Raw genomic sequence first — 72089 nt, 5'->3', positions numbered from 1 at the left:
TAATGAGCTGAGGATTCCTTTGAATATCTCACTGCCCTTTGACAGATGCATTTCTAAAAGTTAAAATGGAGAAAAATGATTAGTACCATTCAGCTTCACTAAATTTAATACAAGGAACAAGCAACCGTATTACTGTCTCCCACAGACAAGATCCTTCAAACCCTCCAGACAACCTAACCCTCCCAATGTGTCTTTCTGATAAACCATGATCTCAATACTATATTGCGATAGTCATAGTCAGGGCTGCTCCCCACCTGAAGCTAAAGACCAGTTCTATGAACAACTCCATAACATCATTAGCAGCATCCCCAACACCGAACACCTATTCCTGCTGGAGGACTTTAATGCCAAGGTTGGGGCCGACCATGACTCATGGCCCTCCTGCCTTGGGCGCTATGGCGTTGGAAGGATGAATGAGAACGGGCAGAGACTGCTTGAGTTGTGTACCTATCATAACCTCTGCATCACCAACTCGTTCTTTCACACTAAACCCTGTCACCAGGTTTCATGGAGGCACCCAAGATCACGTCGTTGGCACCAGCTAGACCTCATTGTCACAAGGCGAGCCGCCTTAAACAGCGTTCAAATCACACGCAGCTTCCACAGTGCGGACTGCGACACCGACCACTCCCTGGTGTGCAGCAAGGTTAGACTCAAACCAAAGAAGTTGCATCATTCCAAGCAGAAGGGCCACTCGCGCATCAACACGAGCAGAATTTCTCACCCACAGCTGTTACAAAAATTTCTAAATTCACTTGTAACAGCCCTTCAAAACACTCCCACAGGGGATGCTGAGACCAAGTGGGCCCACATCAGAGACGCCATCTATGAGTCAGCTTTGACCACCTATGGCAAAAGTGCGAAGAGAAATGCAGACTGGTTTCAATCTCATAATGAAGAGCTGGAACCTGTCATAGCCGCTAAGCGCATTGCACTGTTGAACTACAAGAAAACCCCCAGCGATTTAACATCTGCAGCACTTAAAGCAGCCAGAAGTAGTGCACAAAGAACAGCTAGGCGTTGCGCAAACGACTACTGGCAACACCTATGCAGTCATATTCAGCTGGCCTCAGACACCGGAAACATCAGAGGAATGTATGATGGCATCAAGAGAGCTCTTGGGCCAACCATCAAGAAGATCGCCCCCCTCAAATCTAAATCGGGGGACATAATCACTGACCAACGCAAACAGATGGACCGTTGGGTTGAGCACTACCTAGAACTGTACTCCAGGGAGAATGCTGTCACTGAGACTGCCCTCAATGCAGCCCAGCCTCTACCAGTCATGGATGAGCTGGACATACAGCCAACCAAATCGGAACTCAGTGATGCCATTGATTCTCTAGCCAGCGGAAAAGCCCCTGGGAAGGACAGCATTACCCCTGAAATAATCAAGAATGCCAAGCCTGCTATACTCTCAGCACTACATGAACTGCTATGCCTGTGCTGGGACGAGGGAGCAGTACCCCAGGACATGCGCGATGCCAACATCATCACCCTCTATAAAAACAAAGGTGACCGCGGTGACTGCAACAACTACCGTGGAATCTCCCTGCTCAGCATAGTGGGGAAAGTCTTTGCTCGAGTCGCTCTGAACAGGCTCCAGAAGCTGGCCGAGCGCGTCTACCCTGAGGCACAGTGTGGCTTTCGTGCAGAGAGATCGACCATTGACATGCTGTTCTCCCTTCGTCAGATACAGGAGAAATGCCGTGAACAACAGATGCCCCTCTACATTGCTTTCATTGATCTCACCAAAGCCTTTGACCTCGTCAGCAGACGTGGTCTCTTCAGACTACTAGAAAAGATCGGATGTCCACCAAAGCTACTAAGTATCATCACCTCATTCCATGACAATATGAAAGGCACAATTCAACATGGTGGCTCCTCATCAGAGCCTTTTCCTATCCTGAGTGGTGTGAAACAGGGCTGTGTTCTCGCACCCACACTTTTTGGGATTTTCTTCTCCCTGCTGCTTTCACATGCGTTCAAATCCTCTGAAGAAGGAATTTTCCTCCACACAAGATCAGGGGGCAGGTTGTTCAACCTTGCCCGTTTAAGAGCAAAGTCCAAAGTATGGAAAGTCCTCATCAGAGAACTCCTCTTTGCTGACGATGCTGCTTTAACATCTCACACTGAAGAGTGCCTGCAGAGTCTCATCTACAGGTTTGCGTCTGCCTGCAATGAATTTGGCCTAACCATCAGCCTCAAGAAAACGAACATCATGGGGCAGGACATCAGAAATGCTCCATCCATCAATATTGGCGACCACGCTCTGGAAGTGGTTCAAGAGTTCACCTACCTAGGCTCAACTATCACCAGTAAAAATCAACAAGCGCATGGGTAAGGCTTCCACTGCTATGTCCAGACTGGCCAAGAGAGTGTGGGAAAATGGCGCACTGACACGGAACACAAAAGTCCGAGTGTATCAGGCCTGTGTCCTCAGTACCTTGCTCTACGGCAGCGAGGCCTGGACAACGTATGCCAGCCAAGAGCGACGTCTCAATTCATTCCATCTTCGCTGCCTTCGGAGAATACTTGGCATCAGGTGGCAGGACTATATCTCCAACACAGAAGTCCTTGAAGCGGCCAACACCCCCAGCTTATACACACTACTGAGTCAGCGGCGCTTGAGATGGCTTGGCCATGTGAGCCGCATGGAAAATGGCAGGATCCCCAAAGACACATTGTACAGCGAGCTCGCCACTGGTATCAGACCCACCGGCCGTCCATGTCTCCGCTATAAAGACGTCTGCAAACGCGACATGAAATCGTGTGACATTGATCACAAGTCGTGGGAGTCAGTTGCCAGCATTCGCCAGAGCTGGCGGGCAGCCATAAAGACAGGGCTAAATTGTGGCGAGTCGAAGAGACTTAGTAGTTGGCAGGAAAAAAGACAGAGGCGCAAGGGGAGAGCCAACTGTGCAACAGCCCCGACAAACAAATTTCTCTGCAGCACCTGTGGAAGAGCCTGTCACTCCAGAATTGGCCTTTATAGCCACTCCAGGCGCTGCTTCACAAACCACTGACCACCTCCAGGCGCGTATCCATTGTCTCTCGAGATAAGGAGGCCCAAAAGAAAGAAAAAAAAAGAAAGTCAGGGCTATGAAATAGCAGTTTGTTACTGATGAGATAATCTATTTTAGTGATGTTGGTTGAGTGATAAGTATTGTCCAGAACACTCAATTTAGCAGCTTATCTAAAAGACAGCATAGCACTCACTACTGCATTAATGTCTCAGCCTAGATTATGTGCTCACAACCTGGAGTGTAACTTGAACCTACAACCTTCTGAGTCAGAAGCAAGCAGGCTACTGCTGAACCACAGCTGACACCCACCATATTTACATTTCTGCACTGCTTAAAATTTTTGAACATGAACTGGAGTGTGATCACTTCCAAATTATTTATGATAAGCTTGTAGTTAGGCCATCACAATCCAATAATACCACTGCATGTTTTAACACAGTGGAGTAGATCTTGACTGTGTGATATTGTAACATGGGGAATAACGAATCAGGAACCTGCTTTACATCTCTCCCAATTTTTATTTCTATTGGCTTGTCATTGATGTCCTCTCCTAACTCTGATGATGAGGACAGAGATGAGGACTTCAGGTCTCCAGCCAATAGAAGAAAACTGTTTGCTTTGCCCAAGCAGTTCTACCAGATATTGGATATCAGCAAATGACATTCAGCATCTTGGCTGAAAGTATGGAGGAATCCGCTGCCAGCCTGTGTGGTGACATCTTGCATGGCATCAGCGCTCTGCAGTCTACCTTAGAAAGTACAGCCATCTCCAAGGGACACTGCAATGAGGCCCTCACAAAAGGAGTCAATGTTCACAGCCTTTGCAACTGCTTTGTAAGCTCCAGGCTCCACCTTGGAGAGACGGTTGGACCAGATGCGAAAGGCCTTTTGAGAAGTTTTCCATAGTCTGTCCTCCTGAAGATCAGTCTGGGTGATAAGCCAGAGCCCCTTTGGGTGCGGTAAGAGTTGCCCTCTCAGGATGTCAACACATCTGCTCCCTTGACACCTCCTCAACCAAACCCGCCATGTTGCCAGGAAGTCAGCTGGGTCAAACTGTCCCAGGAACAGTCGAGTTGCAGCAGTCTGCAGCTGGGCTCTCAGGCTCGAGCACCTAGAAAGCGCCAGTCATGAGCATCCCTAGTGTCTAAACATGAGCAGCAGCAGCCTTTCACCAGCTTTGTTGAGCCCAATGCTATAGCGTAGTTAATAAACCTTATTTAAGAAAAGTACCAAGGGCTGACACCAGAGTGAGAAATGAATTCAAGACATTTATTTTATTGTGTTTGCCGTTAAATGAATCACCTTTATCACATTTGTCACTTCGGTCTACCGTGTGCTTTTATAGCATCTTCTGAGTCTGCATTGTCAGGATGTCATTGATATAGAAGCTGGCTGAATCGTTTTAATGTTCTTTAATGCAGGATTAAGGCAGTGGTGAAGAATGTAACAAGGACTGTTAATGCAGAGCAGCTTTGTGTAAGTTTTCAGGGCTTGGGAATGAGCTGGAATTGCTGTGAAATGAACTGATCCCTCACATCTCTGGCTGCAAACTTTTCCTTCTTCTGCTGCTTTCTTGCCTTTCCCCTGGTCTTCCTCATCTGAAAATACCTGCTGCTGTTGTTCTGCCTCCTCCAAGGGCAGGCCTCTCCACCTGGCAAGGTTATACAGGATGTGGCACACCATTATCATGCATGAGGCTCTTTGCAGGGCATATTGTAGGGAGCTCCCAGACCAATTAAAACACATCAACCTAATACATACACACACTCACTTTCTCGGATGTACACACACTGTCACAGAAGATACATGCAGTGTGACAGCTGTCTAGGAACCTTGCACAAACTTACATTACAATGTTCTGTGATCAGGGATGAGCAATTGAGTGATAGCCCTTCCTGTTCACGAAGACTGGCTGGCCTTCTGGTGCCCTTTGTGGCTACATGTGTGCAGTCAATGAGGGAAGCCAGGCACTGCTGCAAATCCCTGAGGTCCCTCTTGTTGAATGTTGATGTCAATGGGGAAAATGCTATACTGGTTGACCTGGGTGAATTGACCTTAATGCAACAATGCACTACAGACTGGAGCACATAAGTAATTTCCCCCTGTAGCAGTCAGGAGTGAGCCTGTGGCAAAGAAGTTAAGGACTGTGGTGACTTTGGCAGCTCGTGACAAAGCATGACCATCTGGTCCAGTGGGCAGCAGGTCCTATTGCAGGAGGCTGCAGAGATCTGGAACAGCCTGCCTGGAGAAACACAGCTTGTTCCTGCACTGTTCCTCGGATAGATACAGAAACATGAGTCTTGGCCAATAGACCCTGTCTGTTGTGTAACGTCTCCAACAAGAAGCCCCCTCTTTACCTGTTGGGTTCTAAGAGGCCCACCTGCTGCTTGTGTTGGATGCTGCTGCTCTTCTTGCTCCACCTCTTCTGCCACTCAACTCAAGTGGCTGTAATGGCACCCACCATATTTTGCGTCAAAAACGGGCATGGCAACGTTGTATTTCTAGGCCACCTACTCTCCAGTACACACATTCACACAAATACATACACACACTCACTCTATCAGACGTACACAGTCACTGTCACAGATACCCCTCACTTTCGCAGATACAGAAACTCATTTCACAGAAACACAGACTCACCATCATGGACACAAAGATACAAACAGAACTGAAGCCTCTGACATACACAGCTACCGTTCATGTAAATTGAGCCTCCCTGAAAGACTGCACACTAATAAATAACAGATACAAGGGAGTGATTAAAATTCTCCAGTAACTAATCAAGGGAATCTGATGATGGTTATGAACTGCTGGGGCCTCCTGCTCTTTTGTTCTATCTGTTTCTGGCATTATCACAACCCCAATCTGATTAAATTAATTTGATTACTCCCAGGTCCCCATTACTCAATATATCTTCCTCAGAGCACTCTGCTGAGTCTCTCCATTCTGTAAATGTGACCACTTCTACCAGATAGCAGTGGAATGCTTTGCTGTTTAGGCCTATGGGAACTGAAATCATTTGAATTATTTTACTCTTTGCCATCGGTGAAGCGAAAGCAAGGACTGAGAAAATAGCAACATCATTAGTCTTTTTAAGTTTGGTCTGGATTGGGTCTACTTTTGCTTTTGGCAGGTGGTCATTGCTTCATCCTCAGTACCTACAGTTGCTTTTATTCTGCAGCATTAATTCCCTCCCCGTAATCTTTTTCTTCTTCTTTTTCGCTCTGAGCACCTAATGTAGTCACATTAGATTGTGGAGTGTGATGTACCTGAGTTCTTGCGTTAATTGTGTACTCAGTAAGGAATCGTATAATCATACTGTAGTCATGTGGTATGATATGCCTAACTAGTCATGTTGGATTGTGTGACATGAGTTCATTCAAGTCCTGATGCTGTGGTTGTTACAACTGATGTCTGTGTACTCTGGTGTTTAAAGTAATGAAACAAAATAAAACAGGAGAACAGTGCCAACACAAAGGTAAAATACTGCTGGAAACTGAAATATAAACAGAAAATGCTGGAAGAGAGAAACAGGGTTAATGTTTCAGGACGATGACCTTTCATCATTTTAAGAAGTCCCAACACTCTGTTTACCCAAGTTCAGGTCATTAATTTATATCAAAAAGAGCAGTGGTCCTAATATCCACCTTTGGGAGACACCATTGTATACTTCCCTCCAATCCAATAAAAAAATATTAGACCCCTCTCTGTTTTTTGTCTCTTAGCCAATTTTGTATCTATGCTCCCAATGCCCCTTTAATCCCATGGGCATAATCCCATCTTGCTAAGAAGTCTATTATGTGGCACTTTATCAAATGCCTTCTGTAAGTCCATAAACACATCAGGTGCACAACTTTCATTAACCCTCTCCATTATCTAATTGAAGGACTCGAGGAAGTTTGTCAGACACAATTTGCTTTTAAAAGATCCATTTTGGCTGTCATTTCTTAACCCATGTTCTTCCAAGTGATAATTATTTTTCTCCTGATTATAGTCTCTAGAAGTTTCCCAACCACTGCTGTTAAACTGACTGACCTCTCATTATGTGGTTTATCTCCCCATTTTTTAAACAGAGGTAACATTTATAACATTAGCACAGGAGCAAGTAGTATCAGGAGAGAGCCTAAATCATAACACCAATAACATTGCTCACAATGTTCACAAGTTATAATTGTGCACCATAATTATGAATAAACACATTTGATAATGGAGGACACAGGAGTACAAGATGATGCAGTGGATTAAATTCCCATTCCTGAGCACTTTTGTCCTTTGCTTCAATGATCAAAAATAACTCCTGAAAAACATAACTGATCAAAGGCTGTGGTATCACAGAGTGCACCATAATGAGAGGTGATAGATACAATCTTTCAGGAGGATTCTCCAGTTTCCTTTCCAAGGATGACTTCATCAGGCTGACCTACCTACTTATAGATTGAAATGGGGCTGCAACAAACGCGTTAACGTGCATGAGAATCCTTTGCCAATATTTCAGTTAAATTGTTGAAAATCAATACTTTATAATATCTAAGTTAAAATAGCAATGGAATTTGATACAACACAGTAAGATGTTTGCAGGTGATATTGTTCTGCATAATTTCAACTCAGTGATGTCATCATGAGCCAAGGATAGAAATAATGAGTTGTGAGCACCCTTAATTAGGTTTTCACTGCTTTATTGTTAGATCTTATTGTAAAAAATATTATGTTACTATTTGACTGCAGGAGTTCTAACAACATTTACAGGAGTACACAGTGATGCGGTAGTTGGACACACTGGTAGTGTACAGCTGGATACTTCAACCAGTTGTGGAATTGGAAAGCCAGGGTGATTTAGTGTTACACCAGCACTGCCATTAATTGTTATACAAAGAATTAGAACATTGTGCTTCACCTCAGGTAGCAGTGCTCAGATCCAGCTCAGAGAGACAGGAAGGAAATTTCTTTCAGCAGCTGTCAAGGGCTCAAAAAGGGTTTGGGCTGTTTTCTTTCATGCTCCCTGCAGGTATAAGTCCATTTTACAAATCGGCTACAATCCTCATGAAAATTAAAAAGAAAAACTCTGCTTAAATCCATCCCAGGGGAAGGTGGACGAAAAGAATGCCTGTGTTTTTTAACTGTTATAAAATGAAAAGAATTTAAAGTCTCTCATCCTAATTCCCAGCAGATTGACATCTACAACCCTACTACCTATGCAGTGAGAGGCCTGGATCAATCGCACAGAAAAGGCAAGCCGTCTCCTGGTACCGGAGAGGATCGTTTTGTAAAGGTTGGATTTGAGGCCACATTGTTGGAACAGAGCAGTGATGCCTAGCAAAGCTTTAGATTAGTAGAATAATTGGTAAAGGTGTACTTTTTAATATCAGTGGCTGCACCTAGGATGAACGCTCCACTCTCTCTGAGGACATAGTTTAAAGGGGCAGTGTTATTGATAATTTCTGCATCACAATTATGTACATGTTCACTCCAGTCAGACAACTGACACGGGATGAGATACGGGACATTGGCCACTAGACATGGATACAGATCCCAGCACGAAGTTGATGCCATTAAGAGAGAAATTAAGATTAAAAAATAAGCAAATAGGCATTCCATTTATCAGCAACACTAGATGCCATGTGCTGTACTGTTTTCCTGTGATATCCTATGATTGGCACAATTTTCATCACTGTTAGTTGCTTTAACAGAGTTGTTTGTATTATAAAATGATCGTTGTGTGGCATGAAGGCCTTGCTATCTGTCTTGTGTTGATTAAATTGGATACCACCATGACCAGGGTTCAAATCTCAACCCAACTGAGATGGCTGGAGCTAACATCTTCATCAGACTGGTTAGAAATAAGAAAACTAGGCCTGATTATGTTTATTCAGTCATGCCACCCTGGAGTGATACCCTACTAACCCCACGTGTTAATATTTCACATAGAACTTACATAAAAGTGCACACAGTCTGTTTCATTGCAGGATCCACTCTGTAGGGCTGTTAACAAGTGTGCCTGCTCGATTCCCCAGTTGAGACTGACGCACCTTCACCAGCAAAAGTTCTTTGAGCCCATGGCACTCAGCACAGTGAAGGATCTGGAATTTTCATTATGGACTTTTCATACCTGCTTTAAAGAAGACTAAAATAATGGGCTTGAAACTCTTAAATCTCTCGATGAAAGAACACAGAATGGTCAGCTCGACCAAAATGAGGATGCATGATGGTCTTTGCTTATTACCCAGGATGTTTGGAGAAAGAAACATATGCGTCAGACAAAATAGAGCTTTCATAGATAAAATCTGAGTAACTGTTAAGAAGAAATAATACTGGTGGTTACAGAGATAAGGAAGCAAGGCCTGCCAGCTGATAAGAGATTCCTTGATGTTTAGAACACCCCATATTATGTATGATGGCCAAACAGCAAATTTGAGAGAAAACCATATAAAATAACCTAATCCACAGGGGTTTGGAGGAGAATCATAGTGTGACATCTGGACAACGTGGTCAATGAGAGGAAATTTCTTTTTCACCCAGGACAAATAACTTGATCAATTATTTATCCTGAGTTGCAATCATTGGAAAAAGATTGTAAGGAAAGTTAATACTTTCTTTCTGGTACAAGCTGTCATGTTGTTTGTCAAATTAAATTCTTTAAAGTTAGAAAATAATTACACTGTCTCACATGAGTCTTAGCCTTTTGTATTCTGAACAAGAGAGAAAAATAATCCTATAATAGATGAATCCATTATCACTCAGGTTGAGCTGCAGCAGGACTGTTCAAAAAAATCTCTTCAGTTCTGTTACTTGCCCTCATATTCTGCAGTAACTGCACTGATGAAGGTGCTATCTTTCTAATGGAGACTTTAAACAGAGACCCCGTTTATCCTCTCAAGTGGGTATAAAAGATCCCAAGGCACTAGTCAAAGGAAAGCAAGGGGTTTCTCCCAATATGCTGGCCAATAGCTGTCCGTCAACCAATATCACTAAAACTGATCATCTGGTAATTTATCTCATTGCTTTTTTGGGAGTTTGCTGTGCACAAATTGGCTGCCACTTTTCCTACATTACAACAGAGATCACATTTCAAAAGTACTTCATTGGCTGTAAAGTGCTTTTGACCATCCTGACATTGTAAAAGGTGCTACATAAAAGCAGCAAATTCTGGAAATGCTCAGCAGGTCTGGCAGCATGCGTAGAGAGAAAGAAAGAGTTAACAACAGATCTGTAACCAGGTTCTGCTGAATGATCACAGATCTGAAACAATAACTCTGTTTCCCTCCATTTAATATCGTCACCTCCAGCAATGTGAGACTCCCTCAGTCTTCCATTGAAATATTGAATATGCACTGAGGCCTGGGATAGAACTCTAACACATAGGCAAGAGTGTTACAACTGAGCCAAGTTGCCAGGGTTTATAGACTACCTTCTGCCCTTTATAACGCTGCACCACTCAGATATGTTTCTGCTCCATCTATGCGTAGGGGCTGCAATGTTCTAACTTTTTAAAAAAATTCATTCTTTCTATATGGGCATCATTGGCAAGACTGGAATTTATTGTCCATCCCTAGTTCCCTTGAGATATTGGTGGTGGGCCTTCATCTTGACCCGCTGCAGTCTGTGTGATGAAAGTATTCCCACTGTGCTGTTCGGCAGGGAGTTCCAGGTTATTTTCCTAAATAATAACACAGTCTACATTTCAAAAGTACTTTACCGGTTATGAAGCACTTTGGAACGTCCTCAGGTTGTGAAAGTTATTTTATGATTGCAAGTTCTCTCTTCGGGTCTGCTTTAGCAGTCTGGTAAAGTTGGCTTTCAGCGCTGGACAGCTCCCTTTTCTCTAATGTAACCTGCTGTGTTTGAAATATTGAAAGGCAACTCTACCTACTAAAACCTTGCTCAATCCTTTAACAAAAAAAAAACACAAATACACATTGTAGTCAGAATTCATCTCCATCCATTATGGATGAAATATCAGTTTTATAATGAGCTTAAAGTATGCTCAGTGAGGTGAAAGTTGAGGATAGTTTTCACACAGCTCCAGTCTGTAGGGAACTAAGTCTAGGGTTTACAAATACTACATAATTAGGAATGAATTTGGTCTCCATTGGAAACGACACAAGCTATTGCATTTGAAGTCTGATTGTATACTCAACGGCCATTAATAAGACATGACATTCATCAGCCGTTATTTGTACAGGTTCAGTGTTTTTGTTTATCACCCACCTTCCACCCTTCATAACGCTACTCAGATTTCTATTCTTCGATTTCTATTCTGTTCAAGTGAAGGGGCTGCAATGTTCTCTAAGATTTCAGAAACTTACAATGACAGGAGAAATGTGGCCCCCTAGATATTAGTTATCAGTCTTGGCTCAGTGGTTGCACTGTTGCCTTTGAATCACAAAGTCGTGGACTCAAGCCTCACTCTCGAGACCCCAGCACAAAATCTAAGCTAGGGCTTCTGTGCCCAATGAGGGAGTGCTTTACTGTCGGAGGTGCCGTCTTTTGGATGAGAAGTTAAGCTGAGGCCCCATCTGACCTCTCAGCTGGAAGTAAAAGATCTCATGGCACTATTTGAAGAAGAGCAGGAGAGCTTTCCATGGTGCCCTTGCCAATATTTATCCCTCAACCAACACCTAAAGCAGATAATTTGGTCATTATCACATTACTGTTTGTGGGATCTTGTTGTGTGTAAATTGGCTGCCACATTTCCTACATCACAACAGTGACTACACTTCAGAAGTATGTTATTGGCTGTAATGTGTTTTGGGACATCTTGAGGTGATGAAAGATGCTATATAAATGCAAGTCTTTTTTTTCTGATAACAGAGACATTGTGCTAAGCCAAAATAATCCACCAAACATACCTAAAACAGTTATCCAAGTGAATACTTATTTGCCCTCCAGTTCACTCTGAACTATTTTTTCTGAACTCAATACTGTTCGAGTAACAATCCTAAGGTTGCTGCCTGTTTTGAAGAACTAGATGTAGGACAATGGAAGCAGACAGGGGAGTGATCAGAACTTCAGTTATGCAACTTGCTTTGCTGTTGATCAGTTATTTCAAAAGATGAAACCTAATGACTGCAGCAATGATTGGAAACATGCCAGCTACTTTAAAGGAGCAGATTTTGGGTATCTGATTTACCTTTTAGGAATTTCTATGCAGGCTGCTGACAAACTGGACTAGGCTCAAAACAAGGTGAAGTCACCCCTAACATTAGAATCCCCCATGACTTTAAAACATGCTCCCGAGTTGAATTCTTTTAGAATCTGTTTATGTAGAATAATAATGACTAGCCAGAACTTATCATTAAAAAAAAATAAAGTTTCATAAAGCCTATGGTCTTTTACACAAAAAAAATCCCAGTTTTGTATGCGCTCCTGCCCTGTACTTGATAACATTTGCTGGGTACAACAACAACTTGCATTTATGTAGCACCTTTAACGTAGTAAAATGCCCCAAGGCGCTTCACAGGAGCATTATCAAACAAAATTTGACACCAAGCCACATAAGGAGTTATTAGGACAGATGACACCAAAGCTTGGGCAAAGAAGTAGGTTTTAAGGGGCATCTTAATGAGAGAGGTTTAGGAAAGGAATTCCAGAGCTTAGGGTCGAGGCACAGCTGCCGATGGTGGAACGATTAAAATCAGGGATGTACAGGAGGCCAGAATTGGAAGAGTTGCAGAGATCTCAAAAGCTTGTAGGGCTGGAGGAGGCTACAGAGATAGGGAGTGGCAAGGTCACAGAGGTATTTGAAAGCAAGGATGAGAATTTTGTCAAAGCATTACTCTAATCAAAATGTTCACATCATGTTATAAACTATAAGGCCAACTATTAATGTCGTTTTACAACAAATATCTGAAGCTTGAGTGAGACTGCTCTCTTCAATCATAAGAAAGATTTTGCAATGATATAGTTTTGTCATTACTCTCAGAAAATCCCCCAAAAACGTCACATTTTGTCATGGAGTCACTGCGGGAGAAATTCAACCAATAACTGCTCAATTTGCACTTGACAAATGGGTGACCACAATCTAAACATCAGAGTGGAGGGGCACCTCATCAGCCCCATTGATGCCCAAGGTCCATCTAATACAATATTCAGGCATGCCTGTAAATGGACAAGCAGCCTGGGCACCTGAAACAGGTGTAAGACAGCTTAAATATGTTAATTAGGGTGCGGCACCAGTTACATTTCCTGATATTTGGCTTGTAAACAATCTGATCTGTCAAACTGTTATAACAAAAATTTCTAGCTCGTCACCGTCACAAATGAAGGTGGACCAGGCTCCAAAGCCTGTGGACTCAGTTCTTTAAAGAATGATTGGTGAGCATCACACTCACATGGGAGGCGCTAAAGACTATCTTGGAGGCTTTGAGGAGGATGACAGGGATCACAATGAGATCCAGTGCCATCCTCAGTGCCAATATCAGACAAAGATTCAACTAAAAGTCAGTGGGAGCAAGTAGTGGCACCAGGAACAACAGCTTCATGATAGTGTGTTCACTCCAGGTGATGTTAGGAGCCCCCTTCCGATTCCTGCTCATATTTGTGGCAGGTTGCAGGGCCAGGCTGAACAGACATCCGCGTGGTAATTCAGCCTGCCAAAGATTCTTCCTGGGACTCAGAAGCCCTAAGACGAGAGGACCAAGGAGCAACTGAGCACTTCTAACATCACTAGCCCTCAATTGTTCCTGGATAGAGCACTAGGAATAGCACAGAGACGTACCTGGCATAAGCCTAAGAAGAAACACCTGTTTAAATATATATGTACACAGTAAAATCACTTAGGGATATGAAGTCTTGTGATCTCAGGTATGGATATTTCTTATTTGATTTTGTATTTGAGGGCATATTTGGAGGTCAGTTTCTAACATAAGTCTTTCAAATTGTCTCCTTAAGCAGAACTTTGTTGACCCATTCTCAAGCGAGCAGCAAGGTCCATAGACTCTGCTAGAAGGGCACCTTCTAGCTAGTCATCATCTTTGGTGTAGCCTTATCCCCTTCTGCTTCTCTGTCTTATGTTCATTTTTTTTTTGGGTGGGAGGTAGTGCAGATAAGTTTGACAAGACAACAGTCAGTTGATTACTGGCAATCAGTAATTTTAATGATCAAGTACAACTAGTTGCACAAGTCAATAAGTGCAAAAGATGGAGATTACCCTCATTCTTTGGAAAACTGGGGGCCAGGTGCTGAAATTGGCTGATCCTTTGTTCTTTGCTCCAGTTCTAACTTTCCCCCTTAAGGCAGTTCTTTATATACCCTGCAACTCCATGCAATATCCACATAAGCATGCCATCCACCCTCAGCCAATCAGTGGCACTGTAGGCCATTTAATCCATATGTGGACATGCTTCCATTTTGTTCCTCTCCAACTCTTTTCAGCAGTTTTCCAGCAGATGCAACTTAAAGCAAACTGCAGTAAGGCAGTTTAGGATGACAGTAGTGGGCGGTGGGGTGAGGTTTAAGGTGTGGTACTCTGGGAAAGAGGCTGCCAATGATTGCAGACTACATTTGGGGTGGGAGTTGCAGAATAAATGTAGCTCTTACCTGCTGCTACACATCCCCTCCCCCACTCACCCATGATTTCCTCCAACTCTCATTCCCATGATGTCCCTTACACCAAAACTTTCCCATTATCTCCTCCCCTTCCTACCACCCCCTCACTCCTATCTCTTTGCTTCCATTTTGAACTATTTGCATCTAACCCTCCCTTTTGCTCTGTGGTCACTCGCCTCACGCAACCCTCCAATCACTCCAATGTGCCTCTTTCTGGAATGGGTGGTCGGAGACCAGAGGCCCCTGCATCCTCAATCCATTTTAATCCTCCCCTCCCCCTTTGAACTTATCCCAACCTATCAGTTTTCAAAAAAAGGATTTTGTCTGCTTTCACAATTCTACTTACTTGTCAACAAAGTCAAATTAGAATGGGAAGACAGTTGTCTGACTCTCTCACATTGTCTATCTCTCTGAGTCTCTTGGGTGTTCTCATTGACCTTTTCTAGCAGTGAGTAATATACAGATGAGATAAAACTGTGTTTATTTTGAAAATGGATCAATTAGCAATAATAAAGACTCTCTCTCACATACACACATTCTCCTCTCTCACTCTCATCCTCACTTTCTCCCCAGTCTCTTACTCTCTCCATTAGCTTAATGCACTTTCCGAAGTTTACAGAACACATAATAAATGCTAGAAAATGCATGCAATTAATAAATTATCATTGTTTCTCACACTCATTCTCTCTCTCTGTCTCTCACACACATCCTTTTAAAGAAAATAATATAAATTCCACTGGAATAAAGTTTTTGAAATTTGTTCCCTAGCTTTTATTCAAATAATTTGGAAAAACAGCTAAGCAGAAAGCACTAGAGCATAAGAAATAGGAGCGGGAGTAGGCCTTTTGTCCTTTCAAGCCTGTTCCGCCAATCACTAAGACCTTCTTTGCCCTCCTTGTCTCGAGAGACAATGGGTAAGCGCCTGGAGGTGGTCAGTGGTTTGTGAAGCAGCGCCTGGAGTGGCTATAACGGCCAATTCTAGAGTGACAGACTCTTCCATAGGTGCTGCAGATAAAATTGGTTGTCGGGGCTGTTACACAGTTGGCTCTCTCCTTGCGCTTCTGTCTTTTTTCCTGCCAACTGCTAAGACTCTTCGACTCGCCACTTTAGCCCCGCCTTTATGGTTGCCCGCCAGCTCTGGCGATCGCTGGCAACTGACTCCCACGACTTGTGATCAATGTCACAGGACTTCATGTCGCGTTTGCAGATGTCTTTAAAGTGGAGACATGGACGGCTGGTGGGTCTGGTACCAGTGACGAGCTCGCTGTACAGTGTGTCCTTGGGGATCCTGCCATCTTCCATGCAGCTCACATGGCCAAGCCATCTCAGGTGATGCTGGCTTAGTAGGGTGTATATGCTGGGGATGTTGACCGCCTCGAGGACTTCTGCGTTGGAGATACGGTCCTACCACCTGATGCCAAGGATTCTCCGGAGGCAGCGAAGATGGAATGAATTGAGACGTCGCTCTTGGCTGACGTACGTTGTCCAGGCCTCACTGTCGTAGAGCAAGGTACTGAGGACAGATCATTAAGAACATGGCTGATCTTAAACCTCAATTCCACTTTCCCATCATATCCCTATACCCCTTTACCCTTTGTATCCAAAAATCTATTGACGCGTCCTCGAATATACTCACCGACTGAGAATCCACAGCTCTCTAGGATAGGGAATTCAAAATAAAATCAACCCTTCGACTTAAGAAATTTCCCTTTATCTCAATCCTAAATGGCTGACCTCTTTTTCATTCTTCTAAACTCTAGAGAGTGTAGGCCTTGTCTAATCAATAGTTAAAGGAATGGAAGAAATTAAAGGAAAATATTCCATCAGGGTAGGTGACTGAATGGTACTCATGCAACCTAGGAAATTGGTATACCACACATATTCATTCTGTACAATATGAATCCAGCTCACAGAATCACAGCTAGAGGATATAAATAAAACTCAAGCACAGGCTTTTAGGAATAGTTAAGGCCTTCAGGTAATAACTTGTAATGAATGTATTAAAAGGAACATAGGATAACTCAGTGGAGGAATTCAATTGTCTTATTTTGAAATATGTGATTTTTAAAAAATTGTTTTGTAAATCATTTGCTTGAAAATCGGAAATTTCAATTACTAAGAAAAAAGGTAACTTTTTTCCAGAAATTGTTTTGACTGATTTGTGAGGTCGAGGGGTGGGGTGGGGAAACTGATATGAGTTCCCTACAGGACATTCAATGAAACGGTAGGTATTATGTAACAGGTATTATGTGACAGAACGTATGACAGCTCTAACACTGAAAGTTCAATCACAGGACTCTCACCTCTGAGTCAGGATGTTGTGGATTCAAGCCCCCTTCCAAAGATATGAGCACATAACGTACATTGACACTTCAGTGTAGGGCTGAGGAAGTGCTGCCCTGTTGGAGGTGCCTTTTTTGAATGGCATGTTAAACCGAGGCCCCATCTTCCCTCTTGGGTGGACGTAAAAGAACCCATGGCAAAATTTTGAAGAAGAGCAGGGGAACTGTCCACGGTATCCTGCCAATATTTATCCCTCAACATCCATAAAACAGATTATCTGGTTAGCATCATATTGTTGTTTGTGGGAGCTTGCTGTATGCACATTGGCTGCCATATTGCCTATATTATTATAGTGACTACAATTCGTAAGTACTTCATTGGCTATTAACTGCTTTGGTACTTTGGTACATCCTGAGACAGGCATTATATAAATGCAGGTCTTTCTTTTGAGTGAGGAATAACATCTTATAAAATTGTTCTAGGCTGTTGAGTTCACAAGAAGTTGCAGAAAGTTGATTCTGCAATACAAGGACCAACTGAGAGTCTCATTCTGGCTTTAGTACATCCTGACTCAGCAACTGACATATGCAAGTTAGTTCTCTCAGATAAGAACCATGGTTTTCCTGTTGATTGCACATATTTTACAAGTCCTTTCCCTATACGTCTTTGATCAACAGACGTGTGCTTTGCTGTGTTCTTGGACAGCCTTGAAACCATTCCTCCCTCCCCGATGGAAAGATAGAAGCTTAGAGGTCGGCCAGGTCTTTGTGGTAATATTGAACTGGAGGAGGGAATAAGGGATTTAACAGTTTGGACCTGGCTTTGATTTTCTAGGAGTCCTTTCCCTCATCTCTAATTGAAACTATTAATCTAATATGCTTTCATATTTCATTGGGCTTTTCTCTCATTACGAATAGTATAATATATCCTGCAATTATAACAATTTACATTCAAATATATTATGTCAAATGATGGTAATCAATAATGCAACACCCATTAATTTTACAGGCTCCTTTCATCAATTTTCAGAAAAGAAAATCCTTGTCACCTCTAAATAAGTGGCAGATTCATTTTTCTTCTTTATGACCTTTCTTTTCTTCTGCAGGCACTGACTCATGCGGGGTGCAGTTCCACAGATGCCAGAAACTCTCCAAAACTTTGCTTCTGTGGTCATTCTTCACACATGGCTCCAAACAGTAAGTATCAGCGGGCTATTTGACTGTGAAAGCCATCAGAGTCGAGCGCAATCCTACACTGACATTAGACACATTACATGCCAGTCGGGTTAGCTGGATAGCAATCAGCAGTGAGGGCCCTGATGATTTACCCCCTCCCTAGCCCAGGGGAGATGACAACACATTGTAACACCCAACCATTCTCTCTGCTGACACTAGCTGACTCAGCACTAAACAGGACTAGTTTGCTTTGCACTGGTTGCAGTTACATTTAGAGACTGAGCTTGTGTGGGATCACTTAATCCTGCACCTGCCTAAGTTCAAATCAAGACAATTTTAGTTCAACTGCACAGTTTGCACTGAAGCAAAGTCAATACCGCATTGACATAAACTGTGCAGCATAGCTGGCCATTACGTCAGAAGGTGCAGTCTAAAAAAAATTGTTGTAGAAATGTGCCTGGAAAGTTCATAATGTTAATTTAGAATCTGCAGCCGTGAAGTTAATGAGCTACTTCACACAGTTGCCTTATAAGAGCACTTTGGAATCTTCTTTATTGAGGTTACTGCAGTCCACGGGCTCTAACACTGTTCTTCTGCTTCTGTGACCTGGGCTCTATTCCAGCAGGATCAGAAGGGATAATGGTCTCCTCTCTCTAAAAGCTGCTGAAAGCTCAAACTGAAATTAAAACTGTACATTCATGTAATTTTTTTTTAAAGCATTCATTATTATTGCCCTTCCCAACAACTTGATAAATTCTTAAATTAAGTTGGGTTTTTTTCCGAGCTATTAACTTGCCTGCACTACATATGGCTGGACTCATTGGTAGGCATACCAGCCAGACTATTACATCCTATCCTATGTGTTTTATAGATCCACACTACTTCCTCAACTCAAAGTGGGGAGAGTGAGATCAGAGTGGCAGTACTAATTACTGTATTCAAAAGACAAGGTGTTCTCTTTGAAGAAAGTTAGATGTTCAAGGCGTGACAACCTAGACAGATAGGATGGTTGACAATGAGTGGTTTGGGGAATATTTGGACTATGCATTTCAACAAAGTGATACAGGATGAATACAAGATAAAGATGAGGAAGACATTTTACTTACAACCCATCTGTTCATATCTTCATCGCATTGCGAAGATCCCAAGTTCTTCCATGGAGACAAGATTCTTGTTTTGGTAATACAAGGATTATTTGTCCTGTTCCTTCTCCACAAAAACTCATTAGTGAGCTTATATTCATGGTTGATATACATATAAGTCAAGAGCATAAACAATGGGACTACCTGTACCCATATCTTCACACTGATTTAATTTTTCTCTCCTCCCTTTCTCTTCCTCACACTATCCCCAACTGGTGATACAGATGAGCTGCTGGATAGGTTCTGCTAATTAGGCAGCATGGGAAGGAGATGCAGGTGATGCATATTTTTCATTTTTACTCTTTTTTGCCCATCTTTCCTGGAACTCCATGTTTGAAACCTTCCAATCTGGCTTCCGCCCCTATCAAAGTCACAAATTACATCTCATATATACCTCCTTGTCCTTCTTGACCTGTCTGCAGCCTTTGACATGGGTGATTACACCATCCTCCTCGAATGCCTCTCCACTGTTGGCCAGCTGAGTGGGACTGCACTCATCTGGTTCCATTCTTATCTGTCTAATTGTAGCCAGAGTATCACTTGCATTGGCTTCTCTTCCTCATCTCTCCCGCACTGTTACCTCTGGTGTCCCCTCAAGGATCTATCCTTGGCCCCCCTCCTATTTCTCATTTACATAGTGCCCCTTGGCCACATCATTCAAAAACAGTGTTAGTTTTCACACCTATGCAGGTAACACTCAGTTCTATCTCACCACGACCTCTCTCAACACGTCCACTGCTGCTAAATTATCAGACTACTTATCCAACATTCAGTGCTGGATAAGTAGGAATTTCCTCCAACTAAATATTGAGAATTTCCATTGTCTTTCGACCCACCATAAACTCTGTACCCTAGCTACCGACTCCATCCTTCTCCCTGGCAAACGTCTATGGCTAAACCAGACTGTTCACAACTTTAATGTCATATTTGAGCTCGAGATGCGCTTCTGACCGCATATCCATGCCATCACCAAGACCGTCTATTTCCACCTCTGTAACATTACTTGACTCGGTCCCCAGATCATCTGCTGCCGAAACCATCATTCATGCCTTTTCGACCTCCAGACTGGACTATTGCAATGCACTCCTAGCCAACCTCTCACATTCTACCCTCCATAAACTGTCATCCAAAACTCTGCTGCCCGTTGTCATGAGTTTCTTTGTGTTATCTTAAGCAACACAATAAGGCACGTGGATTCCAGTTCCTTGAAGTTCTCTAGTAGGTTTATTAACAGCTAAACTAGTGCATTCAACACCAAACAAACTATATACAGAACCTTTGAGTAGGGTGTTGTTGTGCAGACATGGCTTCTCGTCACATGACTACATACTGGTACATAGCTCATTAACATACAGAGTTCTTAAAGGGATATCAATCTTAAACCGATCATACAACATCCCCTTTTGTTCCAAAGATAAGTCTTGTAAGCTCCAAGTAAAAACAAATAAAATTGGGCAACATCAAAATTAATTATACAGGGATAGAGATTATAAAATTTACAAGTATAAAGATAGGGATTGTAAAATTTACTAATGCAGAAGCTTAGAGTCCATATACTGCTTTGATGCTTTGACAACTCTTCCTGATCTTGCTACGGTAGAACCTTCCGGGGTTGTGGATTTCGCCCTCGGCTGTTTTTGGTTTGCAGACATGTTGTCAATGTGTTGGTTGTTGTCCTGTTGTTCTGTCACTGCATGGTGGTCATGCAGCATCTTCATTTTCCCTTGTTTTCTGGGCAGAGGCAAAATGAGGTGTCAACCTCAACAACCCAGGACTATCTGCCTGCCAAACAGCTTAAGCAGCATGCGATAGACAGAGCTAAGCAATCCCACAACCAACGAATCAGAGCTAAACTCTGCAATCCTGCCACATCCAGTCGTGAATGGTGGCAGACAATTAAACAACTAACTGGAAGAGGTGGCTCCACAAATATCCCCATTCTCAATGATGGGGGAGTCCAGCACATCAGTGCGAAAGATAAGGCTGAAGCATTTGCAACAATCTCAGCCAGAAGTGCTGAGTGGATGATCCATCTCGGCCTCCTCCTGAAGTTCCAGCATCACAGGTGCCAGCTTTCAGTCAATTCAATTCACTCTACGTGATATCAAGCAATGGCTGAAGGCACTGGATACTGCAAAGGCTATGGGCCCTGAAAACATTCTGGCACTAGTACTAAAGACCTGTGCTCCAGAACTTGCTATGTCCCTAGCCAACCTGTACCAGTATGGCTACAACATTGGCATCTACCCGGCAATGTGGAAAATTGCCCTGTACACAAACAGCAGGAGAAATCCAACCCGGCCAATTACCGCCCCATCAGCCTACTCTCAATCATCAGTAAAGTGATGGAAGGTATTGTCAACAGTGTTATTATGCAGCACTTGCTTAGCAATAACCTGCTCAATGCTACTCAGTTTGGGTTCCGCCAGGGGCACTGGGCTCCTGACCTCATTACAGCCTTGGTTCAAACATGGACAAAAGAGCTGAACTCAAGAGGTGTGGTGAAACTGACTTTACATCAAGGCAACATTTGACCGGGTATGGCATCAAGGAACCCTAGCAAAACTGAGGTCAATGAGAATTGGGGGAAAACTCTCTGCTGATTGGAGTCATACCTAGTGCAAAGAAGATGGTTGTGGTTGGTGGAGGTCAATTAGCTCAGCTCCAGAACATCACTGCAGGAGTTCATCAGGATAGTGTTCTAGGCCAAACTATCTTCAGCTGCTTCATCCATGACCTTCCTTCAATCATAAGGTCAGAAGTGGAGATGTTCACTGATGATTGCATGATGTTCAGCACCATTCGCGACTCCTCAGATACTGAAGCAGTCCGTGTAGAAATGCAGCAAGACCTGGACAACATCCAGGTTTGGGCTGATAAGTGGCAAGTAATATTCGCACCACACAAGTTCTAGGCAATGACTATCTCAAACAAGAGAGAATCTAACCATCTTCCCTTGACATTCAATGGCATCACCATCACTGAATCCCCCACTATCAACATCCTGGGGGTTACCATTGACCAGAAACTGAACTGGACCAGCCACATAAATGCTTTGGCTGTAAGAGTAGGTCACAGGCTAGGAATCCTGCGGCAAGTAACTCACCTCCTGACTCCCCAAAGCCTGTCCACCATCTCCAAGTCACAAGTCAAGAGTGTGATGGAATACTCTCCACTTGCTTGGATGGGTGCAGCTCCAACAACACTCAAGAAGCTCGACACCATCCAGGACAAAGCAGCCCGCTTGATTGGCACCCCATCTACAAACATTCACTTTCTCCACCACGGACGCACAGTGGCAGCTGTGTGTACCATACACAAGTTGCACTGCAATAAAACACCATGGCTCTTTAGACAGCACCTTCAAAACCCACAGCCTTATGTGGCTCAGCATCAAATTTTGCTTTATAATGCTCCTATGAAGTGCCTTGGGATGTTTTATTATGTTAAAGATGCTAATTAAATACGTTGCTGTTGTCATTGTAGTTTTTCCTCTCTGTAGCGAAGAGTCTAGCTTCAACTTAGTTCTTGCTCGATGACAGAAGGTACAAGATCAAGAAGTTATTGAAATCCAGAGCAGGAAGAAATGTTGCATCACCACAGGAACAGCAACATACTGGGCCACAATTTGTTTTCCATTGTGCATGGGATGTGGGTGACGCTCGCAAGAACATCTCTAATTGCCCTTAAGAGTGTGGTGGTGGGTCGCCTTCTTGAACTTTTGCAGTCTATGAGGTATGAGTACACACACAGCATTATTAGGGAGGGAGTTCCAGGATTCTGAACCAGCGACAATGAAGGAATGGTGATATATTTCCAAGTCAGGATGGTGTATAACTTAAAGGACAACTTGCAGGTACTGGTGTTCTGGCCTGCTGCCCTTGGTCTTCTAGGTTGGAGAGGTTGCGGGTTTGTAAGGTGCTGTCGCAGCAGCCTTGGTGAGGTGCTGCAGTGCATCTTGTAGATGGTACACACTGCTGCCACTTTATGCCAGTCATGGAGAAAATGAAGGTTTAAGGTGGTGGATGGGGTGCAACCAAGTGGGCTGCTTTGTCCTGGATGGTGTCAGGCTTCTTGAGTGTTGTTAGAGCTGCATCCATCCAGGCAAGTGGAGAGTATTCCATCACACTCCTGACTTGTGCCTTGTAGACAGTGGACAGACTCTGGGAGTCAGGAGGTAAGTCACTCACTGCAGAATACTCAGCCTTTGGTCTGCTCCCAATATTTATGTAGTTGGTCCACTTAGGTTTCTGCTCAATGGTGACCCCCAGGATGTTGATGGTGAGAGATTCGATGATGGGGGTAATACCATTAAATGTCAAGGGGAGATGATTAGATTCCCTCTTGTTGGAGATGGTAATTTTCTGGCCCTTGTGTGGTGTGAATGTTACTTGCCACATATCAGCCCAAGCCTGAATGTTGTCCAGGTCTTGCTGCATATAGGCATGGACTGCTTCAGTATCTGAGGGGTTGCGAATGGCACTGAACACTAGTCAATCATCAGTGAGCATCTCACAGAGCAGATAGGGGAGGATGGAATACAAACATTTAAACATACTGAACCCTTAAAGACAGTTATTGTGAGCTTAAATCAGGACAACTATAAATAAATAATACAATTTTCTACACAGTGTAGAATGTAGCTTTAATTTGGGCACTTACAAAACTTCCTAATGCCCCTGAGCATGAAGCACAATGCTGCAGAGTTGGCCATCGCGTCTTAATTTTCACTCTTCTTCTGACTGCCAAATCAACATCATGAATACAGTTCAATTTAATCAAAGAATTTACAACTGCCCATAAAAGATAAAAAGCGTGGATGTAGAAATGTCCAGTTGCTGCAGTTGTGACTGCAGTTCCATGTAGGGTTGCTCCCCATCAAGTTTCCAACTGGACAGTTTAGCGTTTGACAGGAAATTTTTAAAAGCGTAATCCAGAACCCAAAAGCTGTTCTGTGCAAAATAAAGGACCCGCAATATGTTGGCATTCATCATTAAGGATTTTGATTAATCAGCATCAGTCATAGACCACAGAACGCAAGTCATGACCCCAATCCCATCCCTGGTCAAGACAAGGCCATATGAGAAAGTGTTAACTCCACTCTGAACAGTTCGGATTGGAAGGTGCGTCTTCTGTGTAACTTAGAAGGAAGATTCAACGGCCAACGTCACATTTGCCCCTTAGAATGTTCGGTAGGCTCTGGGTATGAAATTGGAAATAAAATGGTCTACTTTCCTGAGCTATCACTTCTAACTTTGATGAGCACATGGACACAAAGGGCGATCGAATTAAAATATTATCCTTTTTGAATGCCTATTTTGCAGGAAACTCTGCTCTCAGTTTCATTACTCTCTGACCAGATGCCAGAAAATTACTTGGCTGCTATTCTGCCATTGACATGTGAATACAGCAAAGCAATTTCAGAAAATAGCATCAAGATTATTAAACCTGGATATACCTTTTTTTTATCTCTTAAGCTTTTAATTCTAGTGCTTTTGTTACCTCATCATTCAAACAACTGTACAGCACTCTGTGTGATGAAATGCTCATTACAGTCCAAGGCCTTGATTGTTAAAACAAAAGCACAGTGACATAGCGTTCAAGCTTTGATGGCGATATCACCAGGGATGGGATTTTGGGAAGCTAAACTCTAATATAAAATTCTAATATCCTTCAAAATCAATTTGAACAACACAGGGAACACAAGATGCCAGTATTCATAACTAGAAAGTAACTGTGCTTTAGCAGCAGATGGTTAGAGACCCTTGGTGACACTCTCAGCTTTGACATAATTATCACAGCAACAGAGCAGGCAAGATTTGCACAGCTTTTGTTCCCAATTTATGCAATTATAGGAAGGAGGTTTTTTAAGTGATTATTCATCTTTCTTCCTCCACATATATCAATGCAGCCTATGTGCCTAACAATGTATTATATAACTCTGTTTAAAACTACAAATCCTCAAAATATATGTTTTCAAATCTTGTTACTCAGACATTTTGTCAGTGATTGTGATGCAGGCTCTTTGGACAGACTACTTATCCTCCCATATAAGCTCCTGTGGATGCCTCATTAATTAAAGGTGGTGAAAGCAGATGCAATAATAATTTTCAAAAGAGAATTGGATAAATACTTGAAAAGGAAAAATTTGCTGAGTTATAGGCAAAGAGCAGGGAAGTGGCACTAATTGGATAGCTGTTTCAAAGAGCTGGCACAGGCACAATGGGCCAAATGGACTCCTTCAGCTCTAATTTTTTTTTGTAGTGCACGAGTGATTTGTGTAAGTGCATGGTCCCTTAAAGTTGTTTTGTGCAGCCGCGCACACGCGGTAACTTAAAGGGACGACCTGTGCACGGCCTACGCAGGAACTGCACAACTTAGATCAAACATTGGGCTTCCTCTGTGTTGTATCATTTTAATTACACAATGTATCCCAGCATGGAATGAATCCTTTCATAAAGTGCAGCTCATGTTGTTTAAAGAGAAGCATCATGCTTCCTTTTGACATTGCAGAAGCTGGTTTGTCACTGCTGTCTATAGTAACAGTGATAGGACTAGTATAGAGAATGGGAGGCATAGATAGCAGCAAATCAGATCCATAAAATTGACATTTTGCTATTTTTCTCCGTTAGTTGTATCCCAGGGTTTGAAGGTTGCTTTCTGATACTATGCTATAAGGAGAAACTTCACTGCTGTCTCACAATGCACGACTACCTGGATTTGAACTTTGTTTACATAACTACTATAAGAAGAACAGAAAATGTCTGCAAATATCAAATTAAACACAACTGTAGCCAGGATGGTGCTGCCATGGAGGGAGGCTATAGTTAGCTTGAAGTTCTCCACAGGTCCACTCTACCCTGCCATCTTACAAAGTTAACTTCCCTCCTATTCTTAAACCTTCTCCCGCAGCAACTCAAATGTACCACTTTAGATAAATATTTTATGGGGAATCAGAGCAAAAAAATTACAGATCTTCCAGAAAATGTTGACAAAATTCCAATCAACCTCTTCCATTATATGTAATCTGTCTTGGACAACTGTAGCCCTGATTTGGGCTTGAGTTAGGAGGGTGAAGGCTGGATTGGGACGGTAAAGCCCATTGTTGTCCTCGTGAAGCCCTGGGTTAAACAGTTGAAGTCTTGAGTTGAACAGGTAATGGCCGGGGTTGGAAAGAACAACACCAACATACCAACATAAAAACATAGGCTTACTTTTCTAGCTATCCGTTGAGTAGATTCTTTGTAAATGGGAGGATGTATTCCCTTTTCTTATGAATCAAATCTATTTCATTTGGAGACCTCTGGAGAAGCTCATAAACAACAGTTCAGAAACAGCACCATAAATCTTAGAGGATTCATGTTCTTCTCTAGGGGAAAATTAACTCCACTGATCTCTACCTTTCCTTTCCCCCATGGAGATTTAAACAGAATCGAACTGCTCCCTGGACCAGAGCAGACTACTGAACTGTTAACAATTGCATTTGAGCCAAACTCAAAATGTGTCACTCATCTCTTTATACTCAGTGTAACCCTCAAGATCTTCCATTTTTCTGTGTTTTTGCAGTTGCAACTGTGATACAGTACACCTTCTTGTAAGTGTGTGCCTGCATGTTTGCATGTGTATCCTGTTATTCATTATGTTCCTTTTATTGTACTGTAAACCAAAATTCTCAATAAAAAGACTGCTGTAAAAGCTAAAATGCAATGCCCAAACAAGTTATCATTCAGCCCTGAGTAAAAGGCCAAGCAAGATTTCATCTCAATGCAATTGTAGTTTTTGTAATTTAATACAGTAATCTGAGAAAAGATTATTACTACAGATTTTACATTATTTATTAATTCCACTATGTGATTTAATTTTGTTTAATAAACAGGGAAGATTTAAAGTGTGTAATGAAACTGTACGGCTGTTAGCATATAAATACAGTTTAATCTCTCTACAAGTCTTGGGTCGATATTCCTCAGTGTGGTATTTTTAGCACACTGGTTAATAAGTTTATGTGAATTTTTTGCGTGCAATACATTAACAGTTGTTAGCCTAATTAACTTAAATTGATTTTTAAGTAAAACTAACACACAAACGGAATCTTCACCCCACTATCTTTCGGGACCATGTACCCAACTTTAACCCCACTTTGGGTGTCAGTAGGTTTGTGTTAAAATGGTTTGAAATGCTTGAAAGATGAGATTGTGGAAAGGGTTTCAGTTCAAAAGGATCAAGCAAAAAGATTTTTTTTTAAATCCTCATTTTCTCCTTTCACATAATTTCACACATGTAACTGTTGGTGAAAAGAAATCCTTCAAGGCTGTTTCCAATTATGCCATATATTGGGAAACATGAAATAGCAGCCTGAGATGACTCTGCTTCTAATTTCTCCTACCTGACTGTATACAAGTGTATCTTCCACTCGATAAAATGGCTGAGGTTGTAAATCTCATGGAAATTTGGGGGTACAGGCCCATATCCTCCCTCCCTCAAATACACTAAGAGTGAGGGATCCTCCACAAACAGCAATGAAATAAATGACCAGATAATCGGTTTGGGATGTAAATTGAGGAAAAATTTTATCCAGGACGCTGAGAAGAACTCCCCAGCTCTACTTTGAATAGTGCCATGAGATCTTTTACATCACCTGTGAGGACAGACAGAGCCTCAGTTTAATATTTCATTCAAAAGATGGATGAGAAGTTACCATATACAGGCATATGCAGTAAACAATATGGAAAAGGTAGATTGGAAAAATAATTCAAACTAAATGGTGAGAGTAGGACAATGGGACATACGTTCAAAGTAGAAAAAGCCAGGAAACTATTCTCTGCATTGAGTGGACTTCAGGTAGAGAAGTGCAGGTCCAACTCCTCGAATTGATTAATGGGGGATTGTATGGGCTTTCCAGATGGGTGATCTAAGATTGAATGATTGACATCAGTAATTATAATGTCATTATAGTGGCATTCCACTACACACCAGATGAACACAGGGGACAGTTATTCAATTAGATGCTTTGATGGCTCTGGCACTGACTGGGGTTATATTATTGGCTGAGTAGGTTCCAGGCCTATTTCTCGCCCGAAGCATGCAGAGTGCCTTTCTGTGGCCAGATGCAATTTAGAAACAGTGTCCAAATGTATTTTTCATGCAATCCCTTCATTAAGTCTACGAAATGTATAATAATTAAGTTAAATTACCTAGAGTCATCAGCCAGCCTATTTAATATTGAGCATGTATTGGTCATTCAGCACCTATATAAAACGGGTACTACTTTGAAAGCCTTTAAATTGTTTGCAGCATTGTGTTCATTGCAGTGATTTGTTATGGGCTACTATTCAGATCTGTCTGGATTTTACTGTGTCTCCCTATTTTCTTGCTGTGGCTTGTTGGCAGCTTGAGAGTTGTGGCTGCACCAACTAAGATTGTTGGTTTTGGAGCAGAACGAGGTTGGCAGAGAGGTGCACTTATACTTGGCACCTGTGACAACAGACCAAGGTGCACCTTCCTAGACTTGTCTGAAGAAACCTGCCTACAGCATCTTTGCTTCAGTTGGGAAGCATTCACAGAAATATGCTGTCTTCACAAACCAGATCCTCAGTTACGTTTCAGGACAAGGACAGAAATGCCAGTGGTTGTCAAGGTGACAAAAGCTTTTGAACTTCCAAGGTGTTGCAGTCTTTCAAGTGACAACAGGGGACAGACCAAATATCTCAAGCAGCAGTGCTCGACGGCATAAAGTGGGTTGCTCATTCCCACATTTACCAGGGCCAATTTCTTCATTACCTCCCCACAAAAGGTAGGTTGCAGTATGAGAGAACATCACCCTTTTTTCCTGTGTCACCAGTCTCCCCAAATAGACAGGATATTGTTGCAAACATGCATGCAGCCATATAAAATCCTACCCCAGGCACACAGGGTCCAAGAACAGAAAGAGGTTCCACTCCATTTCTAACCAGCTGGTTTGAACAGCACTATACTCATGAATGCCCACAATCCTGGCGGCAAGCAACACTTTGCCATTTTACAACAATTGGTATGCTGTCACTATTTAAAGACTAGATGGATGCTTCTTTGGGGATCAAAGTTATCTTCTTTTGTCATAGCTCATTATCCCCTTGAGAAGGTCATAAACAGAGTGCCTATAACTCTTGATATATTTCAAATTTACCAACTGAGGAGGGCAGCATATAAGCCAGCATGCAATCAGTGTTCTCCTGGTCCTGAGAGGTTGATGCAGAGCCAAGCAGCTGGTCGATGAAAACAGTTCTGTAGCTCCCTGTCTGAGACTCGTGCCTGAGATATACGCTTAGCCTCTCTGCCACCCAAATAACGCTCATCATAACTGGGAGCATTCAGTACTGGGTGCAAAAATGTTCTACTCAGCATTGTTGCCTCTCGCCAATGAATTTGCTTCACACCTCCATTTTTAAAAAAAAATTCGAACAAGTAGTAAATATAATATTTAAAAATTGTTTAAAGCACTGCTAGGCTAATATGGCATTGCACTATGTTAATAAACACTATTGATATTCAGAATTGTCACATGATTTTAACAGGGATTCTGTCTGATCCTGTACTTTTCTCTCTATAAAAGAATGAAAATACAGCATCATAAATATTTATTGATCTGATAGAAAGGTATTAGCACATGCTCTAGTAGCTTGAATGAGAGCAAGAATGTTTCCAGAGACGAGTGGATTAGGGTAGGATTCAGATAACCTTTAAAGCTTATTCAAATCTGCTCTTTGAATGACATGAAGTCATAAATATTAAAGCAGAATTGTACAAGGCAACTTGGAATTTCTAAAGTAAACACGGTGATCAACTTTCTTACAATGATTAAAAGTTTCAATTTTGTTTTTCAAAATTAACATAGTAATTGATTCACCACAAAATCTGTAGTTCATTATCAGTGTATTCATGTATATTGTAGTAATATAAGTGAACAATTACAATACAGACTTTTAAAGGGCAATTTGATCATTTCTGTATGTTGCACTGATAATTGACATTGGATCCACATCGTCATCAACAACAACAACTTGCTTTTATATAGTATCTTTAAACTAGTAAAATGTTTCATATAAGCGCTTTCAGACAAAATTTGACACCGAACCACATGAAGGAATATTAGGGACAGGTGACCAAAAGCTTGGCCACAGAGGTAAATTTTAAGGAGAGACTTAATGGAGGAGAGAGGTGGACAGGCTGGACAGAGAATTCCAGAGCTTAAGGCTCAGGCAGCTAGAGGCATGGTCGTCAATGATGAAGCAATGAAAATCAGGGGTTGGCAAGAAGTCCAAATTGGAAGAGCGCAGAGTTCTTGGAGGGTTTTAAGGCTGAAAGAGTTTACAGAGATAGGAAAGGGTGAAGTCATGGAGCGATTTGAAAACAAGGATGAGAATTGTAAAATCAAAGCTTTTCCAGATTAGGAGCCAATGTAGGTCATTGAGTACAGGGGTGATGGGTGAACAGGATTTGTTGCGAGTAGATACAGGCAGCAGAGGTTTGGATGGCCTCAAGTTCAGGAATGGTAGAATGTGGGAGGTCAGCTAGGAGAGAATTAGAATAGTCAAGTCGAGGGTAGTAGAGGTGGGTCAGGTTTCAGCAACAGATGAACAGTGGCAGGGAAAGAGGCAGGTGATGTTACAGATGCGGATTTAGACATTCTTGGTGATGGAGACGATATGGGGTTGAAAGCTTAGCTCAGGGTCAAATAGCTCTATCAAAGAGCTGTACCCAATGTACCCACCATCACCAATAGAGCTTCACCCAATGTACTTATACATGCGACTAAATACACTGCACTCATAGTTACCAATAGAATCCTACCCAGGCTGCCCATATCATTTACCAATAGGACCCTGCCTAATGTACCTACTGTAACCAACACAACCTTTCCCCAAATGCCAGTAATCAACAACAGATCTGACTGTGTTTAGCAATAGTTATCAACATGATTCTACCCAGTGTGCCTATATGCCTATAATCACCAACCATGCATCAACAATCACCAATAGGGCACTGACCAGTCTAACTACAACAGCAATAGGGCACTGGTCAGTTTAGTGACAAGCACCAATAGGCACTGGCTAGTGTAGGCATAGTTACCAATAGAGACCTGCAGTCAACCAAGGCCAATGACTGAGCTCCACCCAGGGTCAATGGCTGAGTTCCACCAATGTGCATAGTGAACAGCATGGTGCTGCATAGTGGAACCATAATAACTACTAGAACTGCAGAGGTGGCAATGCAGACAGCAAGAAAAAGTGACCAGATCTCCCATCCATATGGGTAACTCTCTTTCAGATAGTCCTCCAGGATTTCTCACATTATTGCAGGCAACATAGGAGTAAAAAATGACCAGTAAGTTTGTTCCACATTAACCTGATCTTATTGGAGAATCACTCAGATTAGCATAGGAAGATTTCTGAATGAAGAATTACAAACTGAGGCAAGGATGTCTAAAGCTTTTCCAGATCCCTGGGAGTTTCACAGTTCAAGTGGCTTACTGTTAGTGCTGGAATTCTAAGTCAATAACTGTAATGCTTTGATAGATTGCCATTAAGTTCATTTGTCCTTTGATATCTAAGAAGACACCCGATGGCACTTGCCGAGAAATTGATATAAGTGTGGGAAATTGGTACAGAGTTTACTTCACTCTCTCTACTCCCTCCACTGTGATCCTGTTTGGGGAGCTATTATTCTCTTATTGTAGAGATGGAGGGCTATAAATTTGTTCTGGGTGTTATTGCAAACTGGCGATAGCAAATCATCAGTTTGATTTGCATACCTGCCATGAACATCCGACAGATATTCTAAAAATTAATTAAATTTAAACATTAGCTTCAACGGGTCTAAGCTGTGTTACCAAATCTTTTAAACAATGTGCAATGACAATTGTGTAATTGCATATATAATGTGTCTAACAGCAACACATTTGTTGACCTTTAACTTCTCTGGAGTGGGGACTGTTAGAATTACACAGGGATTACCTCATAGAAGCAAGTCTTGGTGACCATACTACACATTAGCAGTAGGCTTAACTCTGTCCTGTTCCCATATCGCTTTATCTCACTTTCATTCAATCACCTATCTCACCCATTCTTAAATGTTGATGCAGTCTCTGCCTTATTAGTGCATTCCTTAGCCTCACGAGCTCTGTGCGAATGTTTCTCCTGCATGCAACATTTATATTGAATCTTTCATCTGTGTCCTCTCCTGGATCTCTCAATCACTGGAAATAAACTGTTTCTATCTATCCTGTCTCATCGCCACATAATTTAAAGGCTTCTTTCAAATCACCCTTTAATCTCATCTATTCTAATGAAAACCATCTGAATCCTTTGTCCATTAACCCATTTAAAAAGTTTGCATACTAATATTCACATGATGTCATTTCAAAGCTTAAAAGCAGTTCATTAAAACCAAACTTATCCATTCCTCTCAAAAAGAGCAGTGTTGCAAATCTCTGTCAAGCTGACATCTTCACCAGTGCAGCTCACACTGAGGGGATTGCTTTCCCCACAGGGCAGTGAGTTTCTGGGCTACATTGCTGATTAGTGCCACACATGCTAATTCTCTGTCTGGACCTGTTCTTGACTGGGACAGAGTTCGCATCATATAGAAGGCAGCTGTATTTATAGATAACACCATGGGATTTCCTGGACTGGATTTGATCGGCTAAAGGGGTCAGAGAGGAATTTTCCAGAATATTTTTCACTTATTGACCCTTTTTTTCTTTGTTTCTTCACCTGTCCCCAGGAAATTACGGGGGTAATTTTAAACTCCTAAAACGCATGGGTTTGGAATCAGCTCTGAAGTTAAAAAGTCAAAAAAATTCAAACCCAAAGCCAACCTGCTTTGAACACGGCCACTTCTGATTTTAATGGAGGCAGGATGGAGGAGCAGATAACCAATGCACTCTCAGGAGTCGGGACACTCGGTTAAATATTTTAATGAGGCTCCATGCCTAAGATTTTATTTCACTTTCAGCTTTAACACTGACCAAACAGGTTTACCGGGCCTCAGGAAACTCGGCAGCTGCAGAGAGGGCAGGACTGCAGGATGGAGCTGCTAAGTGCCTTTCCAGCACTGCTTGTGGGCCAGGGAGAGTGTGAGGGCATACCCCCAGGTCCATCAAGCTACCTCGTTAACCTCCCAAGCAATCTGAACTTTCCCCCCTACCCCCATCCCGCAATCTCCACAACTGCAATTTGATACCCTCTTGGTGTCCTCCCCAGCCTGAAATCTCCTTCACTACCCCATACCCCCCATCTCTACTGTGGGCCCCCTGCCATCTTCTCCCCTTCTCCCCTGATTTCTTCAAGTTCCCCCATCATTTTCCCTCCGTGACTTGCCCTCTCCAGACATGCATAACCAATGACAACCCCACACCCTGATCCTCAAACTCGTCAGGCCTCCCCATCGGCGTTCTTCCCGTGATCCCTCAGTCCCTTTACATTTTCCGGCTGCCGCTTGGTGCCTCTTAGTCTGGCTGGCTGTGACGGGGATTCCAAACATTAAATTTGGCAGATCCTGAGGGAAACCTGTTCTGCCTGGTTCCCTGGCCGCTAAACTTCTCCCGCAAGTCACTCCCTCCCTGCCTCTCCGTAAATAACAGGGAAGGCTGTGCGGAGTGGTGTGTGAGCGGAAGTAAGTTCAGACATGATGCTGCAGCTATCAAGGTGTAGGGCAGGCAGGATGAATCAAGACCAACTAGACGTTTCCTTCCCATCAATTTTGTATGTTTGTATGTTTTGGAATGTTCTGCTCCAGCGACCTGGTCGATCCTCAAAACACTCCAGTGTGACACCCCAAATGTGGTGGCTTTGATGAAAGCACATTTAAGCCTATGGACCTAAGTCAGAGTTAGGCTCTACCACAGTTCTGCTGTTTAGTGTACCCTCCCCTTCGTTTATCATTAATTTTAAAGATGTTTTTCTAGAAACTAGTTACTGGCATTAAATGGAATAATGTTACAAATTCTTATGAGAAATGCTATGGATTTCCTTCAAATATGTAATTATAGGACGTTGGTATGATAAAGGTGTCATGTTTTCTTTAAAGTCCAGTGAAAGTGACACAGAATATCTTGGGCTAACAATTCATTTGCCCCGTTTTTTGGACCCGGCGTTCGCGATTTACAACCTGCCAGTGCCAGTTCTGTTGGAGGCATATGACATGGTAATGTGGTGCTCCCATCTCATACCATGATTGTAGCATGAGGCTGATTATCTGCCTCGCTGCCAGCTTCCACTTCATGCTACCAGCTGCCTCTGCGCTCAGCAAGGGTCCTGTCAGTGTTGCATCGAAAGTATGCAGTGCAGCCAGCCTGCTCTTCTTATAGGGAAGCTGTACTGAAACAATGTTTCTGGAATTTAAAACATGGAAAATGGAACACCATAGCACAGAGAGGGTTCCAGACTGACAGATTCTGCACTGGAAGCATTAGTAATGGAGGTGAACAGGAGGAGAGATGCTGGGGGTTCCACCTGGGGCCAGTAGGCCCTCAAGGACCACCCTCAGAAGCGAGTAGAAGCAGGAGGCCAGGGAGGTCAACTCTCAGAGTCTGGACTTGAGGACCCCACACAAGAAGTCTAATAACCTCAAGCGAGTGGCCAAGGTCAGTGAAAGCATCTTCACTTGACATCTCCTATCCACCATGCCACCAATCTCTCATGCTGCTCAATGAATCAGATCTCCATCACTCACCCAGTAGCACTGCTGGCACTCAGGACTCATGTCTAACATCCAGATACTCCACCTCACTCTCACATACCTACCAATACTGCCAGCCTCACACACAACTCTCGCTGCATCCACATACATCCAGCTATTCAGTTATGGCAGGCACATCACCCAAACACAGTGCTACACAATCACTGACAATCTGCCCACTCTCTTGTAGGACAAGGTGGCACACAATAGAAGGGAGCAAAGCAGAACTGGTGGGGGACAAGGACACCTGCATCGCCTGAGCCCTACGTTGGAGATGGCTCTTAGTATCACGGGGCCAGTTATGACAGAGCCTATCTCTGAGAACATTGAGGATGACGGTATGTTCTTGCCTTATGCCCTTCCTCAACTCCCAACACATCTCATTCTGCTGTCCGACATGATGAGCCAGCTGCTGATGGGATGACCATGGATGTCTTGCTTCCCACCCCACCTCCCTCCTTTAGCCCAACCTTCCCCTTCTGAGTTCCTGCTTTCAGACACCCAAGAATTGCTGCCTGCCCAGTTACAGCAGCCCAAGGAGGAAGAGAGAGAGCAACAGCATTGATGATGAGCTCCTGTCACTTGTTCTAACAATCGCAGCCACCAGCTCAGACACTAGCACTGCATGTACCTTGGAAGCATGAAGAGTTGGGATAAGCACATATGTGTCATCCAGGCATGAGTGTGCTGCAGCTAAGCCAGGGGGAAAGGATGTTTTGTTTGCCAGCTCACAGGAGGATAAGGTCGCTGATGAGTTCTGCTACAGGGGAATCAGATCAGGACTTTGATGGGGTGGTGCGGAAATGTAATTTCACATTGCTCAGGTAACTCGTTATTTGTGGGATCGGCACACAATCAGTTAAAACAACTTTTGGTTCTGCTGAACAGGGATGCTTTCCGAAGCAAGGTTGAGGGCCTGAAGGAATGGAATGTCATTCATCCATATCTTGAGGGTCTAGGAGATGTTGATCTGGTCACTGTTTATAGTAAAACAGTGAAGCACTTAATTGGGCCATATAACCATGGCAACAGAATTATTGGGAGAGATTAAGGACATTAGTGTATCTTCTTGGCTCCATGGATATGTAACAATTGCATTGTGTATCTTTTGAGGTATTGTAATTTAGTGTTAGTATGCATGGAATATAGAGATCAAAAGAAGAATAGGTATGTGTTTCATGCAAACCACTGTTTGCTGTAGACATGCTGGAATTGTGAAGCGTGGTACCTGAGTGAATTGTGAACTCAAAAATAAAGAATCATATAATCATTCTGGAATTGTGTGGTATGATTTGCCTGAGCATTCATGTTGGATTGTGCAACATGAGCTTATTAAGGACAAGAACCTGATTCTGCGGTTGTTACAACTGATGTCTGTATGTTCTGGTGTGTCAAGTAACAAAACAAAGTAAGCAGTCGCCAAAAGGTGGCATTCAGGAGAATGCTGAGGAGGATTCACATTGAGATGCTGGGTGCATTGACTGGCATGCCAGACAGCCTCCTGTCACTGTCAAGAAGCATGGAGGAGTCCAGCTCCAACCTGGCAGAGGAAATTGCCAAGAGCTTCCCCTTTCCAGAGCCTCTGCTCCATTTCCCTGTCGTTCTGCCGACCCTGAGGCACTGCCATACTTGCTGCAGCCTGTAGGTGTACAAGTCACCTAATCCTCTGCCATCCCTGTAAAGATGCTGCAACACTCTCTGGGAAATTCAGGAACTCACGACAACACCTCCAAAAACACTCCAGCGTACTTCCAGACACTTTGCAATGGTAGAAACTATTCAAAATTACCTTACCTGCAAGTTGGGTACCTGGCCCTTTAATTAATGACAGTGCAGGGCCCCTCTTGCAGCTTAACATTTGTCATTTGCAGAGTGACACACAAATTCATTGCCTGGACCTACGTGGCCCATGGCATTGTGTCAGCCGGTCGGGCTGTGTGATGGTACGATAGAGTTCCTTCACAGGCTTCCGGTTGATGCTGGGGTTGCCTGCGTGGGTGCCCTTCTCAGGTGGGTGTGCTGCATGTCTGCTGCAGAAGTGGCTGGTGGTGCTCTGTGCTCCAGAACAATGGTGCTAGGCCTCCGTAAATGAAATTTGCGCTCATTCATTTTATACCATGTCAGGTATAGAATACAAAGAAAGGTGGTCTGTCAAGGTTTATGTGACTTTGGAGGACCTCTCCTGATTATGTAAATTCCCTTGTGGATGAAACTAAAATAAACACTCCAAAACTAATTAGAATCCCTCCCCAATACAAATAGTCATTGGAGAAAGAATGAGTCCAGCAGTCACTCATTTGATCAGATAACATATTTGAGAACCAGACTATTAGACAGAATGCCTAGATGATTCATATGAGAAATGGGCTTGAATTTTTAATATTTTACATTGTGCAGCACATGATCCTTTCGCATTGTACTTTGGAAAATATTGCAAAAGTAGTTAGTTTTCCACCTGTGTTACCTGCGAATTTTGGCCTACTGTTTTCAATTACATTATCTCACCTTAAAACAGAGCTCAGGCATGCTTTCTAACAAGGACTCTGGTATTATTTTGTCCTTAGATAATATTATGTGTACCTAAAGCAGGTGTTAGGCCCCTTGTAAATGTTAATGAGGGTCCTAACACTTTTTGAAACACATTATCAGAAATAGGGCTACCTTCAATAGTGTAGGGCCTCAGGTTTTCTGGACCTAGTTGCAGCTAAACCAATGGCCATCACCAAAACGATGAGTAAAATTTTACTCCTAGTTTTAATGTAGGGCCAGGAGAGGAAGGAGGACATCTGCTCGCTCCATTGTATTCCTGATGAATGCTGGTGGTCGCCATCGAGCACTCCCCACCACCCTCCCACCTTCTGCTCTCCTCCCCCACCTCTCCCCCATCAGGAGTCATACTTGAGGGCTGCTGCACTCATGGCAAATAGACTAAAATTCAATCCTCGGACCAGGTGAGCTACCTATGGCATCAGCAGCTTTTCCAAAATATTTACTGAGGCTCGAGGGCCAATTTTAGGCCAACCTCAGATCTGCATGTTTGGGTGAACACTGAAAACAGGCCCGAACTACCCCCTTACTGTCACGTTGGTGAAAGTCTTGCCATGTCATTCTTTCAGTGGGGATCATATTGCAACAGAAAATCTAAGCCATCTTTGCTCTCTGTTTGTCTCAACTCTGTGTAGAAAACTATTATATTTATATTTAACTTACCCTGCAAAATGTAGGCATTCTTATTGATATAGGAAGGCTGTCATTTATACATTCATTTGTAGCCAGTTTATTAAATTCACTGCATGACTTTACCAGGCCCGTACAAATCATAGAATCATATCTGCTAGTTTACCCTACAATTAGACATCTGTCAATCATGGCGACATTCCAGAGCAAAGGGCACACAGTACAGCAGCAGTCTGGGCCAGAAGTTGCTATGGAAACCCCAAGGCAATCACACTTCCTTTTGGAATAGTTGCATCTTAGGAGAGATATGATGGATTGCAGCACTGAGAGAGTATGTGGCCTAGGGGAAAGTGTGGCTAAAACCGTGACAATGCTGGAGAGTGAGTTCCACTTTATTCTGTTTTTGCTGAGGGTATTGATTTGTTTTCTTGAAGTAATTTCCCTTCTTCCAAATAGCATTTCCTATACTATGCATCATTTGTAGGGAGGAGGGTGGACAAGCGGGCTGTTTCTTCAAAACCAGCCACTGGGAGGTGACTTACATGTGAAGAAACATCTAGCTAGTGCTGGTAACTTATCCAGAGTGGTGTGGCTGAGATAGGAAACTCAGTAACTTGGGTGGATGGGCTCTTCCAGGTTGGAATTAAAGGAGTCATTCCAACAAAACTCTGTTAAATATAATGGATGGAAAATCATGCAGAGCATGCAGCTGAGTGCTTGATGGCTGACAACAGCAAGGCAAGTTCATAAACTGGATATACACTTGAACAGAAAACATTTGCAGAGTTATGGGGAAAGAGCAGGGGAGTGAGATTAATTGGACAGTTCTTTAAAAGTGCTGGCACAGGCACAATAGGCTGATTAGCCTCCTTCTGCGCTGTAACACTCTATGATTCTATGGTTAAATTACCACTGCAGCCCTTTTATTGATCAGTCTTTTGTTTCTTCTAGAGGAGACCGCTATCAAATTGAAACCCTGTCCCAATAATGATCAATGTCACTGACGTAATCCAGATGTTAAATTACGGTCTACATGACAAACATGTTGAAGTGGTGTAAGTTTTAAATTATCTGGGTCTCAATCACTATTGGTAACTAACAGTTGTAATCGATTATTAGAAAACAGCCAGCCACAGTGTACAGTAATCAATAACCAATTGTCCAACTGAGCAGTACCTGCATCATTTGACAGAACAGCTCCTAAGAGTCATGTGGGTAAACTTTCTGGTCTTAGTGCTGCAGTCAAACTCTCATATGTTATTCAATGCAGCTTCTTGTCTGGATTAGTGCTGGAAGCCTGACACATCAGTTCTCAGTGGCTACAGCCCAAATTTAAGGGGATGTGGCCACTTAAAGTTAAATTGTCTTATGTGGGGAACATAATGGCTTCTAACCTTTCCAAAATCTGTATGGCGCAAAGAAAATAGATGGCCAAAAATCAGTGTTTGGCAACAAGAGCATGGATGCAGGAAAAGAATATTGGCAGGTATCAGTGTTAACTCTGCTTCTCTTTTCACAGATGCTGCCAGACCTGCTGAGTGGTTCCAGCATTTCTTGTTTTTATTTCAGATTTCCAGCATCCGCAGTATTTTGCTTTTATATCAGTGTTTGATGGCTTACAAAATGGGGTTTCTTGTGCTTGAGGTGGGTGATAGCTCCTGTTTAGCACTCAAGGGCACCCTCCCTTGAGGACAGCAGTGAAGAATGTTTAACAGGAGATAGCTGGCAGGTCAATGCTCCATACACTACTCCTGGGAACAAATGTGAAACAAAATGGTAGACCTTAAAAATGCTTCCATAGTTAGATTACCAGCAGTACCAATCACCAACTTTGCATGCCACAAGGCATTGCCTGTCACCCTGTTGCACATTTACTTCAGGCACATGCTGGAGTCTTCACATAACTTTATCATTCTTTTACTGCTTGCTCATACTTAAGCAGTGAAGCTGCAAATTACAGTTAAAAGCATTGGCACATTCAATCTTCACGCATAAATCTAATGCAACCAGACATAGTTTCATGTATGGTCACTTATTGATGCACAGGCTGGTCTCCCACCATAACTCCAATGGGAGACATAAAGAGCCATCTGGAAAATGGCAGGGTCTCTATTCTGTCTAGTATTTTCCAGCCTTACAAGAGGCAGAACCTCTCCCTCCACTTAAAAGACAAATGTCTGCGATGGGGATACTCTAAGCTGAGTGCTCCCACTTCCCCAGATCAAACAGCACCTAGGGTAATACTGGAGACTGGTACAGTAAAATGAGGTGTAACAGCCTCCAGTTGGGTGTAGGTGGGCCCCACTGGGGCAGGGAGTTCCAAACAACCCAGGTGGCCTGGGCCCAAGAAGAATAATGCACTTTTTTTCTGAATTACTTTGATTGATCCCTTTGCACAAGAGCCCAAAGGAGAAATGAAATGCCTTTCAGATTACCAGAGCCCCTGTTTAATTAATTCACAGTACACCACAGGCCTGAGTAGCCATTCCTCCAATGTCTTGAGATGTGCCCACAGTGGAACTTATTCCCACCTGTTTATATGTGACTCCAGTCCCATACCAAAGCGGTTGTCTCTTAACTGCCCTCTGAGGCGGCCTTGCAAGTTGCATCAAAATCGTTTAAGAAGGCAGCCCATCACCACTTTTTCAGGACAACTTGAGATGGGCAATAAATACCAGCCTTACCAGTGGTGTCACCATCCTGAAAATAGCAAAAATGTCCCCGAACCCCTTGACCAGGGAACGCTGTGTCCTTATCACTGAGTGGCCTCATTTTAGTGCACTAAATTATATAATGAGAAATGAGCCTCACTGCATTTACCTGGAGGTATGGTAAACTGTGCATTATACCAGACAGAGTGTAACCTTCTTGTACAGAATTGAAAATTGAGAGACAAATATAAATTGACAATAAATCACTAACAATTAAATCTACCACTTACTTCCGCCCCCACAGCAGTTCGTCAGAAAACCATCAAACAACATTTTTTATTGCAGCTGTGTGGGATTGAAAGTATTGCAATTACATCACAATGCACCATGAATTAATTAAACAGGGGTTAAGGTAATCCAAGAGCTATTGTCTGGTTAATTTGATTAGTTTACAATACCTGCATAGTGCAGTCACTTAAAAACAGATTGCCCACTCCAACACATCAGTGACAGGTGTGTGCACTGGGGCAGAAAATTCAGGGCTGAGACAAAAGAACTGAAAATGTGCCAAAAGTGCATTGCCTGATATTTTTCATCTGGAATGTGGGTAGTTGTGGGTCCCAAGGATCTGCATTGGAACTCCTTTCACTTTCTATTTACAAAAATCATTTGGACATTGACACAAGAGGAGCAATATTGATATTTGCTAAGGATTCCAAATTGGGGAACTTGGCAATCTGTCAAGAAAAATGCAGGGGACTTCAAGAGAGCAAAATACAGTCTGCAAAAGGAGTGGCTAAATGGCCAGCAGAAGTATAGAAAATAGTCAGGTGGAGAGAGTGAGGATGTGTGTCAAACAAGGAGAAGGATAAGATGGCAGCCTTGTGACCTCTCCTCACCTGATCATAACAAATGCATTATTGTGTATTTTAGGTATTGGATTAGGCACGCATGGATTACATGCGTATCAGTTCAGTGATATTATCTCCAATTGACAACTCCATTATCATTGTACCTTTGCGATTACCAGGATGGTAAAAAGCAAACCAGATGGGACCTTAGTTTCTGTTGTTTATCAATTACAATGTTCCAATCACTCTATTAATGGAGATCGAAGGCTCTGTGAAGCACTCTCATTTTATGATACCAGAAAACATGATTTTACAGCTTGATTTACTGTCCTGTAGATATACTGGGCTGGCTTTAATCAGTAGGGCAAAAATGCCAGTTTTGGTCGCGACCTATGGCTTCAGAAACTTTCCGGACAGTTTCAGGGTAACCCAGGGGACCCAAGTTGGCTTCAAGACCTAAGAGTGTCCTGTTGCACAATTTTGTTGGTTGTGTGGATTGCAACTTTTTTTTATCAATACTACGCGACTTATAACTAACCCACCTAAGGCCCAAATATGCCAAACTATACACTCTTCATCCTCACTGTGCTAAACCATAGAACCATAGAAAAATTACAGCACAGAAGGAGGCCATTCAGCCCGTCGTGTCCATGCCGGCTGAAAAAAAACTAGCTGCCCAATCTAATCCCACCTTCCAGCACCTGGTCCACAGCCTTGCCGGTTGCAGCATTTCAGGTGCAGGTCCAGGTACCTTTTAAAAGAATTGAGGGCTTCTGCCTCCACCACCACTCCTGGCAGTGAATTCCAGGCACCTACCACCCTCTGGGTGAAAACGTTTTTCCTCATGTCCCCTCTAATCTTTCTACCAATCACCTGAAATCTGTGCCCCTGGTAATTGACCACTCTGCTAGGAGAAACAGGTCCTTCCTGTCTACCCTATCAAGGCCCTTCATAATTTTGTACACCTCAATTAAGTCACCCCTCAGCCTCCTCTGTTCTAAGGAAAACAACCCCAGTCTATCCAATTTTTTCTCATAGCTGCAATTTTCAAGCTTTGGCAACATTCTTGTAAATCTTGTAAATGGAAAATTTTTGCTCTATCTCTGACTCATCCTTTCCCAGAAACCGAAATCTGCAACTCCTTAATTCCCTCGATCTTCCCCAACGTTGTGCTATCCACAGGTCTTAAAATGAAATTACCGTTTCTTGATTCACCTCATCTTCCTTCCTACTCTTTTCAATCTTGATGGTGTTCTGCATAATAGACCTTGATCTTTCACCTAGATTTCTCAACAAAAGTAAAAGTTACAAAGTCCACCTGGTAGAACAGACGGTAATGGTCGCAAAGGGTGGACAATAAAAGTGAACGCATGTGCAAGCACTGAGTTAGGCATATATCTGAACTGTGACATCCTGATGAACACAAATGAACGAAAGCAATAATTTCAGACATGCATGCCTCATAAAAATGTGATCAATTTTGGGAAGGATGGAATTGTCATAAAGAAATAGTTTTTTTTTATCAATGATATTACCAGTGATTTCTTTATTAAAACCATGTGGTATGGGGCTAAGGGGAAAAGTGATTGCTTTTGTAATTACCTATTTTAATCACATTAGACTCAAGCATTTCAGTATCACTCATTTAGGTTTTTAACTCAGTCAATAATGGCACAGCATTATAAGTGGTGTGGTATTTAAAAAACGGTCAACATAACTGTGGGAGTTGATATCTGTTAATGATATGACGAATGTAAGCATTGATCTGGCAACACCGGTTACGCTGGACAAATGTATAATTCTCATCCCAGATTCCAAGATAAAAAGGGTTTTCAGTCAACATTCCCATATTATCACCAGTCTTTTTCTGTAAACCAGGTACATTTTCCCTGTGTTTCCTCTGTGTGGCCATAAGTGAAAATTCTCCACAAGAAGTATGGAATACTACATTAAGATTACCAACTGTCATCCAGTATTATTTATCACATGGAGAATGCTCAATGGTATTGACAATCACTGTGGTGTGACAAACATTTTCATTAAAGTACTGCTCTGTAAGATAGGATAAAGCCTGGCTCAGATATAAAATTAAAACCCGACCTGGGCCCGACCCGACCACAGCCAATCCGAACCCATCCCGAGCCCGGGCCCTTTAATTTGTTTTTGTGCCCGACCCAATTCGACCCGACCCAACCCAACACGAATCTGCTCTGGCAGCGTGCTATTCCTGCAGTTAGAGTTGTGGGGAATCATGGGTAAGCCTGATCCCGTGACTTCCTGGAAGAAGTGTCCAGCCCGACCCGACCCGAGTCCGAATGCTGGACTCGGAATTTCGACCTGACCCGACCCGAACTCGACACATGTAATCGGGTTTAGTCGGGCTCGGGTCGGGTAGCCAGGCTTTAAGATAGGATCATACAACTTTCATCATGTAGGACACTGTCCATGTAATGGAGGACTTCAAACAATATAAACTCTTGATGTAGTGCATCAAGCATTATGATCTTTTGATATAGGCTCTCATAGAATAGGACCTTCTTGATCTTGGATCTTGCCTTGACATTCTTTCTTCTGTATGTTCCTTCCACTGTGTTGTATCTGGGTGGGTTTTCTCAGTTCATTTCATATTGTGAGTTATCATGATGCCAAGAGTTGTGTTGTCATTCTCATTCTGGCTGTTGAACGTTGCCCTATGAGCTTGTGTCATGAAACAAATAAATAAGTCACTGAAAACAGCATATTACCAGTTGATCTCTTTTGCCACTGCTTATGGACAAAATCAACAGGAATTTCCATAGATGGGGCAAAATCATCAGCCATTGTAACTTAGCCAAAAATTTTCAGAAACCCTGTTTCCACTTCTATTAGGAGAAGCTTTGGCAGCCAGTCAGAAGAATCTCAAAAGAAATGCCCAGTGACTGCCTTTCTCCTCCTATAACTGTCTTTCTGCTTATCCCCCAATCACTATGTTTGTGTTTCCCTCACTCAGTCTGTGTGTCTCTTTCTCTCCCTCCTTCTCACCATGCTTCTCACAATTTCATTATTGCCTGTCTCATACTCTCTCTTCTCCACTCTCCTCATTTCAGTTAGAAAAATAGGTAGACATTACCTTATCAATATATCCACATGTTGCCGTGATGCGATTAGAGTGATATTGCAATATTTGTGAGGTGTGAAGAATTTATTTTCAGCAAGTATACTCACATATCCACAAATGTTAACATTGCCTCATCTAATTCCCATCAGTGACATTATAAGATTCAGCCAAATAGCAGAGACTGTGTTTTTCTCTAGTAAAGAAATGGCTTGAAGCTTGAACTAAAAGGAACTGCACTTGTTTATGTGGTTGAGTGAGATACATTTCCCTCAACCCTTCATCATCTATCAGAAGCACAGTCTATTCTCCATCTTTTTTTCTGCTGCGCTTTCCACTGCCATTTTGTATCAAATGATATTTAACCTATATTTCAAATGTTCACAACCACCTTTCTGTTCCTGTCACCACACACCCTGTCAACCTGTTACTGCATTCAGCATAAGGCATATGTGATGCATATGTAGATTTTCTATTATGTATAATGGCCCGGATTTTTGCTGTGGTAATACTCCACTGAAACTGACAGCAACTTCATGAGACCACACATGCGCAGAATAACATGAAAATCCAGAAGCTGTTGTCAATAAGTCTACGCTCCTCCACAGGGTGTGCTGTAGAGGCTCCCACAGACTGTATTCTCCATCGTGAATTGACCAAAAAAAATCCACTTTTGCTGTGTTAGTCATGCTGTAAAAATTCTTGAAGACATTAGACCATATTGAATGAGGTATAACTGAGTTTTTAACGATGTACTAACTTCATAATTACTGCTAAGTATCCTTACTGGCTCTGAAAATCTATTTTTATAGTTGTGGACTGTCACATTTCTCTACAATGATGATAGCTTCCACATAGTTTTAAACTATTTTATTCTTTTTTGAAAGTCTGTTTATTTTAGCTTCTATCTTAATATGGTCATCCATTTATTTCACTATCTGAAAATTTAAATTAAAAATGAAGGATTTTAAGTGCTTTTAACTTCCTGGTTTCCTGTGTGTGAATACTTCAATGTGATTGGCTGTTTACCTACTTGCTGACACCACTGCTGCTGCACACCAAGACAATCCCTTAACTCGGTGCCAGATTTAGAATGCCGTCAGGAAATGGGAAATTCCCGCCACAGAGATCACTAGATATTCGTGGGCAGCTTTCTTCAAGGTCACCGGTGAATGCCCTTTACTGCTGACCACGAAATCTTGGCCAATGTGTTAATATGCATGTGTGCTTCCTCTACCTGTCACAGTTACATTTCGTAATACATTTTCTGTCAGATGTAGCTCAGTCACACTTTTTCTGTCATACATATTTTGTCACACTTTTTAATGTCACACTAGTATATTCCCAATGATCGTGCTTACCTCTGATTGGATGCTCCTGGTAGATTTTAGCTATGGCTGGGCTTCAGGTGGACATTGGGAGGATTACCTGGAGTTCCTGCAGGCAGACCAAAATTCTTTTCAGGGCTGGGCCTTAGTTCTGTAATCTCAGCAAATTGCAAGCAGCATTCAGCAGCTCACCAATGGGAGATAGAGGAGGGGGCAGCAGTGACTCCAGTGTGGAACTGAGCAAGTAACATTCTCCCGGAGAAAATTGAGAAGTCAAACATTTTTCTGGCCCTCATCCTGGCCCCACAAAAACCTTTTTGAAGAATAGTTATTTTTTCTGAGTGATTTACGCAGTCCCATTAAAAACTATTGGTTGGGTCATCCCAGGAGCCACCCTGCCCAGTGATTCCAATTTTTTATTATAATACGCAGACATGCCAAAGTCCAGGTCAACTGATAAACCCCAGGATGTGTCTACAGTATTACCTAAAAACAGGACTCCCATCTCAGCACTGTCAAGCCCAGTGTCACTCCCTCAATGCTGCACGTTGCCTGAACCACCACCCGCCCCTCCCGATGCCATGAAGTGCTGAAAAGCCGGAGCACAAATTTTAAAACCCCAACTTAGTGTAGCAATAGGCCCGATACTCGCCCTCCCCTCATTGTGCTGCTAAATCATGTGGTACCAGGACACACACTCTGTTCTGCTAAATTCTGAGACTACCATACCCACACAGCACTACCAAAGCCCAAGCCCTACATAAGCGCTACTAAACCCCATGATATCCTGACTGCCTGTGCTCCTGAATGCCAGGTACCAACCTCCAGCTGATATATCCCGTACTGGATGCTATGCTTTCAGTAAAAGACATAGGCAAAGGGACCTGCATATCCTCCAATTAACCACGATCAATTCCACGGGAGATGCTCATGTACATGTATGTGAGTGCATATATGCATGTTCTCCAAGGATAATCACCTACATTTAATGGTTACTGACATTGTGATTACATTATTATTGCATGTTTGTGTTCTGTAAATAAACAACTGCTTTTAATAAAGTGCAGGAAAGCTTCTTCAATGCCTTTTAATAGACATATGTAAACCATAATATCTATAAAATACAGTTATTAGTTATCGGGAACATAAGCTGTTTACTCAGTGTTATTAGGAAATGCAAGGAAGCGAGCAATGAATGGAAAACCTTCTCCACCAATGTGCTAATGGAAAAAGGAAAATCTGCAATTTCTGGAAATACACAGTAGGTCAGTCAACGTCTATATAGAGACAAGTTCATGAATCCTTCATTGGTCTCAGGGCTGAATGGTAACAAGGTTTGAAAAGTAGAATGATGAAAGGGTACAGAAAGGAGAGAATTAACACATACACCAATCAGAGTGAAGGAATTAATGTGTTAAATGACCTGCAAACTGCTTAATGGAAAACAGCTAGATGACATAAAAGATCATCAGTGAGATAAAACGTTAATGTACTAGGCAGGTGGAACTTAGCAAAGGGATCTATTAAATTTTCAATTTCCTGCTATTTCAGGCAAATTCACTGACCACATGAAAAATGATTTCTTATTATATACCAGATGGATATGTTTAAAAGGTAATACCTTTCTTCATTTTTAATAGATGAATGAATTAATCCAGTTACAAACATGAACTATATGTGGAACATTTTTTGCCATTTTCATGAAATCATTGAATAGATGTTGGGGGTTTACTACAGGCCTCCCAACAGCCAGTGGGCGGTAGAGGAGCAGATATGTAGACAGACTTTGGAAAGATGTAAAGGTAACAGGGTTGTAGTGGTGGGTGATTTTAACTTCCCCTATATTGACTGGGACTCACTTAGTGCTAAGGGCTTGGATGGGGCAGAATTTGTAAGGAGCATCCAGGAGGGCTTCTTGAAACAATATGTAGATAGTCCAACTAGGGATGGGGCCGTACTGGACCTGGTATTGAGGAATGAGCCCGGCCAGGTGGTCGAAGTTTCAGTAGGGGAGCATTTCGGGAACAGTGATCATAATTCCATAAGTTTTAAGGTACTTGTGGATAAGGATAAGAGTAGTCCTCAGGTGAAGGTGCTAAATTGGGGGAAGGCTAATTATAACAATATTAGGCAGGAACTGAAGAATTTAGATTGGGGGCGGCTGTTTGAAGGTAAATCAACATCTGGCATGTGGGAGTCTTTCAAACGTCAGTTGAAGAGAATCCAGGACCAGCATGTTCTTGTGATGAAGAAGGATAAGTTTGGCAAGTTTCGGGAACCTTGGATAACGAGGGATATTGTGAGCCTAGTCAAAAAGAAAAAGGAAGCATTCATAAGGGCTGGAAGGCTGGGAACAGACGAAGCCCTTGAGGAATATAAAGCCAGTAGGAAGAAACTTAAGCAAGGAGCCAGGAGGGCTAAAAAGGGTCATGAAAAGTCATTGGCAAACAGGATTAAGGAGAATCCCAAGGCTTTTTATACATATATAAAGAGCAAGAGGGTAACCAGGGAAAGGGTTGGCCCACTCAAGGACAGAGGAGGGAATCTATGTGTGGAGCCAGAGGAAATGGGCGAGGTACTAAATGAGTACTTTGCATCAGTATTCACCAAAAAGGAGGACTTGGTGGATGATGAGCCTAGGGAAGGGAGCGTAGATAGTCTGGGTCATGTCGTTATCAAAAAGGAGGAGGTGTTGGGCGTCTTGCAAAGCATTAAGGTAGATAAGTCCCCAGGGCCTGATGGGATCTACGCCAGAATACTGAGGGAGGCAAGGAAAGAAATTGCTGGGGCCTTGACAGAAATCTTTGTATCCTCATTGGCTACAGGTGAGGTCCCAGAGGACTGGAGAATAGCCAATGTTGTTCCTTTGTTAAAGAAGGGTAGCAAGGATAATCCAGGAAATTATAGGCCGGTGAGCCTTACGTCAGTGGTAGGGAAATTATTAGAGAGAATTCTTCGGGACAGGATTTACTCCCATTTGGAAACAAATGAACTTATTAACGAGAGGCAGCATGGTTTTGTGAAGGGGAGGTCGTGTCTCACTAACTTGACTGAGTTTTTTGAGGAAGTGACGAAGATGATTGATGAAGGAAGGGCAGTGGATGTTGTCTATATGGACTTCAGTAAGGCCTTTGACAAGGTCCCTCATGGTAGACTGATACAAAAGGTGAAGTCACATGGGATCAGAGGTGAGCTGGCAAGATGGATACAGAACTGGCTCAGTCAGAGAAGACAGAGGGTAGCGGTGGAAGGGTGCTTTTCTGAATGGAGGGCTGTGACTAGTAGTGTTCCGCAGGGATCAGTGCTGGGACCTTTGCTGTTTGTAGTATATTATAAATGATTTGGAGGAAAATGTAGCTGGTCTGATTAGTAAGTTTGTGGATGACACAAAGGTTGGTGGAGTTGCGGATAGTGATGAGGATTGTCAGAGGATACAGCAGGATATAGATTGGTTGGAGACTTGGGTGGAGAAATGGTAGATGGAGTTTAATCTGGACAAATGTGAGGTAATGCATTTTGGAAGATCTAATACAGGTGGGAAGTATATAGTAAATGACAGAACCCTTAGGAGTATTGACAAGCAGAGAGATCTGGGCATACAGGTCTACAGGTCACTGAAAGTGGCAACGCAGGTGGATAAGGTCGTCAAGAAGGCATACGGCATGCTTGCCTTCATCGTTCGGGGCATAGAGTATAAAAATTGGCAAGTCATGCTACAGCTGTACAGAACTTTAGTTAGGCCACACTTAGAATATTGCGTGCAATTCTGGTCGCCACACTACCAGAAGGACGTGGAGGCTTTGGAGAGGGTACAGAAGAGGTTTAGCAGGATGTTGCCTGGTCTGGAGGGCATTAGCTATGAGGAGAGGTTGGATAAACTCGGATTGTTTTCACTGGAACGACGGAGGTGGAGGGGCGACATGATAGAGGTTTACAAAGTTATGAGCGGCATGGACAGAGTGGATAGTCAGAAGCTTTTTCCCAGGGTGGAAGAGTCAGTTACTAGAGGGACATAGGTTTAAGGTGCGAGGGGCAAAGTTTAGAGGGGATGTGCGAGGCAAGTTCTTTACACAGAGGGTGGTGAGTGCCTGGAACTTGCTGCCGGGGGAAGTGGTGGAAGCAGATTTGATAGCGATGTTTAAGAGGCATCTTGACAAATACATGAATAGGATGGGAATAGAGGGATACGGACCCTGGAAGTGCAGATGGTTTTAGTTTAGGCAGGCATCAAGATCAGCGCAGGCTTGGAGGGCCAAATGGCCTGTTCCTGTGCTGTACTGTTCTTTGTTCTAGTACAGCAGTGAAGGAGGCAATTCGGCCCATCGAGCCTGCACCGGTTCTTTCGAAGAACCATCTAGAAGGTCACACTCCCCTGCTCTTTCTCCATTTCCCTGCAATTTTTTCTCCTTTAAGTATTTATCCAATTCCCTTTTGAAGGGGGGGCTACGATTGAATCTATTTCCACCACCCTAACATGCAAGGCATTCCAAATCCTAACCATTCACTGTGTAAATAGATTTCTCCTCATGTCACTTCTGGTTCTTTTGCCATTCACCTTGAATCTGTGCCCTCTGGTTATCAACACTTCAGCCATTGAGATCAGTTTCTCTTTATTTACTCTATCTAAACCCTCCATGATTCTAACCACTTCTATCAAATCTCCTCTTAGCCTTCTCTGCTCTAAGGAAAACAGCCCCAGGCTCTCCACCTATCCACATGACTGTAATCCGTCATCCCCGGAACCATTCTAGTAAATCTATATCCTCTCTAAAGCCTTCATATTCTTCCTAAAGTGTGGTACCCAGAATTGGACACAAAACTCCAGTTGGGGCCAAACTAATCTTTTAATGGGGCCATTGCTCCCCTCCTCCTCATGCTAACATTTGCCGGGCAAGGCTGATTGCCGCCCTATAACCTCACACAAGTAGCTGTTTTTCACATGTGAGTCCTGGCTAGTTGAGGTGGAGAGCGGGGAGGAAATCAGGGCTGAGCCTAATCGGGTCCTCATTTGAAGTCCACACACACAATTTCCAGTGGTGTTTACTCGATATTGACAGGAACGGTAACCCCAGTTTACTTTCTCCTCCCTTCGGCCAGGGGTGCTAAGGCCAATTGTAGCCTCACTACCGTGACCCCACTTGAATCATTATCATCCAACAGCAAGTGTGAATCAAGCCCTGAACTTTCTGCCATATGCAATTCGACTGATCATCACAGGAACATTGGGAATAAAAATGCTAAACATGGCCTGTAAGCACAGCCACCCTTAATTGGCACGCTGTAAATCCTACTGGCTAACAGCAGGTGGAAGGTTTTATATAACCTGTTCCAACTACATGGGAGGTCAAGCAGGCAGCGACAACACAGAATGCCAGACTCTGAACTAGAACACCTGAATTAAAATCCAAGCCTTGACAATTATGCAAACACTACTTGGGCGCTGCATGGTCAACTAAGACCTTTTTTTAATTCATTCGTTGACATCGCTGGCAAAGACAACATTTATTACCTGTCCCTAATTGTCTTGGAAAAGATGGTGGTGAGCTGCCTTCTTGAACCGCTGAAGTCCTTGGGGTGCAGGTACACCAACAATGCTGTTAAGAAGGGAATTCCAGGATTTTGACCCAGCGACAGTGAAGGAACAGTGATATAGTTCCAAGTCAGGATGGTGTGTGGCTTGGAGGGAAACTTGCAGATGGTGGTGTTCCCTTGCATCTGCTGCCCTTGTCCTACTAGGTGGTAGAGCTCGCGGGTTTGGAAGGTGCTGTTGAAGAAGCCTTCGCAAGTTGCTGTAATGCATCTTGTAGATGGAACACACTGCTGCCACTGTGCGCCAGTGGTGGAGGGAATGACGGTTTAAAGTGGTGGATGGGCTGTCAATCAAGTGAGCTGCTTTTTCCTGGATGGTGTTGAGATTCTTGAGTGTTGTTGGAGCCACATCCATCCAGGCAAGTGTAGAGTATTCCATCACACTCCTGACTTGTGCCTTGTAGATGGTGGACACTGTTACGGCCTGGTGAGAAGGGATCTAGGGGTTCCCTCTCAGCCTTTGCCTGGTTTAACCGAAACGGGGTTTGATTTTAGAAACACCATGTTTTTAGCTCCCCCTCAGTGAATCCTTGTTCACTGCTCCAATTGTAAGGCAAAGAAATCAGACAGATTTCCTTAGATTTAAACAAGATAGGTGGAAGTTTATTAACCATAAACTCTAATCCGGTTAACGACTACGAATATGCGACCTGACCACGCCAGCAATAATATGTGATAAACACACACGGAGATAGAGACAGCAAAAGTAGAAAAGAATAAAGGGGAAAAGGTTGAGGCAATATCAGGATTATAATTACAGTTCTTTGAGGTCAATGTGGAGTCTTTGGTTGCCGGTACATCCTGCTCTTCATTGGGGCCCAGTTCACGCTTCAACTTGCTTCAATGTCGGAGTCTTTTCTCTCTTGATGTTTACATGTCTTCAGTGGGTCTGGTGGCTTGGGAGAAAGCAAGAGAGAGACAGCCAGGAAAGAGACTTCCTTGTTCCAGCTTCAGTTGCAAGCTGCTTTCTGTTCCTTTCTGTGTGGCACAATTCAAAAAACTAAGTTGGCCAGCAGGTTAGTCATGCAACTAACTGGCTTAACCACTGCCATGTTCGTGGATTGTATCATCTTAGCAGTCCTTGGAATGCGCTTCCTTACACCTTCAGTGTCTGATGATCAAAATACCATTTGGGTTAATTGGCCCAGGGAGTAGTCCTTTAACTCCACAAGCACTGTCTCTTCACTCCAGCAACAGTTTAAAATCAATGTTTGTATGCCAAAATTAATATGCCTCATTCTTGGCAGGTGGGTGTCTGCATGACAACAGGCTTTGGGGAGTCTGGAGGTGAGTTACTCATCTCTGACCTGCTCTTGTAGCAACAGCATTTCTGTTGCTGGTCCAGTTCAGTTTCTGTTCAATGGTAACTCCCAGGATGTTGATAGTGGGGGATTCAGCGATGGTAATGCCATTGAACATCAAGGTGAGATGGTTAGATTCCCTTTTGTTTGAGATGGTCATTGCCTGGCACTATTGTGACACAAATGTTACTTGCCACTTATCAGCCCAAGTCTGGATGTTGTCCAGGTTTTCTGCATCTGGACATGGGCAGCTTCACTATCTGAGGAGTCGTGAATGGTGCTGAACATTGTGCAATCATCAATGAACATCCCCACTTCTGACCTTATGATGGAGAGAAGGTCATTGATGAAGCAGCTGAAGATGGTTGGGCCTGGGACACTACTCTGAGGAACTCCTGCAGTGATGTCCTGGGACTGATATGATTGATCTCCAATAACCACAACCATCTTCCTTTGGGCGTTTCTGATGTAAACAATAATGAAATGTTAAGCGATAAAGCACTGTGAAAGTTGTTGCACTAAGGCTGGTTTATGTGTTTCTAGTTCATGTTGGTGAGACGGAGGAGAATGAGAAATGTGGGCTGGCAGAGTGATGGAGTGAACTGGTAAAGATTATGTAAGCTGGAGAGTCTGCCTGCTTCGTGGGACTCCTTTCCACTCCTTCGCCCCTTGTCGACCAGGTGTCTGCTCTGCTCCGACAGATGCTGCTCCTCATCGCTGATTGGAACAAGCTTGAAGAAGCTTCATTTCATTTACTCTAATGCCCTTCCTTCATTGGCCATCGAAAGCAGAGTCTTCCTGAACCCAACCCCCACCCACAACCCTGTCATGAACCTGTGAGACCCATTAGCAGAAGGTTCCGTTCTCCCAACCTGCCCCCAACAATCCTGGCGCCCAAAATGTCCTTGTCAAGTGGGCAGAAGATAATTCTTTTCACTGAGCACAACTGGTTGCCTGTGAGTGAGAGCCTTCTCTGAGCCTTCCCTCTTCAATGCTGCCTCCTGCCTCTCACCAGCTTGCTCCCTACTGTGTGACCTCCTCCCCGTCCTGGCTCCGATGGCTGTCAAACCTGCATTTCAGAAAGAAAATCCTAAACTGGCCCTTTAACAAGCTAACAAGAAGCTCATTAATAGGGTTAAGTGGCCAGTTAAACATAGAGGGCGGGTTACTTCTTCCAGCTCCCACTGTGACCTTTAAAACACTGAGTGTGCCGGTTTTGCATCAGGAAAATGGTACGCTGACCTGAGGTGTGGATTTAAGCAACTGTCCACCACCCCGCCTTTCCTGCCCTCACAAACAAATAAAAATCCCGACTTCTGTGCCTATCCCTGTATCTAAATCTGTCCTAAATATAGCTCTGGGTGATGACCGTGCTCTTATGATCTCTGACTGAGATCACTCCCGAAACTAAACCAGCATTTCTGCAGTTCATACTGTACTTCTGTTTTTTGCATTTTTTAAAATACTTTTAAAGACAAACAGATAGATAGATAGGAGGGATAGAAGGCAGAGAGCAGCGGTGAACAGGTGTTTTACTGACTGGAGGGAAGCATGCAGTGGGCTTCCAGAGGGATCAGTGTTCGGACCATTATTTTTCTTGTCACATGTAAATGACCTGGACTTGATAGAGGGAGTAAATTTCAAAGTTTTCAGATGACACAAAACTTGGCAATGTAGGAATTAGTGAGAAGGATAGTAGCAGACTTCAGGAAGGCATAGATGCGTGGACAGACAGATGACAGGTGCAATTTAATGTAGTTTAGTTTTTTAGTTTAGTTTAGAGATACAGCACTTTAACAGGCCCTTCGGCCCTCCGAGTCTGTGCCGACCATCAACCACCCATTTATACTAATCCTACACTAATCCCGTATTCCTATCACATCCCCACCTGTCCCTATATATTTCCCTACCACCTACCTATACAAGGGGCAATTTATGATGGCCAATTAACCTACCAACCTAGATAAATGTGAAGTGATGCACTTTGGGAGGAACAAAATGGAGAGGCAGTGTAATCTAAATCTAATATGTTTGGCTGGGAATGGGGGGGTGCGGCAAGACGAGAGTGACGTGGGGTGCATATTCACAAATCTTTGAAGGTGGCAGGGTAAATTGATAAGGTGATTAAGAAAGAATATGGAACACCTGGCTTGTAAATAGGGGAGTTAAATACAAAAACAAGGAAGCCATGTTAAACCTTTACAAATCTCTGGTCAGGCCTCAGCTGGAGTATTGTGTAAAATTCTGGACACCACACTTTGGGAAGGATGTCAAGGTCTTGGAGAGAGTATAGAGGATATTTATTAGGATAATACCAAGGATGAGGGACTTTAGTTACATGGAGAAATTGGAGCAGTGGGGATTGTTTTCCTTCGAGCACAGAAGGTTAAGGGGAGATGTAATAGAGGTGTTCAAAATGATGAGGGGTTTTGACAGAACACGTGGGGAGAAACTGTTTCCTCTGGTAACCAAAGGTCATAGACTTAAAATAACTAGAGGGGAAATGAGAATAAATTTCTTCACACAGAGATTTGTTAAGATCTGGAAGGCACTACCTGAAAGGGTGATGGAATCAGATTTCATAGGAGCTTTCAAAAGGCATTTTGACATCTATTTGAAGAGAACTAATCTGTAGGATTATGGGAAAAAGCTGGGGTGTGGGACTACATTAGACAACTCATTCACTGAGCCAGCAGAGGTATGACAGACCACATGGCCTCCTCTACTGATTAGGTAGCGAGATATAGATATATAGAGATAGAGAGATATATATAGGGCGAGAGAGAGGGAGATAGATAAATCTAACCAGTTCATAGCATTGTGGCAGAGGAACTTGATCATGTTAGTGGGGAGATGTTTATGCACAAATTGTTTTCTAGGTTGCCAGTCTAGCCAGTTGAAAATATGAAACACAGGAACAAATCGGATACCCAATAGTGTAAATCAAACCTCCAAATATAACACTAAAGGCTGGATTTTACCAAGCCCACGATGTCAGGCTCTGTGACCGGGGGCGGGGAGGGGGGGCAGAATATGGGTCAGATGAGGTCCACCATGGAGGCAGACGCTGGGAGGGCCCAGTCCAATCCTCCCGGCAGCGGTGAGGCTTCGTGGCAGTCCCCCCGCCGCTGGGCGACGGGACCTTAACTTCAATATTTAAATCAATAAAATACATGTTAATAAACATATCTTCCATCTTCCCGGCCCGCCATGATCCTCAGTGCAGCAGCCTTCACACCCGTGCCTTCAATTCCCCATCTGGGGAAAACCAGTGTGACACTAGTGAGGAGGGGGGAGGAGGTAAGATTCTCAGTGCGGGTGGGGGGGAATGGGTCAAATAAACATAATGGGTGTAGGGATGGTGGGAAGGGGTGAACATTAAACTTTGTGCAATTTGGGGGGGGGGGGGAAGGTCAGATTTAAAAGGTAAGTGTTTTAGGGGGGAAGGGCAAATAGTTAATGTAATTGTTATTGGGGACTGGGAAAGGGGCGTTAGAAATTTATTTGAGAACTTTTTTGGGGGGTGTAGCTTTAAAAAATTAAATCTGCAGGCAGGGCTGGCTGCCCTTTAAAATGGCATCAGCACCTGCACACAGGCAGCTGATGCCATTGCCAGGGATGGACAGCCCACACCCTCCACGTGATTGAGGGTGGCTTGGGTGGGCCACCCCGGCTATTTGAATATGCTACTGCATGGGAGATTGCGGCGGCTCTTTGGGGTTTTTTTGAGCTCGCTGCCAAGATCGGCGGCGGACTCTTAAAATCCAGCCCTAAGGGTTATGTGATAATTCAATAGAAGGTAAGTAATTTTAGATATTAGATTTTGTAGTATACCGAAAGCCTCACCATTAAGAAACAGTGTCTGGGTGGAGGTCGGATTGCTGTGGCCAGGTCTGATTGGGGTTAGAGATTTGCAGTCAGTTGGCCAGGCAATGATACTGCAACATACAGAATCCCATAAGTAAGAGAAAATAGAAGAAGTAATTAAATATTGACTGAAAATGTCCCAAGCAATCCATGAATCCACATTATGTTCAACTTTACTCGATAACCATGAATTATTCCATCAGTCCATTCAATCTCTATTATATTAATGGACAATTATCATTCTGTAATTTAACAAAACAAGAAATGTAAAGCTAACATTTGGATAATTGATACTAATCAGTGAGCTAATAAGCATAATTATGGGGGAAGGATGGGGAGACCTTCTACTATCCAAATATTGCAGTATTAATATATTCCAGTCATTACCAGTTCGTGAGACAACAGCATTTACAAGGTCATCATTGACCTCATGCTTTAGGAATGGATCCTGGTCTCCAAGGGCACATATCGAAAACTCAAGTGCCCATTGGTTGGGAAATCTTGCAGAGCGAGCTCCCGCATTTCCAATCGGTGCACCCTTTGGGCAAGGCACAGAGTCAGAAAGTGGCCTTTTTGTATATAGAAGTTGAAAATCTTCAGCAATCTAACAATAACAACTTGAGTTGTACAGTGCCTTTAAAGTAGTAAAATGTCCCGAGGTGCTTCACAGGAGCGTTATCAAGCAAAATTTGACACCAAGCCATATTTTAGGCCAGGTGACCAAAAGCTTGGAAAATAGTGAGTTTTAAGGAGCGACTTAAAGGAGGAGAGAGAGAGATAGAGAGGTGGAGAGGTTTAGGGAAGGAATTCCAGAGCTTAAGACCGAGGCAGCTGAAAGCAAGGCCACCAATGACGGAGCAAAAGAGACTGGGGATGCTCAAGAGGCCAGATTTGTAGAAGCCCAGAGATGTTGGAATGTTGTAGGATCAGAGGAAGTTACAGAGATAGGAAGGTTCTTGGCCACGAAGGGATTTGAACACAGCAATCAGAAAGCTCTTACCATTCCTCTGGCGGGAGTATGTCTATAGGGCCGCAGGTTAAGTCGGGACCAGGTTAGGAGTTGCTAGATGGCCTTATAAGATGGCTAAGTCACCACCACTCCAAACAAGACTGTTGATGCTGGAAGAGGTGGGACTGAGGACGTGATTTTGCCATTTGAAAGGTTTCTATGTGTGTTTTGAAAGGGTCATGAAAATATCCAGATAATTGGAATCACAAAATTGTAAAGATGTGGATTTCCACTGAGATGAGGGCATATCACAAAAGAAGTCCACAATATCTGCCCACCATCTTGATAATCAAAAACACCAAATGTCATATAAATTCATCAAAGATGGGAATTGAGCAACATGAACTATTGAACCTTGTGCTTTCACCTCCCGAATCAGCTTTGAATTCAACCTGAATAGATGAATGGGTTGTTTACTCACTCTGATGCCTGTTGAGGTCACCTCATTGCAATTCCTACTGCATCTAAATCCATAAGCACACTTTACAATTGCAATAAAAATAAAGTGAAATAAATCTAATGCATTGATTTTTTGATTCAAGACTGCCATAAAGGATTTTGGTTTCTCTGAACTACTTCATTCAATTCCGATCATTTTAGAGGTAGTGCATTGCTGTAGAACAATTTATTCCCTGTGCACTGAGCTAAAGGTGGTACAGCATGGGTAGGTTTTCAATGCTTGAAACTGGTGTTGCTGAGGTTGTCAACCCTCCAGAGTTGTCCTGGAGGAATGAAAGATTACTCTTCTAAACATTGCTGCAAGCAACCCAAGGAGAAAAATCATGCAGGCATTTAAAATAAAGGTTTATTTAAAATTTTCTATGAGCATGTTTGTTTATTTGTTATAAAATTATTGAGCTTGGAGAAAAAAGGCAGTTTGCCTGTCGGGCAAGAATCATCCAATCGAGTAATGAAGAGTCTGCTCACTTTCTGATTGGCATGAGAAGCCACAAGCATGGATATGTCTAGTGACTAATAGCGAGAGGGTGGAAGTGGAGAGGTTAGAGGTAGGAGGTCATGTGACGACACTGCAGTAATATGTCTAACTTGAGTTGGCAACTCAAGGGGTTGACGATCAGCCGCCCATTATTGGAAGCATCTGGTTTTCATTCCAATCATTTGCAATTGAAATGAGCATCATGTCATTTCTGTAATCAACGGTTGAGCCTCAACAACAGTTTGAAGATCAACCCCCAGTGTCTGCGACTCCTTAATAAGGCAGTTGACAATCTAAGTTGTCCCAAGGAGTGGTGGAGTGAAAGGAAAGTTGAATGGAGAGTCACCAGAGGCTTGGTTGCTGGTTTGCAGGCCTTAGTGGAGAATAAAGGGGGGAAAAATAACAATAACATAGGAAACAATAAAAGAATTCAGATCACCTTCATTGTAAAGGCATTCTCATTTTTCACCCCTTCCCATCCCCAAACAATGTCATTAGACCAGCAGCCATCATAAATCCTGACGCAAATACTCGTTGGGTCATTCCAAATTTTGGAAAGTGACTTGAACCAGTCCGAATACCAGAGAGTGAGAATGGGACTGTTAATAATTGAGTGGACATCTTAAGGAAATTGGTAAGGAAACTGATATCAAATGCATCAAAGCAGTATTCGTGTCTACACATTTTGACAATGATTTAATGCTGTTTTCCTGACCCTCCAGGTGTGATGCCCTTTCTCCGCATTACACGACTCAAATCATCCAGATTGGGTGAACTCATAATTTAAACAGTTCCAGTGTCAAGTTTGTACTTGTATCCATAATTCATTATAACATAGGAAAAGATGCATTTCCTATTGGAAAGTGATGCTACAGATTGCTCTTTCTCATTTTGAGGAATGCAACCAAAGGTGACCTTTCAGCAAAGGAAGTGAGATCGTCGTGACATATATTACTGATGTCCAGCTGTGAACATCTGTCATATAATCTATAATTGAAAATGTAGAGCCAGCTCTTTGAGGATAGAAAAATTAAGCGTTTCTTCAAATAAAATGTCCTTTTTGGACCAATCTTGCATTTAAAAATATGACATTTAAAGAATTTAATTTTGAGTCATTTGTACCTGGAAATGTTGGGAAGAGAGAGGGGATTTGCAGTTGAGGGAATCAAAAGTGAACCACAAGAACTATGCATCAGCTATTGTGAGCCAAGAAAGTGGTTTTAAAGCATTTTCATTTATTTGTCATAGATGCTGTTTAAAAGGAGAATATTGCCCTATGGAAGGGGAACTGCTCTTCAAAATGATTGGCAGCTGTAGATTGACACACAGGGCTGAAAAGATGCCTGATCCCCACTGATTCAAAGAAGTCTGCCACAGTCAGAGCCCATGACAGATATCAGCTCAGTAGCTCTGCACAAGAGTTCCAACATCAAAAGATCAGGTCATCGAGATGCTGCGGGACGGGAGCCACAACAAGGAAGGACCCTTGGCCAGGTAGCAGAGTTTCAAATTCAACATTTCACTGGAGTAATTAAAGGTAGGTGAGGAGCAGTGGACATAGAAAATAATTCTTAATCCCACTCTCCAATAAAAGAAATTTAAATCTACTTTGAAGGAGTTACACAACGTTTGCAGCGTTGTAAGTTGAATTAATAAACATGCTATAGTAATAGTCTTAAGTCAAGAAAATCTTTAACATACAGAATAAAAAAGCATCAGAATAGTAACTGATACCAGAATTCAAATCCCTGCTTTGACTGACAATTTTGCTGCCTTCACATTATAGAACTGTTCCATATAAATAACCCAAGTGCCTGTTTGTGTTACGACCGACCGCTCCTGTCAAAGCCCCCAACCAAAATATACGATTCTAATTGTGGTGGGAGGGACGCACTGATAATTCAATCCCATCGCTCCACAGATCACCTAACATATCATTTAAAACTTTCCAAATAAAGAAAGACCCAGCCAAATTGTACCATCTATTAATCCCCGAATGAGGCTAACCAAACCAGCTGTCTTTAAATCAACAAATTAACTCTTTAATTAAAAGAACTAAATTCTTAAACACTATGAACATTTAAAAATAGAAAGATTAGAGTCCTTGCAACTTCACAGTCAAATGTTGTTCGAAGTCCTCACAGAATGTTGTTCAAAGTCCTCGCAGAATGTTGTTCGAAGTCCAATGAAGTTCAACAATTAACAACGTGCCAACACTTTCAACAGAATCAATCTGACTTTAGAGTTTTGTTGAGGGATAAAAGATAGTCATGGGCCAACTTCCCTTTCTTCAATTTAAATTACCAGAGATCTCTGTCTTGGCTTGACTTTTTATAATGTTGAGAGATAATAATTAAGCAGACAAAAATCCTATTTCCTTCAGTTTAAATGGTTGAAAGCTCTTTTTCAGTGCTGAAACCGCAGCTGTCTGTGTCTTCTGTGTCTGTGTTCAGTTAGGACAAACTGTCTTCAACTGCCAGTTCAAACTGAATTGTAACAAATGTATCGCATCAGGCTCACTCCCAATGGCTCTATCTATGGTAACGAGAATGCACCCTTTGAATTGCAGTCTCCAAATGGCTGTTTCTAAGGCAACAAAAATGCACCTTCCTATAACTCCTAAGGCTTGCCGGCTCTTAAAGCAATACTGATCCCTTGCAAGCCTTAAAGGAAAACTGCATATTCCAAAAAAAAACTACAGGACCATGACACCTCCGCCCATAGTGGAATGAAATGCCATTCCTGAAGTGCGTTTCATTACATTGGGTAAAAAAACATTCTAATTGAAAAAATGCTAATTTTTTTTTCACACATTTACAGATATACACATTTCTGAAAAAAAAAATGGTTAGATGACAGCAATAAGTTCCACCAGAACATTTCAGCTTTAAATTTTCAAAAAGGTTGTTCCAATTAACCCATTTCAAATTTACAAGCATAGTCTTCCAATTGCTTTGTGTTTTCCTTCCAAGTGTCCCCATTGTCCATCACCTCAGCCAGGTGAGCTACACAGCTAGGAGCACTGACCACTACTGGGTTTACTATTCTCTGAGAAGTTTCTCAAGTACCCCTTAACCTATGTGGCATCACTTGACATTGGAAAACCCTGTCCAGTGTAACAGAAGCTGATTTTTTCTTACCCTGGGGTGTCAAAGGAATTTGACAGTATCCTTCCAACACATCTGTCTCTTTAAGACACATTGTGTTGCCCACTCTGTCCTTACAGTCCTTTAAATGAGAATTTGGGCAGGAGTCTGCCTTGTTTACCACAGTGACTTTTCTGGAGTCATGCGAGTTTGACCCATCCCACCAGGTTTAGATATCAAGACCATCTGTGAATTCCAGCTGTCCTGACTAGGTTCATCTAAGCTGCCCTTCAGCATGCATTATACCTCTGCTTCCACTTGGGCCTGTCTGTCTGGACCTAAGCGACAAGGATGTCGTTTTAAAGGAATGGTTCCCCCTATACCCACATCATGTGTGGCTAAGGTTGTACATCCTGGCTTATCCCTACAAACTTTTTGAAACATTGTGAAAACTCTGGTTAGGACTTCACGCTCTTTTGCCTCTAAGTGTAAAAGCCTATTGTTTAATTTTCCTATCCATTCTACATTCACTAATTGGATAGTTGGAGGTTCAATCTGAGAATTTCCTAGGCCTACTTCTGCCTCATCCTCACTATTCTTTTCCTTCTCCACAGTCCTGATTACCTAACATACCTGTACTGGCTTATCCTCCTCCCTGTGGTAATATGGTTTGAACAAATTAATGTGACACAACAGGTTCTTCATCCAGCGATCAGGGGTGTCAATCAAGTAATCTACCCTATTCACTCTTTTGATCACTCTATATGGGCCACTGAACTGTGCTTTCACTGATTCTCCCTGTGATGGTAACAACACTAATACCTCATCCTCTGGTTTTATGGTAGGTTGTGGTTTTCCCACTGTTTGACAGGTGTGGCATGCCCTACAAAATTGTTTCACATCCTTTGTAAGACCTGGCCAGTAATAATGTTTGCTTATGTGTGATTTGGTCTTCCGAATTCCCTTATGTCCTGAAAAGGGAATGTCGTGTGCTAACCTTAATAATCCTTGACGATATTTAGGTGGTACCACTATCTGTTCAACAACAGTCCAGTCTTCGTCGGTAGGTCTATGAGGCGGTCTCCATTTCCTCCTCAAAACCCCATTTGCCATATAATAGCCTTCTGGAACTCCTTTCACCTCAGCTTCTGACAGAGCTGTCTGTGCTATTTGGTAGCTCTCTGGATCAGCTTGCTGTGCGACAATGATAGACGATCTGTTAAACATCTCATTTGGATTATCTAAATCCCCAAATAAGGTTTCAGATGCCTGATTATCTATTTGTGGTGCCACTTTTACCTCAGATAATGGATCCTGTTTAGCCATTGCTCGGGTAATTACACACGCAGTAAACATTCTTGGAACTTGCTCCTGTAATTGCTCTGTTTCCTTAATTTCACATGGTTCCTCCGTAACCATAGGAGAAACTGATATTTTTGATCCTGCCAAATCATTTCCTAGGAGTAGATCCATTCCCTTTGCTGGTAAACTGTGGACAACACCTACAGTTACTGCCCCAGTTATTAAGTCACTCTCCAGGTCTACTTTATACAAAGGTACGGGAATACACACCCCGCTAATTCCATTAACTAAAACTTTAGCGTTCAAGGAGCTCTCTGGTGGAAACCTCATATCTTTCCCCAGCAAGAGTGTTTGGGTCGCTCCTGTGTCTCTGAGTATAATGATAGGTTTTCCTGCCTCACTTACAGGATACGGAGTTACTCTCCCCTTTGACAAAAAAATCATTATAACTCTCAGGTATTTTATTCTTAACCTCTACACTCCTCACAGTTTTAGTATCTGGTTTCACATTCACAGCCATTGTTAAAGCTATAGCCTGGTCTGCTATACTCTCAGTCAGAGTCTTTTCCTCTGCACTAACCTTGCGTACCCCAACAAGTCCTATGAGATAACCTCGCAATTTCTAGCACTCTGAATGAAGATGACCCGTTTTGTTGCAATGATAACACTTGGGCTTGTGAACCTCACTTCTCCCCTCAGCACCTTCCTTCCTGACCTGAGGAGGTGATCCTGGGGCATTCCCAGCTGTTCCTTCTTGACCCCGGCTACTTGCCTTCCTTTCACTCTCCCATTTTCTATCCTTCTCGGGTTTATGGGGGGGGTGACGGACAAAATAGGTTGGCTTATTCACAAGCTCAAAATCATCATCAATCTCTGCTGCTTGCCTAGCTTTCAAAACTTTCAGGTTATCTATATGAGTTCTCACTACTGAAGTAATGGAGTTTTTAAACTCTTCTAAGAGAATCAATTCTCAAAGGTTCTCATACGTGGTTTCTATCTTTAATGCCCAAATCCAACGGTCAAAATTCATTTACTTCACGCTTTCAAATTCTAAATATGTCTGCCCAGTCAATTTTCGTAAGTTCCAAAACTTCTGATGGTAAGCTTGAGGGACTAACATACACAGCGAGAATAGCCTTTTTTGCCATCTCATAATCTGCAGAAGCCTCTTCAGGAAGCATAGCATAGGCTTCATGACCCCTGCCTACCAGCCTGCCCTGAATAAGCAATGTCCAGCTTTCTTTCGGCCATTTCATCTGTTTGGCTATTTTTTCAAAAGATACGAAAAATGCCTCGACATCCCTTTCCTCGAACTTAGGAGGAGCCTGTATAAATTTTAACAACTTCTCACTGTGTCCTGATCTAAATTCAGATTCTTCCTGACCTGAGTTTTCCCTGGATTTAAGACTACCTCTTTGTCTTAGTTCCATCTCTTTTAACTTAAATTCCCTCTCTTCTCTTTCATTCTCTCTCTGAAGTTCAAGTTTTCTTATTTCTAACTGAATCCAAACCAATACCACTGCATCACTCTCGGACCTATTACCTTCTTGTTCGGCGTATTGCCCTTCATCTGTATTACCATCATCATCATCTTCTATCAATTCCAGATGTTCGGCTATTGTGTCAATTATCTCTGCTTTTTTGGCACCTCATTTCAATTCCAACCCCAATTTCACTGCCAATTCTTTTAACTTGTTCTTCATTAAAGTTATCAAGTCATTCAGGGAAACATTCTGCTTACCCAAAAACTGCTACAACCACTAATGCCATAACAATGGTATAGACTGTACCTTATTATACAAGAGACCTGGTTCTTTTAATTTCTTTGTAATTGGTGTCAGATTTAGATAGTTTAGTTTAGAGATACAGCACTGAAACAGGCCCTTCGGCCCACCGAGTCTGTGCCGACCATCAACCACCCATTTATACTAATCCTACACTAATCCCATATTCCTATCACATCCCCACCTGTCCCTATATATTTCCCTACCACCTACCTATACTAGGGGCAATTTATAATGACCAATTAACCTATCAACCTGCAAGTCTTTGGCATGTGGGAGGAAACCGGAGCACCCGGAGGAAACCCACGCAGACACAGGGAGAACTTGCAAACTCCGCACAGGCAGTACCCAGAATCGAACCCGGGTCCCTGGAGCTGTGAGGCTGCGGTGCTAACCACTGCGCCACTGTGCCAATTGATAAGGGCGGCACAGTGGCGCAGTGGTTAGCACTGCAGCCTCACAGCTGCAGGGACCCGGGTTCGATTCTGGGTACTGCCTGTGTGGAGTTTGCAAGTTCTCCCTGTGTCTGCGTGGGTTTTCTCCGGGTGCTCCGGTTTCCTCCCACAAGCCAAAAGACTTGCAGGTTGGTAGGTAAATTGGCCATTATAAATTGTCACTCGTATAGGTAGGTGGTAGGGAAATATAGGGACAGGTGGGGATGTTTGGTAGGAATATGGGATTAGTGTAGGATTAGTATAAATGGGTGGTTGATGGTCGGCACAGACTCGGTGGGCCGAAGGGCCTGTTTCAGTGCTGTATCTCTAATCTAATCTAAAACATCCCAGACTCGAGAGCAATTAATATGGTGCCAAACGCAAGACCACAATTTAAATATGTTATCCCAGAGATGAGTAATTACTATGATTCCAAATGTGAGCCCTCCAAATTTGTCTGATTCTGATCCCAGATGCAAGCCACCGAATTAAATAGAATTCAACTGCGAGCGAACCCCCAATTAAGATATGATTCAAATCCAGAAACCCAATTAATACGTGATTCAAATCTTGAGTGAGCCCCCAGTTAACATGTTATTCAAATCCCAGGACGAGCCCCCAATAAATACGTTACGACCGACCACTCCTGTCAAAGCCCCCAATCAAAATATATGATTCTAATTGTGGTGGGAGAGACGCACTGATAATTCAATCCCGTCGCTCCACAGATTGCCTAACATAGCATTTAACTTAAAGAAAGACCCACCAAATTGTACCATCTATTAACCCCCGAATGAGGCTAACCAAACCAGGTGTCTTTAAATCAACAAATTAACTCTTTAATTAAAAGAACGAAATTCTTAAACACTATGAACATTTAAAAATAGAAAAATTAGAGTCCTTGCAAATTTACAGTCAAATGTTGTTCGAAGTCCTCGCAGAATGTTGTTCAAAGTCCAGCGAAGTTCAACAATTAACGACTTGCAAATACTTTCAACAGAATCAATCTGACTTTAGAGATTTTTTGAGGGATAAAAGATCGTCACAGTCTAACTTCCCTTTCTTCAATTTAAATTACCAGAGATCTCTGTCTTGGCTTGATTTTTTAGAATTTCGAGAGATAATAATTAAACAGACAAAAATCCTATTTCCTTGAGTTTAAATGTTTGAGAGCTCTTTTTCAGTGCTGACACCGCAGCTGTCTGTGTCTTCTGTGTCTGTGTTCAGTTAGCATGAACTGTCTTCAACTGCCAGTTCAAACTGAATTGTAACAAATGTATCGCATCAGGCTCACTCCCAGTGGCTGTTTCCATGGTATCGAGAATGCACCTTTGAATCGTAGTCTCCAACTGGCTGTTTCTAAGGCAACAAAAATGCACCTTCCTATAACTCCTAAGGCTTGCCGGCTCTTAAAGCAATACTGATCCCTTGCAAGCCTTAAAGGCAAACCGCATATTCCGAAAAAAAAACTACAGGACCATGACATTTGTAATACACCTGGTTTTCAATGCATAGCAGTAGCTGCAGCTTCCGCCCTGAGTCACTTCTTAGTGAACATAAAGTTTGAGTCCATCGACATGTTTCATGCTGTGTGGATGTCCAATATTTTCTCGTACCTTGGCAGACCCAAACCAGAGGCAAAACATAATTATCATATAGGAAGAAAGACTTTCACATCATCAGGACATCCCAAGCACTTCACAGCCAGTGAGTTACTTTCAATCACTATTTTACAGGTAATGGGGCAAGTAATTTGTGCACAGCAAAGTCCCAGAAACAGTAAGTGCAATAAATGGCCAGTTAATCTGTTTTGCTGGGAAACAGATAAATGTTGACTGGTTCTGAGGGAATCCTGTGCTGTTATTTGAAAGTGTCTTGCGATCTTGATCAGATAGAGGGAGCCTTTGTTAAACACCGCATCCAAAAGATGACACCTACACTCATACAGCACTCCCTCAGTACTGCACTATATGACTTCAACAATATGGCCTTAAATCACTGAAACTCATAGCAGTGTGCTCACAATTTCATGATATTTGTTCCCAGCAGGTGAACAGGGCAAATCCTCTAACTTCCCTCTGTATCAGTGCATGCATTTGGAAAATCAGCCCATTTATGTGAAAGAATAAGGATTCGTTCAGTTTCATGCCAGTGTTACATTTCCTGATCATTTAATAGCCTGTCCGGTTTTGTCAAGAATCATTGAAACAATTATCCCATTGAGTGGTTGAAATGGAATTAGCATTCAAAGAGATTAAACTGTATATTTTACTGTCGATCTGCATATATTATCATTCAGAAATGACTAGCTCTGACTACAAAAGCAAATTTAACTTAATTGGTTCACGAGCAAAAACACAGTCTACAGTTCTACATGTTGATATTTGGTAAAGGAAGACATCTTCTACTTTAACTCCAGCTGTTTTGAAATTATATGAAATATAGGGAGAAATTGCCTTCTTAATCACAACTGCCACTCCATGTAATACAAGAGCTAAGCAAACATCTCACCAGGAAAGTGTACCATTGTCTGAATAACTTAATGCCTCAGAATATTCTGGTAATTGTTAAAAGACTCCATAGGATATTTAATTAGTAAAGTCATCAGACTCTGATTTGGAGACTCAATGTAAAAGTACAATGGAATTAGTGAAGTGTGAGGCCATTTTAATCACCTCTTTGACAGGAATGAGTCACAAGTGCTAATTTAAATCAAATGCTGATGAAGCATGGTGGATTGATTCAAATCAAATCTCAATTAAAATACCCCTTCTGTACTTTAAAAGAGCTGCATTCAGTTTGAAATAAAATGCTAATTAGAAATATGTTCCAATCTAAATAATTAATAGAAAATTAATTAGAAGTATAAGTGTATAATTCTGAACCAATATGCAGCAGGAGACAGGTCTTCTGTTGTCAAGTTCAGCTGGATTGTTGGACATAGAGACAGGATACAAGAATGCAAAGGACAATTCAGCCTACTTGATCTTCTGCAACTCCTCTATCTGATTCAAGAAGTCAGAGGCTTATTTTTAAACAGGAACAATTTGTTTTACCAGATCTCTGCAAACTATTTCTTTGCTTTCCCGGTAGTTCCACAGTCCCCAATGGTGTGCATACAAAGGAGCAGGCAATTACTCAGCCTGTACACCAGTTGGTGCTGTTTGAGGAATCTAGTGGCCTGAATTTTGTAGGCAGTGTCGAAGGAAGGACGCTCAAAATTCATTACACTCACAGCTGCTCACAGACTTTTCATGGGCTTTGAGCAGCAACTTATAGTTATTAGAATTTTTTTCCAGAATGGTGCACTTTACAGGGGATCTGTGGCATGTGTGAGTAGGTCAAGCAACAGTGAGTCTCTTCAACCACTCAGATTGAAGAATACTCGCTGAGATTCGCAGAGTCAAAACTAGGAAGTATAAAATAAAATATGTAATTCAATGTAAAATTATGTACAGAAAATGAAATAAAGTGAGGAAAGGAACAATGGGGTTAAGAGAGTTACAAGAGACAAAAAGAAAACTATTTATTTTTAACTTTTTAAAACAATAATTAAAATCTGAAGGAATGCGACTCTACACTTGTCAGATTAAATTTTCTGTGCCAGAGATGTTGTTTGACAGTAATTAAGACTTAGCACGCTGTTGAAAATTCATTTACATCTGAATTCATAAGCCCTACCTAACTGTTTCTGGGATGTTTAGTGGCTATCTGTTGGGTAAGTGCAGCAACATCATGCCCTTCATGTGTTTGATTGCAAGTCTCTTGGTGAGGTACTGGTGTAGCAAAGCTTGTAAAGGAGCAGAACAAATCAAACAGTAACATTTGGATTTCCATGTTTACACACATGCAGTGTCCAATTAACTCCATAATGACAGTGAACTGTGATAACCTCACTATTAGTCTTAATGCAAAATCTGGACCATATTGTTCTTGCTATACTGCCCACGCATTATCTAAGTCTTCTGTCACAACTAACTTGGCCAAAGGTCTTCATTTGCTACCCAAATTCCACATCTCTCTAGCCCTCAGTCCCATTGCTATTTGAATATTTCATAGAGGCAGTATCCATTGCACTTGCTGTTCCATTGGTTAATAGGATAAATGTTTTGCAAGTGCACTCCTGGCTGTGATCTGATCCATTGAGAGTATAAATCAGGAGAACTCCACATCCATTTCTAAAATTCCACTTTTGACACACAGCATGAAAAATGTATTCCCTGGGTTAAGCTTGTGGCTTCTTTGGTGTAGAATCATATCTTGTGTTCAGTAGTAAGATGATCATGGCACATAAAGGAGCACCCCGAAGGTTGTGGTTCAAATCTCACCACAGCAAAATGTGAAACTAATTTCAAAGAATCTGATTATTTAAGGGATGATCAATAAAGATGCCAATGCTTTTTAGGAAAGGGAAACTACTAGTCTGGTCTACATGTAACAGTAATCCTACATTACATCTTTGAATGTAATACCCTCTTATTACCCTCTGGAGTAGCTTGGCAAGCCCTCAGTAGTAAATAGATAGGTAAAACATGCAACCTTTGACAGTGTTGCCCACATCCTGAAACACAAAGCTTCTCCTATCTTGGTTTTGCACAAGTTACCTCTCTATCTTTGACATTATTGATTCTCTTTGATATATTTAAGAATTTAAGAATGTTTTTGAAAGCAAGAAAGCAGGTTAAAAAAGCAATTAAAGCCAAGATCTCATCCTGCAGTGTTAATTTTTGAAAAGTCCTCCATTGCTAAAACAACAACAAAGGAGCATGTGGCTGTTTCTAGCAAGTTCTTACCCAATACAAAGGCATTCCTTATATAGACTAGTTTAGCCAGTAAACTGCACTCCTACTTTTCCCATTACTCTGGTAATTTTTCTGGCAACATCAGCTCTAAGTCATGGCAATGTAGATAGTGACACAAGAGGTCTTGTTGAAATACCACAAGAAGTAGTGATGGTTGATGCCCCCAACAGCAACATAAACACTTACCATCAGAGGCCACCATAGAGTATAGTAAATTGAAAGAAGTATGATTAAAGCACTGTTTCAACTAGAAGGAGTGTTGGGATGGACACAGCCAAGGGCCCTGTGAACCACAGTTGAGAAAAAGGTAGCCATATAAAGATCACTGGTGTGGAAGGTGGCATTGTCAGAACAGATATGATGGAGACGGAGAAACTGGGAGGATGGAAATGAGTCCTTACAGGAAGTTGGTGGGAAAAAATGTAATCGAGGTAGCTGTGGGAGTGAGTGGGTTTATAGTAAACACTAGTTGACAGCCTATCCCCAGAAATGCTGAGAGGCAAGTCAAGTAAGGGAAGGGAAAAGTTAGAGATAGACAATATGAAGGCAAGGGACGTCAGCACTTTTTAGCCACAATGACGTGTGTGTACCATTTGTCTGTCCACCATTTGTGTTACCAAGCTAAAGATAAAAACCCTGAAATTTGGCAGTGAATTCTCAAGGAAACGATAGAGACCCAGCCACTTTTTTGAAACTTTCTTCACTGCCTTTTCAAGGATGGAACCTCTGTCCATCCCATGCAAAACAAACAATGAACTAGGGACTGAGCTATGGGGATGGTGCCAGCTTCCGTGGGCATAGGGCAGAGATATAACCGAAGTGGCAATTGCAGCTACATGCCCCACGCTAAGTGAGATGTCCTCCCACTGACATGCAGAATATCCAAGGCCAAAGTTCTCTTTAAAAGCTCCATTACCTTTGTCAGTCATCACAATTTCACTAGATCTTGGGGCAAATATTTTGCAATGAGAACATCACCCAATACCCAATTCTGGAGGGTGGGGAGTAAAAGGGAGGTTCCCCCAATTTAGGGAGGCCCCATCCACGGCTATGCCCCCACGAGGTCTGTACAACTGGGGCATAAGTTGAATTGCTTAAAGATCAATCTCCAATTTTAAAGAAAAGACAGATGTATATTTCAAATGATTTTGTGCCTTCATTTGTGCAACTATTGATCCAATAACGACAGAGAGTGAGTATGTAATTCATCAGTTTGCTCCAACCACAGGACCACGTTGTCAGTACTCTGTCCTGATGCCCGACTCTGGGGAGCATAAACAAGCTGAAAGTTGCAATCATCTCTCAATAGATTCAATAAACTATATGCTCCTAACAGACCACATTGTAACAGAAAGCCAAGTCTATAACAGCATTTTATTACTGACTATCTTATATTTCTGACCCCTAGTTTTGGCCTCTCCCACAAGTGGAAATATCTTCTCTACATCTACCAAATCAAACCCCTTCATAATTTGAAAACTCTCCATTAGGTCAGCTCTCAGCCTTCTCTTTTCTAGGGAAAAGAGTCCCACAGCCCTTTCAGTCTTGCCTGATAGTTATGTTTGGGGTGAAGAGGAGTTGGGATGGGGTGGCACAGAAAGGGGGCTTTGTGAGTTTCATGCAATTCTTGCTTAATACGGAAGTCACCTTCACAACTCAACTGTGTGCACAATTTGTATTCCAGGAGGATTTTAGTACCAATTGGTCTTGCCTCAAGATTTGCTGCAGCATTTTAAAATCATCTCAAGCACAGTGTATTATTTTGTCTACAGATTTTGTCGACACATTTGATGGTACCTAACGCCATTAACCAATTTATTATTTGTACTATCTGTTGCCATAAATATAAGAAAGTCACTAATAAATCCAATAAGGAAGCCAGGGGAAGTTTCTTTTCCCAGAGAGTGGTTAGAATGTGGAAGTCGCTACCAAAAGGAATACTTGAGGCAACTAGCATACATGTATTTAAGGGGCATAAGAAAGAAAGCAATAGA

Source organism: Heterodontus francisci, chromosome 31, assembly GCF_036365525.1.
Source record: "Heterodontus francisci isolate sHetFra1 chromosome 31, sHetFra1.hap1, whole genome shotgun sequence".
In the NCBI taxonomy this organism is placed as follows: domain Eukaryota; kingdom Metazoa; phylum Chordata; class Chondrichthyes; order Heterodontiformes; family Heterodontidae; genus Heterodontus; species Heterodontus francisci.
This window is presented reverse-complemented; position numbering follows the sequence as displayed.